Source organism: Amblyomma americanum, chromosome 4, assembly GCF_052857255.1.
Source record: "Amblyomma americanum isolate KBUSLIRL-KWMA chromosome 4, ASM5285725v1, whole genome shotgun sequence".
Classification (NCBI taxonomy): Eukaryota; Metazoa; Arthropoda; class Arachnida; order Ixodida; family Ixodidae; genus Amblyomma; species Amblyomma americanum.
In genome coordinates this window covers 112,137,080-112,209,168 of record NC_135500.1, presented here as the reverse complement: position 1 = coordinate 112,209,168, position 72,089 = coordinate 112,137,080, and the positions used below count along the sequence as shown (strand labels likewise).

At 46.4% G+C, this 72,089-nt stretch overlaps 2 protein-coding genes across 4 annotated transcripts; one reads left to right on the top strand and one right to left on the bottom strand.

The window, feature by feature from the left end:
* Positions 1 to 39,139: 39,139 nt before the first annotated feature.
* LOC144130308 (uncharacterized) lies at positions 39,140 to 65,726 on the bottom strand. Of its 3 annotated transcripts, none has more exons than XM_077664255.1 (6): positions 65,576 to 65,726; positions 58,867 to 58,996; positions 55,356 to 55,479; positions 47,959 to 48,097; positions 46,643 to 46,869; positions 39,140 to 39,457 (listed from the first exon to the last, which is right to left on the bottom strand). In XM_077664255.1, exons 3-5 carry the CDS (start codon positions 55,413 to 55,415, stop codon positions 46,694 to 46,696), a joined length of 375 nt encoding a protein of 124 aa, XP_077520381.1. In that variant the 5' UTR covers positions 55,416 to 55,479; positions 58,867 to 58,996; positions 65,576 to 65,726; the 3' UTR covers positions 39,140 to 39,457; positions 46,643 to 46,693. The 3 variants fall into 3 exon arrangements, with proteins under 3 accessions (XP_077520381.1, XP_077520379.1, XP_077520382.1); XM_077664253.1 differs by lacking the exon at positions 65,576 to 65,726 and adding an exon at positions 60,408 to 60,495; XM_077664256.1 differs by lacking the exon at positions 65,576 to 65,726 and adding an exon at positions 60,408 to 60,495 and having other exon boundaries at positions 47,959 to 48,029.
* Positions 60,616 to 62,965, top strand: LOC144129759 (organic cation/carnitine transporter 2-like). Its single transcript, XM_077663838.1, has 2 exons — positions 60,616 to 60,764; positions 61,271 to 62,965. The coding sequence occupies exons 1-2, from the start codon at positions 60,616 to 60,618 to the stop codon at positions 62,955 to 62,957; spliced, it is 1,836 nt and encodes a 611-aa protein (XP_077519964.1). The 3' UTR covers positions 62,958 to 62,965.
* Positions 65,727 to 72,089: the final 6,363 nt, after the last annotated feature.

Sequence of the window (72,089 nt, the reverse complement as noted above, 5' to 3'; positions counted from 1 at the left end):
TTTTAGATGTCCACGTCATGTTTTCGATTCACGCGTGTGCTGGATGTACCACCCCAGGTCCAAAAAAGTGCACTACTTTTCGATAGCGTTCATTCTAAGCAGGTAAAGCGGGCTGCAGCTTGTAGTAATCTTCAGGCAGCTCGCAATAAATCTTGCCCGCACCTTTTGAGTCATAGCTTCGATGACAAAATGGCTCACCTAATTAGTGCTGGTTATCTAAGTACATTTATTTCCAGCATTTGTGAAAGCCTGCTCTACAAAACAACAGACAAAAAAGCTAAGCACGAAGCGAGCAGCTATGCTACTGTGTATTTTCACAGGCTGTCGCACAATATTAAGAAGATGGTAAATAGCTATCACATCAACGTGGTTTTCTCTGGCCCTCACAAGCACGGGGTAGGCCTGAGCAATGCTTGGTGATCTAAAGCAAGATTCATTCTCTGAAAAGAATGTCACCAAGTACACATATTGCAGCAGAACACTTATCTATGAGGTCCCCCTTCCCTGCACAGTCTTTGCCATGGACAAGCAGGAGGATGCTATAATGATAGGGCCTAAGAACACAACTCGAACGTAAAAACTAAATCCGGCGGTTTCTTGGCATACCACTGTAACAGCTGTGGTTCTAAACCACTCTTAAACAAAACGAAATATCTTGCATACTCCAAAGACAAACTGGAGCGAGAAATCATCCAAGCTTTTCTTATTTCTCAAGCGGGAAAGAAGTGTGTCAGCATACCCTCGGTTTCACTCCTTGATAAAGATCTTCGATTTCGGGAGTGCTGCTTGTAGGATGTTTCTTTTTGCGGAAGGTGATTCCTACCGTCTTTTCTGCAATTTTCATGTACTAATTACCTTTTGCCTGGGATCACTTTTCTTCCATTTTGAGCGCTGCTTTTCTAAAAATTGTTGTACCTGCCTACACTGCTTCTTTGTTTCCGCCTTTTACTTTTCCTGTTTTGACGCAGCCTGGCTCAGGGATATACGATTCTGCGTTGACAAACACATGTTAATAGTTGTTTGTTCTAGATTATAAGCCGGTTGCATATTCATTTTTTTTTCTGTGTGGAAAAGTAGCATGTATTTTAGTAATAAATGACTACAAAGTGAAATATAGGTATATCGCTGGATCGTGTGATAGATGTGCATGGGCGATGGTAGTACGTATAAAATATGTCCCTCTGAAGCTAAATGAATCACTTGGTAGCCAGCGCTCGTCTTATAAGTTTTCTTCTCATCGTCCACTCATAACAGTTAAAGAAAAAATCAATTTTTTTTACAGATGAATTCGCTAGACATGAAGTATTGCTGAGGAGCATCCACAGATGGCGCCAGCTATACCAGCTACGAATACTGCGGAAAGCATAACACATTTACATTCCAACCTGCTTGCATTCACGCTCCAATTTTTTTTCACTCCAAACGCGTTTGAAAGGCCGAAATCTGACCTCGAACTAACCCCCCAAAAATATCGGTTCCACACCCTCGTCACAAATATCAGATTGTACTGCGCGCAGCCAGCGTAGTTCATCAATTTCAACGTCTTCGTGAGCCTACTCTCCGTACTTGTTAGTTTCCTCTGAATCACAAGTAAAATTTTCCCCACAAGTTTCGCGGTCTTCGCTGCTTGCAGCAGACAGATGGCGCTAGTAGGATATGTCCTGTAGTGTTCCTGTGTATGCTCCCGCAGGAAGCAGAGTTGCGCGACTGTTTTCCTCGCGCCGCTCTTGACGCCATTCGCCAAGCGGCCGTCACGTGATTCAGCTGACGACGTTTGTTCCATTTTGAAGTGGAGGAGCCGACTTTCCAGGCGCAACGCCGGTTCCTCGCCAGCCCCAGTACCCTCTCGGCTGCCATCGTGATCGGACGCGTCCGGTGCGGTGTGTTCCCGCATTTTCCGTGCGCTACAGTTGTATATATTTTGATAGTGTGCAGTGACGGCAGCCTCCAACTATGACGGGGTGCAGTGCGCCAAACTGCAAGAACCGTACCGAAAGCGGCAAAGCTTTTTACCCAGTGCCGTCCGGACGGTCAGTCGTACGTCAGCGACTGCGCCTGCTTTTGCATATGGGACGGGTGAAAGCAGCCCCGAAAGTAACTCGAATATGCGAGATAAGTTCCAATATGCGAGGTATCTTCATTTTTCGTGCAACGCTACAAGTTCCAAATGAAAATGTGAACAAAGGTTTTGTTCCTAACCTGGCTGTACGTGACAGCATTTCTCATGTGCAGCCGCTGCCAGCCTGTCTGCTTATTCTGCTGCTACCTCCAGCATTTTGCAGAAATGATTTGTCTTGTGAAATAAACAATGTTTGACAAGCAAACTGTATGTGAAATTTTGTTCTAGTCCCAGTATACTACACAGAAGTGGGAGGCCAGTCTCTCTGCATGAGAACAAGCGTTGCCTAGGCTATTTAACTATTTTATTTGTTCAGAATACCCTTAAGGTTCCACTGAGAAGGATGTTAATACTGAAGGAGAGGGGAACAAAAATAGCATGAAATACTTGAAAGCAAAATTGGATATTCAGATAATTATTTTTCCTTGAGTAAAATCATGGAGAAGTCCAAAACAAAGATATTTCAGAATGCAGTGAAGGCACATAAAATTCAAGTAGGTCAAGAGAAAACGCAATAGTGTTTAGGGAAAAACGAGCAAATAACAGCACCTGAAAGAGATATATCACTTTTTGAGATCCTTGGAAACTCGTATACCACAATTCAGCTGCAGTGACTTAAGGCAGGCTTCTCTAATTGGATATTAAAGAAGTACGGCACGTGATGTGTTTGGCTTGAAAAGATGACCATGGCATAGGAAAAATGCAATGGAGGGCTAAAAGTTAGAGCAACAAATGATAAGTATATTTTGTGAAATATAAGCGCGCGAGTTTGCGATATCTGTGCCTTTGGCTGGTTAGATTTACTTGCGTGCAAAAAAGCATTGCTTTAGACTGCCCGCATTCACATCGTATGCAGCGTGGTTTCACAAGCTTCGTGCAACATAATGTATTTCAATGTGGTTCTGCAGGGAGATGCATTACCGCACTTCTCTTCATCGCACAACTCACGAGGGTTTTTCATTTCCAAGCATTTCTGCGCCATTAATGTCCGTACTGCGAGCTATCGCTGTCATTCCGCGATCTTTCTGTCATGCTGTATGATATTTTCGGCAAATCAGATTATTTTTCGAAGTTTTTTTCAACGAAATATGATGGGATTAGCATCGATCCCTGGGCACTGAGACAGTAAAAGGAAAAAAGGATGTCCGCAATCCAGCGCCGTTTGTAAGCTTTAAAAAAAAAAGCGAGCTGTTCTACAACGCCAGCCCCGTCATGATGCCAGCGCCTGTGCGCTCGAGGAGCTGCTTTCCCGCACAGCTTGGAACAAAATGGCGGACCTTCGCGCAACTCTGCTCCCTGCGGGAGCATATACAGGAACACTAATGTCCTGGAAAGTTGGTCTGCTGATGGCTAACGATTACAAATAAAGGGAAACTGTGATATCGTATCTCCTTCATTTAGTGTGCTGAGTCTTTATTGCTACTGATGTTCTGGCTGTTTTTCGAAGCCTTAGTACTGCCCTAGAGTTTTCATGGCCGGCATTGTGTAACATACATTGCACAACGTAAACCAAGTGGCGGATAAGCGCGGATACTATTTACTTCAAAAACAAGAGAATATGTTGTCATGCCTAAAGAGCTTGCTTACCCAAATAAAGAATGAAGAAGGAAAATAGTTGCAGAGAAGCGTGGGCCATGACTGTGTTTCGTGCTTGACAGCCTCCTCTCTCCAATAACTAGCTGAACGTGGGTCTTTATGAGCCTTCCACAAAATCTGTTTTTTTCTTAATCTCATATCTTACGCCCGAAGCGCGACCTCCTATATGATACGAACAGAAGGATTCTCTACATCACATCATATGACAAGCGCATTAAGTTCATAGCTATGGTCCTCAGAGTTCACGGCCAAGAAAAGGCTTCTTCTAAGGTCGCGGCTTAATGAGTGTGCCCTTTGGAAATACAAAGGAGCAATGTGGCACAATAATGAAGCATTTTTTTTATGCTTCCGGATGTACGTCGGGGTTACTCTAGGTTAGAGGTAAGTTCTGCTTGCTTGCTGTAGCGCTATGAACAATATTGTGAATCTTCGTGCTTTCTGCGCATGCGTTTTCCAGATTTCTGGGCCTCAATAGCGTTAGGTATGCCATTCCCCCTCGCCCCCCCCCCCCCCCCCAAGTACGGTAGGTTATAGTAAAGCTCTTGCGAATGTTGCACGTATAGGATTCATTCATACATGCGACATGACAGCGCAACTTTTCCAAATTATCTTTGTCAACTCAAAACACCGAGGGCGGAGCAATGGGAGGGTCTGCTCACCAGCAGCCAGCTCACAGCCCAAAGGGCCCTTGTGCAGCACGCATGGGAAGCAGCAAGACTCAGCGGAGCCCTGGAATAGGGGCCCGACCTTGCGAAGAGGCCAGACGTCAACGATGAAGACGACGGCCCACCGCTAATCTCTTTGAGATTTCAATAAATGTTTCTCTCTCTCTCTCTCTGTCCCATCTCACTTCCTAAGAATTTCTGCGAATCAGAGAAAGAGCTTAGTGGTTGCCGGAGATTTATTAGCATATTTTAATTGTTGTTGCGAAGACTGCGATAATCGCAATTTTCATTATGTGCACCTTCATAATTCTCCAAAAGCTATTCCTTTAGTAACACCACGCAAACATCGGCTGTGCTCTTGGTCAGCGTCGTATGAGGGATAGACTTGTTAAATTAGAGGACAGTTAAGGCACACGCATAACCGCCTTCACCAAAGCTGTTCCTTAAGATGCACGTAGCCCCCGATCCTTTCTTTGCTAAATCACACACCTTGACAAAATCTTCGCCGGCAGAGCCGAGGAGGCAAATGAAACAGGCAGATAACAGGAGACTCAGCACTCCACGATCTCATGCCTCCACAGCTGAGCTGTCGAAGCGTTAACTTGTCCCAGCACAGTGGTTCAGTGGCATTGTAGTGCGGCTGCGGATCCCAAGTTCGCGGGCTCGATCCCTGACGCGACGCCAGCATTTTGATTGAGGTAAAACGCAAAAAGACCCGTCCGCTGTGCCATGTCTTGTAAATTTGGTATGACAAACTTCACAAGATGCCAAACTTGCCTTTCCTCGACGTATCTTTTGTAAAGTTATTGTCGAGGAGGCATTTTTCGGCCTGATCCGGCAGCACCTGCTGAAAACAGACATTTCCACGTCATGATCACATATAGTTTCAGAAGCGATAGCTAGGGCTTTCATCTGTTGCGCTTAGCACAAAGATTGTTGTCACCAGTTTACTAGGCTGGCCTGTAACGTGTACAGGAAATGGGGAGCCAATTTGTCGATACGTAATTAAGGTCTGGAGAGCTGCGTGCCAAACTTTCCTACAGCCATCCCTGGAATTGGATTATTTCAGAAAACTGGTAAGCGTTTTCACGTGCTCTCAAGGTGAGGACAAAATATTTTTCTTGGCTCTTTATCTTCAAGGTAACAAACATGGGCTCTAAGTCGTAATCTTTCCCGGTATATGTCGAGAAACAAAATAGAAAGAAGTGGAACGTTGATTAAGGAAACGGTGAATATCATGTTGGCATTGTTGACAGGATGCATATCTTCGAAAATCTGTTGCGCATGCGCCACAGCAGTGCACTAAGCGAAGGGTAGTGCAGAGAGTTGCGCGCAGTTCCAGAAAATCCCCCGGAGACGACGGCCGTCCTGGACTGAAGTTCACGCTCATACGGTAACTCTTAGTTCACCGATTTGCCCTGCCTTCGGGTGTATATGAGAGTACAGTTTGTATTGTAAGAAAGACGAAGGACAAGCGCTAACTTCCAACTGATGTTTGTTATAAATATCGAAAGATCGGAATATATAGACACATAAAAAAAAATTGGGGGAAGACAAAAACTAACAATGGCAGCAGCATAAAAAAAGTCATGTCACTCGATTTCCGCTCAGATACATCATCTCCGATTGATGGCGTGCTCACGCAGCCACTGCCCGTCCTATCAATCTCTAGCGCCTCCAATATCTCCCTTGTGATTTGCGATGCATGTCGGTCGACAATTACTGATTGTGGGAAATCCGTAGCACAATGGCCGCCACCCTCATAGCCAAAGTCACGGCAGTGAATTGCCAAAGTTTCCCGCATTTGTTTCACATCGTTGGCTCGTTCACGCATCGTCCACTCTGACAGAGGTAAAAACGGCCGCATGTCAGTGGTATCTTACCACTGACATGCGGCCTTTCATGTACCTATATATTAAGATCATTCGATGTTTCTAATAAACGTCAGATGGAAGTTAGCGCTTGTCCTTCGTCTGTCTTGCGTCCGTGTGTTTTTTTCGCGCTTTTCATCTTACAGTGCATTACCAACTAGCCCGCAGCCACAACTTACAGTTTGTAGTCGCGGGATATTCGAAAGAAACATGGATATACGGACGGATGTAAGGGATGTCGAATATTTTGCCAGGAATATGCCACGCACACTACCATGCTCCAGGACAGTTTTTGCGCCCTTTTCCTGCAGCATCTATGAGTGAGCTGGAAGGCCCTGTTCATGGATCCGTTACATTCCATACGCAGATCGCAGCCGACAATTCCACATATAGCTCAACGAATTTCACTACATTAATAGTAGTAACTAAGGTCAGTACAGTTGTCCTCGGCCAGCGTTTCATTTCATTTATTTCATATATTGTAGCGATAGCTATGTGGCGACATACTCTGCGCACATTTCCACGCAGCCCCCACCTTGTTATCGTCCGGCGCGGCGTAACACGGCCACGCGCTGGACTGCGTTAACGATAAAGCACAGCGCCACCGCTGCGTCACCCGAGACATGCGTCACCAACGGCGTCTACAAAAACACTCTGTCCGGCTGGGAAGAGCGGCTGTTTTCCTTCTGCTACCGAGACGAGCGCAGCGTGGGTATTATGCTCGTTCGCTGCTCTCGCTAATAAACAATTGTTAAACTTGAAGTTGGGATTCGTCCTTCGATACAACGGCATCCCACAGCAGCATTACGGTAGCATTCTGAGCCTTCGGTGTGGCTGCGCCGCCACGCTGTCACGTGATGCGGAGCAGCTGCCGGCGGCGTGGCGCCATGGCTATCACGTGGTTCGTCACGTGTTTGGTCACGTGACCAAGTTCCACTCGGCCTGCTCTAGCTATTGTGTGACTCAAGGTTTAACCTGAGCTAAACCACTGCCGCTAAACACAGGGGGTTTGTGTCAAATACTCCCACCGAGTTACGAATCAATAGCTTCCTTTTTACTGAGAACTGAACATATGCGGTAACTCATGGGATCCGAACCTAACCGTTGAATGATAACTGTACCAAAGAGTATACATGGTTTTGTCGTTTAAAAACAAAAATGTGTGCTCATGGTAATACTAGCCCCAAAGACCTTCTGGTATCAGTGGCGTGGCCTTTGAAATTATTTGCGCCAGTGCAAAGGACGCGCGTCGCGCAGGTTTGGATAAGGCAGCGTGGCATGCAAAATATTGCCTGCAGTGTTTGATAAGGCACTGGAGCCGGCGTCGCGCTAGCTTTTGGTGCCTCTCTTTTTCCCTGGGGTTATTAGTTATTCAAAAACATGCCCTCTTCTAACAGGAAGTGATGCGGGGTTAAATCGCAGTGGTGCAAAAGAAAAAAACGCTGGAAAAAACTGTGTATAAGTGTCACTTCTCCTTCTACTCAATATAGTCCGAATGTTACTGAACATATCAAATTATACAAATATGTGTTCGAATTTTATGCCTTTTTTTATCCCACCAGAGCGAAAGAGAATTAGTTGGGCACTTTTTTTAATGGCGACCATCTAACTCATTGCAAAATGTGTCTGTCTAGAACTGAAAAAAAAATTGGAGAGGACACTAAGACCCGCATTAAGGGTATGACGCAATGTCGTAATGGAATAATTCCCATATATGCAGACGATCGTAATCGACGTTTCCTTTGTTGACTGCAGAGAAGTCTCGTAACAATCCTGGAGTGGTGCAACAATTAAGCGATGCGTCACTGTCCTGCGGTGGCAGGTGCTGCCACCAGTGGGGCGACCCAGATTGCTCTTCCCGAGTAACGAATCATTAATTTAACTGCCACCTGCCACGGTGGCCAGTTCGCTCACAACCGGGTGGACAAGTTGTGATAACGCCTACAGGTCACGGGACCTAGGAGCACCCCCTGACTCCTAGGTTGCTTCTATGGAAATTTTACGCGGATTTTTCGCTCACGGTCAGCGACGACGCCGACGCCGGATTTTCTGCGACACGAGCTCCTTAAGGCTATCGCGTTAACATCGGCGACTGGGATTCGAACCCGGTGCGGCGGGAGCAGATCAGTTTAGCTGACCACTGCGCTAGACCACTAAACTTTCGCCGCAGCCGAGCGCGCCTCGTGATAAAAAGCAACATAGTCTCGCGCCGCGCATTGTACATCCTCTTCTACTTCGACTAATACTACTATCAAACTAATGTTCGTGTTGTGAGCCATATGGCGGAAGTGACAAAGAGATGTGCGCAGCTTGCGTTGGCGTGAAGAACAGTGCTGTAGAAACGCGGCACTGATGCGTAGACCGCTTGCGTACATTGGGTAAATTGGCACTGACGATGAAAAGGTTGAAGACGTGCATAGCTGGCATCTTTGGTCAGTGAACACCTCAATCACTCTTTTAGGTACGTGGCGAAGGTGTGAAGCTTCTAAAAATAGTTCTTTCGCACAATAGTTTCCGCTTAACAATGCTATGCTGCAATCCCTTTTTCTTGTTTTGAGTGTTATTCCTATGCGGGCGCATTTCGCGCCATTCAAAATCATCTCACACATCTGGCATCAATTAATAATTGCAATATGCAATAATTTCTTGTTTATTGGATCCAAGTTATATTAGTGTTATAGTGGACTATAGTCTTCTGGAGAAAATCGGCTCGGCCCGAAACATTCCATTTGCAGATCGTTAAGGTGTATGCAAAAAAAAGGGACCCATGAACAGAGCCTTTTTGGAACCCCGGGAACAGTTGGCGGTTTTTACGTCTTAAATTTCCTGTTTGGACGTGCTGTGGAAGGTGAGTCGAGAAATTGAAGCAGTTAGTTCTATTTTGGCGGGGTCCTAAGCTTCCAAATCAAATTAAAATAGGTAGCCGTGTTAGCAATTTTTGTAGTCGAGAAATAGCTATTTACTCATATTTTCCTGGTGTGGCAAGGAAATTGTTGCAAGAACTATTGCGGCTGAAGTTTTACAACAAACGTTCTCGCCACGCGTCGTGCTAAACAACGAAGTTAAAATTAATATCGCTGCCTCACGAGCTCCGCAACACGCCTAGACGTGCCCGGGGAGGGCGCGATCCGCCGCGAAGCCGACTGATGCAATGAATCTTAGCTTCTGAGTCACCATCCTGGCGCGCACGCCGGAGGAGCTGCGGAGAGGCTGTTGGAATCCTGGAGAATCATTGCGCCAGAAGACTCAGCCGAAGGCCGGCACTTTCTGGGGTATCACCTCACGTATTTGCACCCTTCAGTTGAGTGTCGCCGCCACACAGCCGCCTCTAGAAAAGCTCCAGAACTACCCAATAGATGCCGGTGGATAAAGTCCGGCTTCGTACAGCGTCTCGCTCCAAACTTCGTTACTGTTAGTTCTTCCGCGCATCGTTTTTGGCGTATTGCGTTTTGCGTTCCGTTTTGTAAACAGACACGACGACAGCTTAATATAATGTCCATGGCGGGCGTAAGGCGCACAAAAGTGGCACAACAGAATAAATAAATTGCTTGTGTATTCTGAAACGAGAAATACGTTCCCTCTAGATGCTGAGCGCAAGGAGTGTTAGGTAATTAAGTTTACAAAATTCTTTCTGCTGGGTAGTTTGTTACTCATCATGAAAATTTAAAGCATTTAGGTATAAAACGGAGACGATAAAGAAAGAAAGGGCACGACGGAAACCAAAATCTCTTTTTCTGTTTTCTCCTGCTCCTAGTCTTCAAATGCTGCTTTTACCTTCCAGCAATGCAGCCTACCGCAAGGATGACTCTAGAGAGCGACTCCTGGCCGTACCCATTTCCCGGCTACAACTCACGTTCCTTACGGACACCGCTTTCCCCACTCAGATCGGTACGTCCATAACACACGACACATGCCCCCACCTCACCCTCAGCAAATCCATTGCACACGCAACTTGGGAGAACATTAACGATACCCTGGGTAGCGACCACTGCATACTCCGTGTCATCATTCACACAAAAGCGTCCCGCAAACGCTGGGGCCAAGCCAGACTCATACGTTCACCAATTCTGCATGGCTCCAATCCTAAACGTCCTACAAATGGAGGGTTACAACGTTTGGGCCAGACACAGCACTACACTACAGCACGACCACACTCAGACCCTTCCTCCTACGGAAGACATGCCGGCGGAGGACAACCACCTCCTCCATCTGTAGGAGGCCCGCCGCGGTCTCATCCGTCGATGGAAGCGCACGCACTAGGTGAACCACCGTCTCAAGATACACAAAGCACAATTCACTACACAGGCCGAGAAATAGGCTGTCCGTTTGGTTGACCCCAACTCAACTGCACGCCGCAAACGAGCTGCAGGGCAGATGAGCTCTAAGAGCACCTGGCATCTTTTTCGTGCTCTCTTCGAGCTGTCCAAAACGCGAGGTGAAACACAGCGCAACCTAAAGCAGGCTCTGCACAGCTGCTCGGGCACGAATGCACAGCTAGCTGAGGACCTGTGTGAACGTTGCCTATGCCGCACACAGGACCCACAAGGTCCTGATTTCTAGTATGCAGGACAACCCAACACGGACATGGACGCTAATTTCGCGCTCTATGACTTGAAAGCAGCCATAGCTAAAATGAGCAGGGGTACGGTTGCTGGTCGCGATCGCATTACAGTTACGCTGCTTCCGAACCTGCCTGACCAGGCGTATCTTCAACTCCACGACTACATCAATCGGGTTTGGGACGGGCTCCCCCTCCCTAGGGAATGAAAACCTCCGTCGTGATTTTCACGCTTAGCTCGAAAAAACAGTACAATTTGACAACTTGAGAGGGCCATTGCGCTAAACTAGTGCGTTGGGAAATTCATGGAGACGATGGTCCGATACCGGTTGTCTTCCTATTTCGAATTGAAGGGTCTGCTTCCAGACACTAAGTACAGGTTCCACCCGCACATGTCCACTTAAGACGTACTCTTACAACTGCGCGAAGACATCATCACTCCTCTGAAAACCACACGAATAGACCGCGCTATTCTGGAATTAGACCTTAAGGGCGCTTTCGATGACGTCAAACACGGCAGCATACTGTCCAACCTCAGCCGCACAAATTAAGGTGCAAAGGCGTTCAGCTACGTCCAGGACTTCCTCTCCCAACGGCAGGCCTTTCTCCGGATCGATGATCGGGAGTACGGACCTTACCGCATGGGAGCCAGGGGCACTGCCCAGGACGCTGTGCTCTTGTCTTTGCTGTTCAACTTCGCAATGATGGAGCTACCTGCCCTCCTGCAGCGGGTGGGGAGGGTGCACCACGCACTGTATTCCGTCAACGTAACACTAAGGGCTTACCAAGGCAGCGTCGGTGAAATGGAGGAGACCCTTCAGCAAGCCGCGAATATAGTCGAGAATTACGCCAACCCATGCGGGCTCACTGTTGCGCCATCCAAGTCCGAGCTACTGCACATTCGTTCCTGCAAGAACGACTCTACCTCAATGGGCGTTAACCTCCGCGGGGCCCCTGTCCGCGAAGTTGACGATATGAGAGTCTTCGGCTTACACATTCATCGCGGGCTAAAAGCCGCTACCACCATCGCCAAAATCAAGCGCGTGGGACAAATGATAGCGGTATGCTACCCCGCGTATCTAACTGGCACGGTGGCTTCCGCGGGCGCGATGCGCCTCGTCTCGCTCAAGCTTATGTCACTAGTATCCTGTACTCGGTGCCGTACCTCCGCCTGAATGCAACCAAGATAAAGCAGCTCGACGTCATTATTCGCATATTCGTGAAAGGAGCTCTGGACCTCCGGATTACCACCTCCACAGCCCGCCTCATGGCCCTGGGGGGCTGCTTCAACAACTACTTGGTTTTGCGAGAGGCTCATCTGATGAATCAATACACGATACTGCAGTATACGTGGCCAGGACGCTGTATAATCAGTCACCTCAAAATAAGCATACACTATGTCCTGGAGGATCCACTCCGTATCCCGGAGCTGTAGCAGCAAAGGCTGTGGATCAAATTCATGACACACACACACACACACACACACACACACACACACACACACACACACACACACACACACACACACACACACACACACACACACACACACACACACACACACACACACACACACACACACACACACACACACACACACACACACACACACACACACACACACACACACACACACACACACACACACACACACACACACACACACACACACACACACACACACACACACACACACACACACACACACACACACACACACACACACACACACACACACACACACACACACACACACACACACACACACACACACACACACACACACACACACACACACACACACACACACACACACACACACACACACACACACACACACACACACACACACACACACACACACACACACACACACACACACACACACACACACACACACACACACACACACACACACACACACACACACACACACACACACACACACACACACACACACACACACACACACACACACACACACACACACACACACACACACACACACACACACACACACACACACACACACACACACACACACACACACACACACACACACACACACACACGCACGCACGCACGCACGCACGCGCGCGAAGGCCGAAGAACAGCTCGTGCTCGGGTGCTGGGTGCACAACATGGTTGAAAACCCGGCGTGTTCTACGGTGACGTCGCAGGTCCGACTCCATCGGGCCACTACACGGTAGCCGGAGCTCAGCAGAACTTGCAAACCAATGGGCTCTCCTTCCACGCCGAGAATGCCCACCGGGCTGAAGAAGTCGCTGTCGCCCTCGCGGTCGCAGGCCCCCCAATGCAAGGTTGTCATCTCAGACTCGCGTTTCGCTTGCGAGAGTTATGTCAAGGGCGAGGTATGTCCTCTAGCCTATGACATACTCTCCAACGCCGTTAAAGACGCTAAACCAACGCATAAACGCATCGCATGGGTAACGGCCCACCAGGGACTCCGTGGTAACGAGGCTGCAAATTCGGCTGCCCGAGCACTTTCCCGCCGGGCACCTAATTCCACGTTCTGACCAACCGATGAGCCTAGCCTACCCCATCTGCGGTTTCTAGAAATTTCATTTCATTTCATTTCATTTATTGATCCCTTAAAGGCCCGAAGGCATTACATAAGGGGGGGCATATTGGTTTCCAACGGCGATGATGGGAACATGCATAACAATAAGAAGAACAAACATACAAACAAACATAAAAGAGGTTGTAGTCATATCAGGGTTTTCCAGCAAGTGATACATCATTTAACAAAGATATGTCAAGCAATACTCGCTACAAAAGAGCGCAGAAGTGATCAAGATTTATGTGAGGTGAATTTTTATTTTCTCGCGGAATGTTTTGTGATCAGTGCATGCAGCGATGTCGTTAGGCAGTGAATTCCATAGTGCTATTGCGTTGGGGAAAAATGAGTTGTTGTAAGCTGACGTGTGGCCACTGATGCGTGCTATCGGGTTACCGTGACTAAGCCGGGAGGACGTTCGTAGTGGGGCGGTTAATAGAGCGTGCCGTGATCTTGTGTTATGATAAAATGTATGAAGTAAGCATAGGCGGGAAACGACGCGGCGTGATTCCAGTGTTGAGAGACGGAGGGACTGCTTGAGGGCGGTGACACTGGCTTCTCTTGAGTAACATGAAGTGATGAACCGAGCTGCACGATTTTGAATTGATTCCAATTCGATGGTGAGATACGATTGCCATGGGTGCCAGATGGATGATGCATACTCTAATTTTGGCCGCACAAATGTTTCATACGCGAGTTGTTTTATGTTAGGGGATGCAGATTTCAGATTCCTTCTCAGGTAGCCAAGTGTGCGTGAAGTGTCGGAGCAAATGGTTCTAATGTGGGTGACCCAAGAAAGTGTTGATGTGAGATGTACACCTAGATATTTGTAAGATTTTGCAACGGTTATAGGGACTGATGAAATGCTGTAAGTGTGATTCGTCAAGGTGTGTTTGTGAGTGAAGGACAACGATTTGCACTTAGTAAGATTTAAAGGCATCTGCCACTTTTCACACCATGATGCAAAAACGTCAAGGTCCAGTTGCAAAGTGAGGTTATCGGTTGGGTTACTTATTGCATTATAGATAGATGACACAATCGTCCGCAAAGAGTCGCAATTTGCATTGAATATTAGAGGGCAGGTCGTTGATGTATATTAAGAAGAGTAATGGTGATAACCCGGCCCCTTGAGGGACACCAGATGTTACATCTGTTAAGGGTGACTGGATGTTATTGGCGGATGTGAACTGCGAGCGTCCTTTTAGAAAATGTTCGAGCCAGCATATCAGATTAGCAGGAATTCCCAGGAACGAAAGTTTCGCAAGCAGATGGTTGTGAGGTACGCGATCAAATGCCTTCGAGAAGTCTAAGAAGATTGCATCTATTTGGAGGTTATCGTCTATGGCATTAGAAAAACAGGCATCACCAGTTCCCTTCACCGGCAAATGAGCTGTCGAAGGCAGACGAGCACATTCTGCGACCGCTACCGACGAACACCAACTGGTGCCCCTCCATGCCTGCTCGCAATAACCCGAAAAGGAATTATTTGCGCCCACACTGTGACGAGCTCTGTTCTCTATCCCACATGATGTGGGCCTGTCAGCACAGTCCCCACTTCCCTCCCCACCCCAGCCCCACTAAAGAGGCATGGGAGACATTCCTCCGCGAGAGGTGGAGTGCGACGGCACAAGCTGCCCTCGCACGTCGAGCTCACGAGGCGGCGGGATCTTGCGGCATCCCGTAATAGAGACGCCGACCAATATGTCAACCTTCACAAACTGCGCCGGCTCATCCTCTATATTTGCTTAATAAAGGTGTGCTCTCTCTCTCCAAAATGCTGCTGTAATTGGCACGATTATGGTAAAAATAAAATATGAATGTCTCGCTTCTCGGGCCACCTGAGGAGGCTTTTAACAAGTACATTTTTGTAATCCTATATTCGAGGTAGAACATCGAGAAGAGAATCAAGCATTTTAAGCGCGTTCGAAAGAAAAATAAGACCGAGGCCCGAGAGTTAGAGTTTCCAAGTACACCTTCAAATTGTAGGAAATCACAACGTGAAGAATAAGCTCGATACCTGACAAGAAAACTCAACACATAGACGACTCCAATTTAGTTGAGGCAAATTGAGGTCCTCTACCTTGAAGCTACAATCACGTGCCGACGACGGCAGCGCGACAGGCTTAGCACTTTCAAATACGTCCTTCTATTGGTCGTGCCTGCCCCCGCTTATAAACAGCTACATTATATTGTAATATAAGCAGGCCAACGCGGTCCCAGTGCAGGCAACTGCCGAAGAGGAGAAAGACGGTTGTGTTCAATGCGCGAGATCTGCATGCGGAACTGCCTTTTTGCACTAACTGGACGTCGCGCACGTCGCGCTGACGCCGCCTTGATCGCAGCCTTGGCGTTGCCTTCTGCCTTCTCCCAGAACTCCTGAGCCCCCTTACATTTGGTCGAGGTGTGACTGGATCCCTATCCTGGAACTTCGTAACAGAACCTCGCCGCCGCCCCCGCTATGCCTGACAAACCCAGCGAGACCACACCCACCCTTCCCGCTACCATCGTTTGTACCGGTACCACTCGGCAACGCGACCCCCCTCTCTTCTGCGGCCACGCCGATGAGGACGTCGACGACTGGCTCTCCACGTATGACCGCGTGAGCCGCTATAATAACTGGGACGACCCCGTTAAACTATCGTCTGTTGTCTTCTTCTACCTGGCGGATGTTGCCCATTACTGGTTCCAGAAACACGAAGCAATCCTTCCGACTTGGTCGGCGTTTAAGACTCCCTTTGCGGACGCATTCGGCCGGCCTGCCGTTCGCAAGCTTCGTGCCGAACAACGGCTCCGTGGTCGCGCCCAGCAAACCGGCGAGACATTCACTCGCTACATCAAGGACGTTGTGGACCTTTGCCACCGTCTCAACCCGACGATGTCCGAAACAGACAAAATTCAAATCATGAAGGACACCGAAGACGACGCGTTCCAGATGCTGCCGGCGGAAAACCGTCAGACCGCTGCATAGATGACCACCCTGTGCCTCAGCTACGAAGAACTGCGTCGGAAACGCGCTTCTATCCGCCAGTCACCTTCGCCTCGCCGCCGCTCACTTTCTCCCATGATCCGTCGACACCCGCCAGCTGCTGAGGAAAACTAAGCGCCGAAGGGCCGGAGACAAGCACTACACTTTCGTCGAACTTTAAATGTTTTCCGTTTTCCCCTGCCAATGTTCTCCCTGTACATGTTTACGGTATCGCCGTTCTTGCGCGTGTTGACACCGGAGCTGCCGTGTTGGTTCTAAGCGAAGAACTGTGTCGCCGGCTTCACAAGGTCACTATGCCCGTCTCAAACGTTTCCCTTCGCACCGCAACTTCGCACCGCATTGACCCCGTCGCCGCGTGTACTCCCCGAGTGGCTATTTAGGACGTTTTATACGTTGTTGAGTTTATTGTTCTGGCGCGCTGCTCTCATGGCGTCATTTATGCTGTGACTTTCTTTCGACCCACCAGGCAGTGATAGACTGTGCCCGTGCTTCCATCGCCTTGTCTTCGCTGTGTGACCCACCCTCGGGCGACGTCTCTCTGCGCTCCGCCAAACTAATCTTTCCTGCCGACACGGAAATTCCTCCGTTATCATCTGCACTCCTACCTGAGTCTTCTCTTTCTACACTTGATGGCACTTTTCTCTTCAATCCGTCGGAGCCTGGAGTCCAGAACCCTTTGATTCCGTTCGCAGTTCTGACGATTCTAAGTGGCTGTACAGAAATTTACGTCTCCAACCCGTTTTCTTGCCCGCGGGTTCATTACTCCGAGGTGAATGCCTCGGCCGCATTGAAGCATTCGACCCCACCTTTCTTATCAGGTTCCCGACGACACACATCAGCTTCACGTCGCATCCATCAGTCCTAGTTCTCCTATGCCTGCCCACGACTACCGTACACTGTTCTCGACCGCCATCAACGGCAACCCTTCACCTGTCCAACTTGATCACGTCGTAACCCTACTTCACCGTTTTCGTGCGTCGTATGGCTTCCGCAGACGACTTTGGGCCGCACATTCGCTATCGTTCACCATATTGACACCGGTACGCATTACGCCAGCGCCCATATCGCGTATCGCTCGCGGAGCACCAAGTCATCAACACCCACGTCGCCGACATGCCTGAGCCTGGTGTCGTACAAGCTTTTCACAGCCCGTGGGCCTCGCCTGTGGTCCTTGTTCAGAAGAAACACGGCTCCGTGCGGTTTTGCGTCGATTACCGACGGCTGAACAGGATTACTGGAAAAGACGTCTACCCGCTTCCCCGTATCGCTAACGCTTTGAACTGCCTACAGAGAGCCGAGTTCTTCTCATCCTTGACCTTGCGATCTGGCTATTGACAGGTCCCGATGGCCGAACCTGACCGCGTGAAAACATCCTTTGTCATCCCAGACGGCTTATATGAATTCAACGTGATGCCGTTTGGGTTATGCGACGCAACCGGCCACATTCGAGCGCATGATGGACACTATTTTGAGAGGGCTCAATTGGCATTCCCGCCTTTGTTGCCTTGATGACATTGTGTTTTCTTCGGACTTTCCTACCCAGCTACGTCGCCTAGAACTCGTCCTAATTTGTCTGACTGCTGTTGGTCTTCAACTAAATTTGAAGAAGTGCTGCGAAGAAGCTCCATATACAGGGCCATGTAATCTTCAATGCTGGTGTTCTTCCTGATCCCGCAAACCTTCGTGCCGTTGCTGATTTTCCCAAACCAACGAATTTTAAAGAACTGCGCAGCTTTATTGCTTCATGCTCATATTTTCGGCGCTTTATTCGAAATTTTGCTTCAATAATCGCCCCGTTAACAATGATCCTTGCTACGAAAGACAACCTCTCGACGTGGACACCAGCTCGCGATGATGCCTTTACCACTCTACGCCACCTTCACGTCCCTCCCCCAATTCTACGGCATTTTGACCCCACTGCACCGACTGAAATCCACACTGACGCCAGCGCAGTGGGTCTTGGCGCAGTGCTCGCCCAGCGAAACCGGCTTCTGGTGAACACGCGGTGGCCTACGCGAGTGGCACCCTGACAAAAGCTGAAGCTAACTATTCGGTGACAGTAAAGGAATGCTTGGTCATCATCTGGGCGATCGGCGAATATCGTCCATACGTCTATGGCAGCCCGTTTTATGTCGCGACAGACCATCACGCACTGCGGTGGCTATCTTCTCTGAAGGATCCGTCTGGACGTCTTGCTGGTTGGGCCCTCCACCTGCAGGAGTACATCATTCATGTCGTTTTCCGCTCCGGCAGCAAACATGCTGATGTTGACGCCCTTCCCGCGTTCCCCTATTCCGAATGGCCCGTCTCCTCCATCCCTAGCCGCTTACGATTCGTAGTCGCTTGACATTTCGGACATGCCGTCCGAACAGCGCAAAGACCCATGGATTGCCTTCATTATCGCTTTACTGTCTATTTCCAATCTTTCTGCTTCTCGAACTCTCCAACGCCAAGCTATTCGCTTCGCCGTTCGCAGTGATCTGCTGTACCGCCGTAACTACCTCTAGGACGGGCGCAAATGGCTTCTGGTTATTCCCCGCCACCAGCACTCGGACATCTGCGCTGGTTTCCACGCCGATCCCCAGTGTGGTCATGCGGTGTGCCGCTTTGTGCGACAATATTTGCGCTGCTGCTCAGTTTGCCAGCGCCGGAAGACACCTCCTCGCCTTCCCACCTCACCCATGCAGCCACTCGCATGCCCTGCCCGCCCATTCGACCGCGTTGGGATTGATCTTTACGGTCACCTTCCACCGACTCCAGACGGCCATCGTTATGTTATCGTCGCCATCGACCACCTCACCCGTTATGCGGAAACTGCGCCGTTAACATCTGTTTCCGCGACCCTGATGTTGCACCTTTCATCCTTCATCACCTCATCCTTCGACATGGTGCGCCGAATGAACTTCTTAGTGATCGCTGCCGAGTCTTTCTTTCGGAAGTCCTCGAGACAGTCCTCAAGAAATGTCAAATTATTGGTCGCACAACATCTGCTTCCCATACCCAAACTAACGGTTTAGTTGAGCGTTTCAATCGCAATGTCACAGATATGCTCACTAAGTATGTGAACCGCCACCATTCTAATTGGTAAAAAATCCTTCACTTCGTTACATACGCGTACAACACCGCTGTGCAAGCTATCACTCTCGCCCTTTTTCCTTCCTTACGGTTGGGACCCTACGTGCACGATGGACACCATCCTCCCTTACCACCCTAACGCTTCTGAGTCCTTGCTACTTTCTCAGGATGCTCAGTATGCCAAAGAGTGCCGTCAGCTTTCCCGTGCATTGACCACCGAAAGTCAGCAACGCCATCAACTCAGCTGAGACAGCTTCACTACAGCGCCCTCGTACGCTCCAGACTCGCTTGTCTGGCTGTGGGTCTCTTCCTCCACCCCCGGCCTCTGCACGAAACGTCTATCACGCTATAGCGGTCCCTACCGCGTCATTGAGCAAACTTCGCCAGTGAACTACCTCGTCGAACCGCTCGCTCCCTCATCGGATCTGCGTCGTCGTGGGCGTGAAATTGTCCACGCCAACTGCCTAAAGCCTTACAACGACCCCCAGGTTGTGCGCTCGCCTTGAGTCGCCAGGATGGCTCCTTCTTTGCACGAGGGTGATTGTAATATAGCAGGCCAGCGCGGTCCCAGTGTACGCAATTGCCAAAGAGGAGAAAGACGGTTCAGTTCGATGCGCAAGACCTGCTTGCTGATCTGCCTTTTTGAGCTAACTGGACGTCGCGCTGACACCGCCTTGATCGCTGCCTTGCCGCTGCCTTCTGTCTTCACCCAGAACTCTCGAGCCCCCTTACAAGAGTGGTTCACAACAGTGGTTCACCGGTTTCAGTCGCCAAGAAGGAAAACGCTGGCCCAGAACGAAAAGTCATCTGCGTCGCCGCTCGGTGCTCGCTCTTCAACAGCTGCGTCACAAGAGGGAGGTGCTTCACGCTGAGAGCCGCTGTCTCGCATGAGTAATTAGGCAAACTGGGACGAAATTTTAGAAGTGCGCATCTCAGGACACAGGCGCGTTACTAAAATTGTACAAAATAGAATAGGCTTCAAAATCAACAGCCCCCAAGTTCTCAATATAAACATGCACGGTAATTTCCGCCAATAAAAAGTTAGTAATAAAGTTTAGTTAATTTCTAAATTTACGGGGACAATTGTTACTCCAACTTGTGTCCGCCTGGCTGCACAACCAACGTACAATAGCGGCAATAGCGTACGGCCTTTCAAATTTTTAAAAATCAGTAAAGTCTAATTTTCAACACGCTGTATTTAAAGACAGGTGCACTATAAAATTTAGAATGTCAGTTCGCGACGAGAATGGTGCGATGACAGGGTATAAAATGATCTGCGAAAACGGCGCTGTTCTGAGCACTATAGGGTACATTATAATTCAGGCTTCGTTCGCGCATGCCTCATTTTCTTGCGATAAGGGGACATCGCGAGAAAAGACGCCGCTGGGGGTAAACGGAGTTAAGCACTTCACAAATCTTTTTCTCATCTTTTCTCTTTAAAACGCCATTATTTAGGTATCAGACGAGAAAATGTGTGGAGAGTTATTACCTTTTATTTCATTTCCTTCGGCCTCTTGTATTGTTAACTCGTAACAGAATCTTCACGCACCTACTCAATGAGCTAAAGGGTATCAGTGCAGTAGAGTGCGCATTAAACATAGCAATGCTGGAAATAGGACCAGGAAAGCCTTTTTAGCTTGAAGCGGCCTAGTAAAGGTTTTTTTTTGTTTAGCACACGAATGCATTGAACAATGTCGAAAAATCACGGTCAGTCTTTGTTACATTTCACACACCTAATTTGGCGTAGTAGGCCAGCTTACTGATAAAAACCTCTTCCGGTAAACATTCAGATAGGAACAAGAGCCGCAGGCTACTAAGATTCATGGATGACAATATTCACCTCGGCAGCCTATTTTTTTGGAAGTCATGCAAGCAAGCCTGCATATTTGACGTACTGATGCATATAGGTTTGTTTCGTATAGGCAGGATTTCATATATTAGTGGTATATTATGGTATATTTCAGAACTGTGACCGCCTTGCTTGACATGTTTTTTTGATTTACAGAATGTACATGTCAAGTGCCAAAATGTTTTGCGTGTTATTTCGCACGCAAATCTTTGCCGTGTTCTCTTTTTTTCTTCTTTGTACACGTGTCCCCCCACGCTGCAGGCCACGTATACAGGGCGTTCAGGCTCTTTCAAGTGGAAGCTGTTCCTACTTTTTGCCTGACCAACCCTCATCATTTTGTGATGAAAATAAAACGATTGATTGATTGATTGATTGATTGATTGATTGATTGATTGATTGACTGATTGATTGATTGGCAGAGTTCAATCTACGTTCAGCTCACTGGAAGAATAAAGAAATTACATTTTCGTGCCCACGTATGTACCGCTGACGTACAGATATTTGTCAACGTTATAAAAGACTAATACCCGTGAAGGCATAAAAAGTATGTAAATAAGCAAATAAATGAATAAATAAATAAATAAATAAATAAAGAACTCAACAGTCTGATCACGCCTTCACGGCTTCATCTGTACAAATTCCATCCAATCCTTTGCATCCCAACTGCCCTCCCACTGTTTATTGTCCTGCCCGGTTGCTCTCCAATCGGGTTCCTTTCCAATCCACTCCACACACTCGTCACCTGGCCGCACCTGGACCTTGTGCAGCAGGCGATGGACGTCTTAGGACCCCAAGTGTTGCTCCCGAATAAAATACCACTCTTCTACTGCCTACGTGATATCTTGTGTTCGTTGAAAAACCTTTTTCTTGCAGACGATTGAGCAGCCGTAAAATGTTATGTACTTCGTGGTAAGCCTCTTTCCGTCCGATTTAGCGATGATTTCGACTGGGACAACTTTTGTAAACTGGCACTGACAAACGCAGATATCATCGCGTTTCATGCCTTAATACTACACTGTCTACGTGTGGGCAAAAAACCTGCTAACATTGGCGTATATCTTGCTACACATTTTATGGAAAATTCAATTACTCGTATCACTCTTGTAAAATGTTTAAAACAATGTACTGAGCCGTATGACCCGGGTTTAAACACGGCTGCGGCAGCTGCGTGGGGGGCGAAATGCAAAAGGAGGCCATGTGCGCTACGATGCCAGTGCGTGGTTTAGGAACCCAGGTGGTCTGAATTAAATGTCAGCCCTCCATTTCGGCGCCCAAAATGGCCCGTATGACACATAGAGGCCTTAAATCTCGCAGCCAGCAATTATCGATATTTTCATCGCTTGCTATGCTTCCGTAAATCAACCACTGCATTTTTTTAAGGCACTCGTTGGCGCCTCCTAAAACATGAACCGGATTGATTGCTAGCGCTTGCTTCTTTGGCACAAATATCCAGAGACTTGGGAGCACCCGCTGCCACCGAAATTAATTTGTTTTGTAAATTATGCGCGATAAATTGTAGAGAACGTTCACTATGTGCGAATCAGTGTGAAAGCAAGGATTTGTGCTACGTAAAAGGCGACGAAGAGTGGGCGGTACCGCGGGACGGAGGGCTCCCGCTTCTGGGACCTACAATTGGCAACAGACGATTTTGCTAGGCTCGGAAGCTTCTGATCAGTGCTTTCGCTCTAATATGGTTTCCATGAACGGCCAAGGGTCGCAGACATGCAAGCAAGCTCAGTTCGACTGCCTTCGATCGTCAATCAAGTTGTGCATTGACAGCAATACGTCCATCTCCTCGTCCATGTCCACCTCCTTGTGTGTTACTGAGCGACACGGCTGGCTACAATTATTTCGATGACAAGGAGATGGACATGAACGAAGAGATGGACGTATTGCTGTCGGATCACAACTTTATTGACGATCGAAGACAATCGAACTGAGCTTGCTTGCATGTATGCGACCCTTGGCCGTTCATGGAAACCATATTAGAGCGAAAGCACTGATTAAAAGCTTCCGAGCCTAGCAAATTGTCTGTTGCCAATTGTAGGTCCCAGAAGCGGGAGCCCTCCGTCCCGCGGTACTGCCCGCTCTTCGTCGCCTTTTACGTAGCACAAATCCTTGCTTTCACACTCATTCGCACATAGCGAACGTTCTCTACAATTTATCGCGCATAAATTACAAAACAAATTAATTTCGGTGGCAGCGGGTGCTCCCAAGTATCTGGATGTACGTGCCAAAGAAGCAAGCGCTAGCAATCAATCAGTTTCATTCTTTAGGAGGCGCCAACGAGTGCCTTAAAGTAATGCAGTGGTTGATGTACGGTTGACCCAAGATCGCTACCAAACCAAGACCGTCAGCTCTGAAATTGCTGGCTATCGTACGCAAATGTCAGTCAGCTCCTGCAGTTCAACTACATCGCTGCATCTCTCAAGGTGCTGACTTCTTTAAGCACCTTAGTAGTACAAAGAAAAGCCCCCACTAGGAAAGAGCGTCGCATACCTGAGGAACAACAACCTGTGCCTGCTAACCGCTCATAATGAATGAAGGTTTCAAATTCTCCCGAAATCTATGTACATCACAGACAGCCTGCAGAAACTGAATGTGCTCTCATAACTGCAACAAGGTAGCCTTGACTAAAGCGAAACCTGCAGGAACAAGGTTGTGTAAATGGATAAACCTGGGTAATCTTCCTGGCTAAGTTGTGACTAGCAATAAGATGCCCCTCCCTCTTTTCATGCCCCTGCGTTTTTTCTATCTTTTGACATGCTTTTCGTTGTTTTTTTTCAGATTTAATAATTTTTGAGCGCTTTTACCTCCAGTCATTTTTAAGCCGTGGCGTTTGTTGCTTTTCTACACGACTTCTGCAACGTTCGTTCTCGTTTCTTTGTTTTCTTTTCATTGCAGTACTTTTTTCCTCGTCTGCCTTTAAGGATTCTCAGTGACCAGCTTCTTTTGAATCATTTTAGCTATAACAGAATTTTTCACCACTGCTTATTTATCACTTTTATCCCCCCGTTTCTTTTTACCGGCGTGCCTGCCTCGTTTAATATTTCGATATCCTTGTGTATGCGTATCTCTGCCTTTTTTGCCTCTCAACTTTCTATCATGGTATAAGACGTGCCTGTTCGTTGTCCACGGAAATAACCTTTTTAGTTCAGCGCAGTTGTATCTACTCCTTGTACTCGTCCGTCGTCCGCCAGCGCTGCTATTCTTATAATGCTAGGCTTCATACGGCGAAACTGCTTTTTTTCTACAGAGCCGCATAAGCCATTCCTTATGAAAGGCTATTTTGACCTCATTGGAGTGCGCAGCTGCAATCGCTAGTGAAGGCAAATGACCGATCCTTGTCAAGAGCCGCTAATTGTTAATTTAAGGACGAGAATGTGTGGAAAAGCACTCGGCATTATTTTTCCATCATTAGCGAAACTGCAGTATCATTAGAATAAAGTGAAGTTTCTTGGTACCGCTGCAAATTCCGGGCCAAAAGCTATTTATCCTTTTCTTACTGCATTACATATAAAAGAAATTCGCTCTTAAGAGGGAGGTTATAACGTCAGCATGTGACATTTCAACTTTTATCGAACATGGCGATGAGATGGACATTTTTTAATGCCAGAAAAAAAGTTTCACAACATACGCATACGAAATGCGCCGTCAGAACTAAACCATGTTTCGTGATAGGTCTTCAAGATATGTGACGATTGTGATTTGAACTCTTTTTAAGAAGCCTCCTGTCGTCATGAACATGACATTATAGGACATGTGCACTGAACTCTGTTTCCTTTACTTCCTTAGTGGGCACCCTTTTCATTTTGGTTGTAGCTCTTGCTCTCTTTGTGCCTGTTGGATGCTGAATCGCGGCTTTTTGGCTTCGCATTTCCATATAGTGCTCGACTGCGCACTCTTTAATTTGCCACTTTCCTTTCTCTTAATATCATATATCAAGTGCTGGAATGAATGTTAATAACGAAGGATGTCCTTTCATCTTTCCTTCTTTGTTTCGTTTTCTCGCTCAAGTATGATCTGCGAATAAAAAAAAACAGATGCCAGGAAACGCTACCATCTACACAACCACATTCGTTTTGGCAATGTTTACAGAAGAGCAATGGTACAGAGCATGCGATGCGCATGGAATTAGCAGTGCTTACCAACTGTATGTTCACGTCCGGACTTTTTCAATGCTGTCGAAATAAAAGCTTATTAAATCAGATACCTGCAGTATTTGAAGTTTTGCCTTTTTTCAAGCTTTGCTCTGTTGTGTTGTTTACGGGCCTTAAAGGTTATGAAGGACGCCGTAGTGGACGGCTCCGGAAAATTTCGACCACCTGGGGTTTTTTAACGTGCACAGACATCACACGGTACACGGGCTTCCGGCATTTGGCCTCCATCAATATTCTACCACCGCGGCCGGGATCTAACCCGCGTCTTTTGGATCAGCAGACGGAAACCATAACTACTGAGCCACCGCGACAGCTCTTTGCTCTCTTAGTACCTTCATGCTAATAGAACGCCTTTGTTCACTTACTCAGTGAGTGTACTCCGCTTATTTTATACTACAGGCCGCCTTCGTAATAGGCACCTCTACCGTCTTCAATACTATGTAGTGCATGCATTGAGCTCACTGGGGACAACTTCATAAAACTTAAGCATATCCAACGTTTCTATGGGAATTTTTTTGTCTGGTATCCACAGCCAGTCACAAGAAATATTTTTTTTCTTTCTGAACTAGATGGCTAGGCAGGCTGGCTATACATTGCACAGTTCTGTTTTCTTCACAGGGTGCGCAAATTGCTGAGCTTTCAGTTGACTTCTTTTCAGTGCATTAAGGAGTCTCGTCAGAGGATAGTACGTAAAGGGTGGGGTGAATAGAAACAAAAAAGCAAAAAAAAGCACAGAATCATTTTCAAGCATTTTATACATCCAGAAAGCAAATTAAAGTGCTGTGAACATTTCATCAGCAACAAAACAGTGTTAATTTCGAAAAATTTACATCAGAACCTGAACAACGAAATGGATGTCGTTGCGTACATCCAATCCGTGTACACGTTCACAATGAATGCACAGTATTGATGCATTTACGTCATATAAGCAAATTTTGTACGGCTATTTTTTTACGTGTTATCTCTGGCGTGAATTAACCACAATTATTCTGTTCAAAATACTGTAGCATGGTGGTAACAACGCCGTGGACCGCGGACGTTTGAGTTCATTTTTGGGCGGTCATACGCTCACACAGAACTGAACAACTCGGCGGCGATAGCAACAAACGTACTTGGCGTTCGTCGAAGAACAGAAACGCCGCTGCTCTCGGCCGCGCTCAGTTTAAAGCCGACAAAGAACCTTCGAGATAAAGCTCAATAAGCAACCACAACACTATCGAACAACGTAGAGGCAGCTGTGCGTGGTTGCGATCATTCGAGTTAAATCTCGTCGCATCTTGTATCGTAGACAAAGCAATAAAGCCGCGTGCCGGCAGCTCTTAGCATGAACAAATTGCAAGCCTTCGCGGCACTATGACTAACGCAAACTTACTTCTGTAGCACATTTCAAACAAGGAAAGCTACAGCCATTGTCAAAATTTCATAGCCCATGTAATATGCTCCAAACTCTGTTGTGTGGCTACTGTAGCGTCTGTGGAAGCCCTAAGCACAAAAGCGGCTAGGATGAAAGTTCCTCTCACCTTGTAGAAGTGCACAACTTTGGGGATAACAAGCAACATATTGTTCATCCGAATAAAACAACATCCTGGGTTCTCTACTTTAGAGAAGGGTTGTACATAGTATTTCTATGACCTAAAAAATGAAATATGACTTGTGGTTCACGGCAGCGACGCAGTTAACAAGCAAGCAGCTATCAAACACTGGCAAGTTAGGATCTTAAGCATTTAATGCTTCAGGTACAACCGGCGGCAAAATAAGTCGGGGCATGCGACAGGCGGCCACAATCAGATAAAACTGCATAGCCGCGCCGTCTGACGTTGCACTTCTGGAGTCGAGACATCGCAGTGCGCGTGGGCGTTCTTTCATGCTCGCAGTATCTCTTTTGTCGCCTGCAGTGAGCTACCTGATAGCATGCAGCGTTCGGCGGTAACGGCTGCTCTCTTTATTCGTTCCCTTACGCTCGCACTTTGACGTGCGTCTGCCGGACTGCGGGCATTACGCTCTGAATAAAGAAAGCGACCCCTACCGCCGAACGCTGCATGCAATCAGATAGTTCACTGCAGGCGAGAAAAAACACAGGGCTGCGAGCATGAAAGGACGCGCACGCGCACTGCGATGTCTCGACTCCAGAAGTGCAACGTTAGACGGCGCGACGATGTAGTTTTATGTGATTGTGGGCGCCTGTCGCATGTCCCGACTTGTTTTGCCGCTGGTTGTACGTATTTGCTAATAGTTAAGTACCTTCCATTTCATTTCGCCCCCTGCCAATGGTGGCTGTTGCCAGTCACGCAGGATGTGAGAAAAGTCGTCACACCTGTCACGGAAAAAGCGTGCTCATAATGCCAATTACCGAAACTTAGGGCATACAGTCTCCATTCGGTGTGCACTCCGCAGTGCTCAATTTTGGCTCACAACAAAACGTTTGTAAGAGTGTCGCCACCTGGCACATAGTCTGCAAGGTCCAAGTGTCCAATACGAACATATGAATGGCTGTGTACGCTTATTACAACAACACGGCCTGTCGGAGTAAGAACAGCACTGTTTCTACCCCGAAAGAAGACTCGTTATTGTATTCGGTACCATCGCTGTTGCTCTTGATGGGGTGCAGGCGTGCGTGAGCCGGTTTTACTGATGCTACTGAACCTGACAGGGGATCGGTTTCCAGAATCCCAGTGCCCACTTACAAAATTCTGATTCGATTCACGACCTTCAAGATAGCGGTAGCAATACTGCCGTGCGGTGGCCACAGCTAGAACCTCAGTACAAGAATCGTAAAACTTCGCGATAGGGTGGCCTTTTGTTCTCGAAGCTTTATAGGTAATGAAAAAAGAGTACTTTATTGGCCGTACTACAGACAGCCCGTAGAGCACAAATTTGTAACTTTTAAACACGCATAGCTCACCTATTGTACATGGGTAGATATACTAAAGCATGCATCTAACATGCCACATTACTGGACAGGCGGATACGCCGACGAATGGCGGAGAGCAACTTTGCGTTGGACGCGCCTGGAGAGCCTTATCGCCGCTGATACAGTTTCGACAGAAACATTGGGCGGCCGGTATGCAACGAACTGGTACAGCGTGGTCGCTGCACGGCTAAGCCGGACTGCATGCGGCGGTAGGCAGGCGGCTAGCGGCGCTGCCGCGACGAGACGGTACATGTTTGATCTCTCTTTTGCCTCCAAAACTTTTTAAGGCGAAAGCCTTTAATGGCTCATACTCGCGGTGCCCGTCCGTCCGTCCGTCTGTGCGTCCGTCCGTGACACTCTTCAACTCGATAAGAAAAAAGTCTTTGTGCACGATGGGATTCGAACCACTATCCTTCCGGTCCACAGCTGAGCGTGCTAACAACTACGCAACTTTTTATTCTTTATTGAACGACTACGCTACTTCCTGCCGACGCATATGTAGTTCTCCTTATCTAGGACGCTGGAGGGTGTTCGCAGAAAGGCGTCGAGTCAAACGGATGCCTCCAAAATGCCCACCAGTGTCTCCAACATTTAAGATTTACATACAGTTGTGCACTTAACTAACATCTTAATCAGACATCAGTGACACAAGCAGCAACACCGCGCTAAAGACTTCCGCCTCACCGCACTTTAGGTCAACAAAGTGCCCCCCCCCCCCTCTCCTGAATTGTTTGTTATCACTTTCAATTGCACTAATAAAGTTATTACTATGATTCTGAATAGAAATCACGGCGAAATAAAATGAAATATATAGAACGATTCAATATACAGCCTTCTTGATTAGATGAAGCGCACAAAAACACAGCACTCAGGGAAAGAAAGACAAGATACAGGCGCTACTTGCAACTTGCGAGACAGGCGCTTGCGACAGGACTTGCGAGACGGGCCAATTGCGAGACAGGCGCTACTTGCAGTTTAAAGTAGCGCCTGTCTCGTGTCTTTCTTTTCCTGAGTGCTGTGTTTTTGTGGGCTTCATCTAATCAAGCTATGAACCAACTTGCCCAAGAACGTGTTCTACTGAAATACAGCCTTCGCCTCAGGCGATTTCAGACTGCGTTTTTTACCTTGCACAACATCTGCTACAAGAAATATAACTTTATTAGTTTTTGCCCAAAAGTCGTCTTTTGTGCTTTATTTTTTTCAGCAAAGAACTACTTTTATTCTTTAATTTTTTCTATTGCATTGTGAAGCACGCTTCAGCTGAAATGCACAGACGGAGCCAGGGTAGTGTGTACGAAAAATATAATACCCTTCAAGGTATGCACAGGGGTATTATATTTTTACTTTTTATCTCTTAGGGGTTTTATATACTTTATTTCCATGTACTCCTACCCTGGCATTGTCTATTTCACTATACTCTAGAGCGGGATGCGAAATGAAACAGATAAAATAAATGAAACAATCCTAACAGGTATTTCGAGATAACAAAATACAAATCTTTGTGCAAGCAAATGATAAGACTAAATTTCTCGTACCAGTATTCGTAGATCGGAGAGTAGCCTGGCCGTACCTCAGTTCGGTAAAATAGCAAATGGTCGTTCACTGCGAAATTACGATGTACTTTCGCAATGTTAGGCTTCACTTATCCGCCTCCTGAAAAAATCTTTTACAAAAACAAACAATTAGCGTGGCGACCACTGTAAACGTACATTAACTCTATTATTTTGCAAGGAGCCTTAACCTCCCGGAAATGCAAACTGTGTGGCCACGAAAGAGCCACCCTATGTCGTAGAGTCTATGGATCTCTACAGGACAAACCCCCGGAAAAATTACAGCTCTCGAACCTCGCACACAGGGAAGCCGCGTTACTCATCTCCGTCCTGGAGAGACAACTCCGGGTAGTCAGACGAGCCTTAGAGGTAGCAGAGGGCCAAGGGATCATGGCCATCTGACGCTGGCCACCCTTCGTCCCTGCTATATTCATTCTCTATGGGTAAAAATTAGCGCAACAAACGACGTTGAAGACTATTAAAACAGTATTATTGATTATAAAAATATTAAACATGTCTTTAGGTTGCGCTAATTTTTACCTATGAGAATTAAGCACCGACTAGCCCAGCAAAAAGTTTCACTCGAATACTGCAATGCAAGTTACACGTTGCATTGGCGACTGAAAACTTCCCAATGTCACTTGGCACCAGAACAAAACAACAAGATCCGGCAGAAATAAAGGCAGAAAACGAGTTGCAGGGGTGCACACAAAGCGCTCTATCAACCTTAGCCAGCGCTAAGCTGGGATTCTGACCCGGTGTTTTAGTTATTGATGCTGGAACATTCCCTCGCCGCTCGCCACATCACCGAAAGCGTTCAGCTGCCGAGTATGTGTTGGGGATTGCATCTCAGCTTTTAGGATCGTAATTCAGTTGCCGGCAAGGGGTGGAATGGGGGCTCTCAGCAATCTCTGAATGTGAAGAATGACCAATTTATCATATATATATATATATATATATATATATATATATATATATATATATATATATATATATATATATATATATATATATATATATATATATATATATATCGTGTGTCTCAGCTAACTTGAGCCACGGGCTAGAAAAGAAATTATTAGACAGGCGAATGGAGCCAGTTGAATATTGGTGACAGCCATCTTGAGCACCCAGGAAATTTCTTGTTTCGCAATTAATTATTAGTTGAATAAAGCTAATCATCTAAAATAATAAATATTGACTTTCGACAATAAATTGCCTTTGAGGAGTTGTTGAGCACCTTCAGAAACCCCTACTCCATCATTTACTATTAGTAAATTCTCACGTGCATGTGTTTTTTTTTTCCAGGTGCAAAGAAACCCCTGAAATGCAAGAATAAACCACGTGACTAACGCACTTGCGCGCCACGATCGTGCTGCTCTCACGCGTGGTTTGAGCAAACGAAATCGCTGCAGCCTTGACTCGACGGCTCCGCAGCAGCGGCAGGCCGATATGTTGGCGGTGGCAACTTACATTGTCACGTGTGCCAATTGGCTGACACGGATGAGAAACCAGAGCCAACATATCGGCCTGCCACTGCTGCGGGGCCGTCGAGTCAAGGCTGCAGGTGAGCTAAAACCTTTCCTCCAAACGTTAAAACATTTCTTGATAGTACATTTAAAAGGCCTGAACTCCTTTCGACTATAATTCTCATAAATCTTACGCACCTCGATTAATGCGACACTGCTTACTGCCATAAGACGCCGCATAGGCGGCGCGGTAGTCGCGCCGTCCACGCAGTTTTAGCAGGCATTGACCAGACTGTTTTTCGTGTCCCCGGTGTGAGGGCCTGCTGGCGCCGTCTACCATGTAAAAGCGAAACTACTATATGGAACAATTAGTTGTGAAATTGTTCTGCACTTTTCCTCGGGCCCATAGCCTTGTATTCGACTATCTGGGAAAATAGCTTTCGATTGTTGGAAAAAAAAACAAGTCGATGAAAGTCTCTGCACTGTCCATTTAAACCCTGAGCTGACTAAAGGCTTTAGAGGAACATAATCGGTTGTGTAGCAGTGCTATGTTGTATTGCTCTAAACTTTTGCGTGCATTTTACTACACTATTCATTTGCAGCCCTGGTAGGTCTCTGATTAGCTTTCTCACAGCATTGGCGTTACTTGCGTGTTGCAGTAGAGGAGCACACGCTAGGTTTGCACGGGTGCAGAAAGTTCTGTTTTGAATTCAGGATAAGTGCAGACTGACTGAATTTAATGACATCCTTAGAATACGAACCTGCACATACGAAAGCTTTTAGTAAGCATTCCTGATCAGCGCTATGTTATCACAGAAGGTAGTGCACATATATGTTTAAAAGTGTGTTACCAATATTTATTGACATACTATTAATGTCAATATTACCTCCTATATGTGTTCACAGTCTGCGCTTCTTGACTGAGAGGCCGGAATCACAGTTTTTGTCGACCTTGGTGCCACTGAATTAGCACAGTCATTAGAGATCTTGAAAGACCAATTAGAATACGAGAACAAGATCACTGCACATAATTTTCAATAAGCAGGCTCTGCAGGCTAGTAAAAAAAAAGCCCGCTTTCAATGCAGTTAATTAACGCTCTTCGCATGCGATGAAGTCACGGGAGCCTAAACAGGAATGTTGGGCTTAACATCGGGATGTTTTGGCATTTTCGGTCATTCAGACATTAAAATCGCATGTGCGAGTCGCGCATTCAGGTTCTACCCTAACCAATAAATGAGGCATGATGCTAGTTATCAGGAAGCGGGCTTTTCGGTAGATGTTCAAGGCGAACTTCCAAAATCGTTTTATGGAAGAAAATCTACGGAAAATAAAAAGAACTCGCACAATAAGCTAAAGCTGTAGTACTGCCGCTCGGATCTAATCTCTCTGCGCTCACATTCTGAGGGGTCAGGCGGTTTACGTAGGAACGCGGGTGCTCGTTTCTGACGAGGAGGCGCTTTGCATCACAGTCAGTAAATGCGGGCAGTTTTTGCCAATAAAACCCCTTCATCTCGTGAACGGCTTCTACGGACAAAAAAACAAGTTTAGTTTTTTTGGGAGACCCGCTTACAAAGTAGATATAAAAGCGCCAGCAGTGAAAGCACAGGTATTTTTTATTTTGTGTTGTCTAATAATCTCAAAATGTAGAATGGTGATCGAGCCCCCCATCTTTACTGCTATCTTATTTCTCGAGATGCGGGAGGCGTTCCCCGGCGCTACGGAAACAATGTTAGTAGATGGTGCTGTACTACAACAAATGACACGGGAGCGTGTGAACGACCTGCTACATTGGAAACACATGCTCACCCATGTTCACGGCAAAGAAAATTTCTGTACTATTTAGTGGCGCGTCCAATCACATCTACAGCTTAAATAATTGACGCATATTCCAACCACATGCGACGGAACATTTCTTACTGCTGCCCGGTTTGGCGGGCCGATAGAAGGAGCCACAGTTATTCTGCCTGAGAGCAATGAATGAGTCGCACACTGAACGCACGCAGTTCAACCTGTCAATGCTCCACGGCGCAGGTTTGTGCGTCATTCAGCGGTCGACTCTTCTTATGAGTGATTGCCGATTGTCGCTAACGGTTTCCAGAAAGAAACAGAAGCTACGTTATAGGCATTCCATCTTCTAGAATGGCAGGAATGCGCGAGGTGTATTTTCGACGTCGAGAAAGACGACACTGCAACTCGCGCTACTTGGCGCGCCCTCCTCCTCTATCGGCCTCCTCGCTGCTTCGGTTCACCGTAGTACAATGCTAACAAGTCCTCGCGGTAAATGGACGACACTTAATAGCTCTTTGAAAACAATTTGCCTCCGTCTACTAGAACCGTTTTACTGAACTTCCTCTACCTGAAGTATTACTTCGAAGTTGAATCGTTTTTTCCTCCCCAGAACTTATTTCGTCCAGTAAGTTCCTTTATTACAGATCCCTGGCAGGGACTTGACAGTTTCATACCTTGTGTAACTATTAACATCTTATAAAAACTCTCTGCGAGAGCGGGATATTGAAACGCGCTCCGGATTAAACTCGGCCTTGCAAAGCAGTGGATTGCGGCCTCGTAGAAGGGGTACGCTCTATTGCTTGGAGGGCCTCCGTTTAGAGCTAGTTGCTGCTTCGTTTTAGTTCTCTTGATTTATTTTTGTGATACACCTCAAATGGCCTAAAAAATATATAACATTTAGCTTACGGAGCACACTATACGTGATAAAACTTGAATTAAAACGGATTAAGGCATAATTTCTTTGATGGTACTCTCACAACTGACAGTACTGGTGTGGACTGCTGCATTTCAAACAGGCCATCCAGGTGATTTCACCCTGAACACACAAAGTGCGATGCACAGGAGTACCAGAACCAGGAGGATAAATGCTTTTACATGCGGATGCTAAGGATTCGCTTGCAAGTGATAAGTTATATTTGTGAAAGACCCAGTCTGTAAATATTACGCGGTTTCTGGAGGTTAGCTGTGCATTCCAAGACAGTAACACTGTAACTATCAAAATTCATCTTAGTGCTTGGATGTTACTGCCAGATTTTAAAATGATTAAAGTGTTTTTCAGATTTGAAACTTGGGGTTCACGACATGCGCTTTCAAATTGCAGCTTTGGACGGAGCAATGTTCTTGAGGTGAGAGACTCAACAAAAGGGGAAGCTATTCTTGCGAAATAAATCGATTGCAAAACAGAACACGTTTAGCGCTGTCACTAACGGCTGCAATGTCGACGGAAATAGATGAATCATGCGATATCTTGGCGGCCCAGACTTCACACGATGACGTAGAAAAAACAGTGGTGCCGTTGAGAAAATGGAAGGGCCTGGATGAGGTTGCCTGCGATTGAAAAAAAAAATTAACTTTTGTGCGCAGTGAGAGAAAATATTCATATTTTCATAGATTCAAAGAAAAAAGATCTGTTCAGAGGGAACAGAAATTGGTGTTAAGACCGCTAGAGGCACGCACGTTTTGATTTGCTCGTTCATTCATCCGTCGCGTATTGCTCCAGAACGCATCATACGCACTCTAGGTGTCATGTATGCGCGGTGAATGCTTTTATGTAGCAGTATTTGTAACTAGCAAATTCGGTTTCGGTTTCTGAGCGCTGACCACTACGATGACGTTGGAACCATGGATGAGAAAGAACCCCGAAGACGTACGTTGGAATTTGGTGACGCCTGGACTACAGCGTTGTCTGCTTTAGTGCACAAGCGCCTTTCAAAGTTCTGCCAAATTTGGCCTGCGGCTTCTACCAATGCGGCTTCCAATTACCAATGCGGCTTCTACGTTGTCCTTGCATTTGTGACAATACACCAACACTGATGCTCGACGGATGGCAATGGGGGTGACCCGTTGCCGAGGGCGAAGTCATTTGGGGGTAAGCCGCCGGTCCCTTTGTGATATTACAACGGCAGGATACCTTACTGTCCTCACCCACTAATCACCGTCGCGCCTTCACTTAGGCAACACGGTGGTTTGGGCTAGTTGGTTGAAGTTCATAACGGAGACAAGTTTCGCAGCATGAATAAAACGCACACAGAAACAAGGAACAAACAAGACAAGACTGTGCTGCACCACAGTCCTGTCTTGTTTGTTCCTTGTCTTCTGTGTGCGTTTTATTCATGCTGCGAAACTTGTCTCCAATATGAACTTCACTTAGGCCCGCCTGCAGCCGCGCCGCGAGACCGCTCCATCCGTCCCGGCCGCCATGAGAACGCTGAGGCCACACGCCCGCACAGATGCGCATAGTCTCTTCTGCTGGAACGTGTTATTTGCTCAAGGTTTAATTGAATGGTTAGTATGGCAGGAACTGGTTTCGGTCGTTTGCCTGTGAAACGTTTGGTACGGAGTGCGGAGTGCAGTTGTTGTTCTTCAATCAGAAGCGGTGGCAGTTAATTTGTTAACTGAATACATCAAATCAAAAGATGGGTGCTTGAGAATGACGAACGGTAATGATAGTGCAGAAAATCGAAGAACGCGAGGCTGTCCCGATGGCTACAGCATACACCGAACGCCATATTTCGGAGAAATTTCATAGGCATGTGGAGGCTATTTCTCGCTTGTTTTCATGGCGGATCTGCAAGGTTGTTGTTGTTGTTGCCTCAAATACGATGGCACATACCCACGGTGGGGGATTGGCCAGGGTTTGGTGCAGATCCATACAGGAAAAAACTAATCCAGGTTTTTCACATGCAGCTCAATAATATAGAGGAATCTGAGAGAAAAAGAAAATCACAAATTTTAGAAGATCGAGGAAATCTGGATGGAAATCGAGGAAACAAAAAGGAGTGGGTGCAATAAATAAATTTTAAGGACATAAGAAGGAAAATTTTGAGAGCAAAGTAAAGGCGTCGAGAAGTTAACACAAAAATCTCCCGGTTTCCAATATTATACATGTGAAGAAGCTGACACACCTTTCTAATGGCATGCCCTTTGAAGGTTGCACCGAAGGAGAGGAGGACGGGCAGAGTAAACGGCAACCGTAATTGATCGAGTGGATTTTGCAAAAATTGAATTCTGTCGTGCAAACCGCCTGCAGTAGAGGATGAAATGATCTATTGTTTCAACGTCCACGCATTACGCAAAAAGATTCGACGACGTGAACCCGTAGCGGCATAAGTATAGATTAAGGCGAGGAATCCTGCAGCGCAACAGAGTCATGGAAACCTCACATTGTCTTGATGCGCAAAAACGTATGTTCCATGGGAATTTTAAATGTTGGAAATCCGCTGTACCAAGGATGGGCTCATGGCTCAGGTAATGGTGTATTTGGTAACGTTCATAACGGGCCGTGCTCAGTAGGTTGATGTTCTGACCGACATGGGCAACAGGCCCATCGATAGGTCATTTCGCTAAGAAATCGGCCATCGAATTTGAAGTAATGCCACAGTGCCCGGGTATCCACTGAAAGCGCACCTCTATGACATCAAGTGGCACAATGTACATTAGGGATCGGTATAAGAGACTAGTTGCCGAACTTTCTAGAGCTGCCAAGAATGAGACGCAGTCAGGGTGTTTTGAATGGATTGTATGGCTCCTCCTTCTTTTCGATTATCCAGATCTTTGCATTTCATAGTGCAGCGAAAGCCTGAATTCAATACTTCGCAGTCTTCTTCCTTTTCAGCCACGTATCTTATGGTGAACCTATATCGGTGTTTATGAATTAAGACTGCATACCTTACGGCGATTTGCCAATGCACTCTGCATGTTGGTGAAAGCCGTTTATGAATGGTGATATAGAGCGACAGCGCTTCTGACTCGGCGCAAGCAATCTACCAGTGCTTGACTCACCCTTACCAGTTGTCTCCTTCCGCGTCTTCGTTTCATGCGCGTGCTTGCCGAGTGTCGCTTTCTTTTAACGTAAGCAGAAACTTGCTGCTACATTCGGGATGCTAAATAGATTACGCCTAATTTGATGCGAACGAGAAAAAGACCAAATCAGTTTCCGCTCAGTGCAAAATGACAAGTGTCTCAATTAAGCCACACTCAGCACGCTCTCTTTTGTATTAAAGCCAGTGATTTTCGCAGTTCTCTGCTGGGTACGATTAGCCCATCCAATGGGCGCGTTCGATCGCGCATGGTTCTAGTTTGAGATCTTATTTCTCTTTACATTTCTCTAATTCATTCAATACTTCTAGCAACCATCTAACCTAAAAAGAGCACGTATTTTCGCGAAATTCTATTGCTGACCATAATACTTGCAATCTTCACTTGCACGATATTAGAGCGAAAGCTCTACCCTTCGAGGTAAAACTTCCAAGGTTGAACTTGGCAGGCGTTTGACCTTCAGCCGGAGGAACGGAGGTGTGTCCTTTGACGTCACGCCAAGTTACCCCCTGCGGAGAGCCGCCGCAGCTGCGCTCGCTGAGAGCCTCATCGCTGTGGTACCACGTGACTAGCGGTGATTTAATAGCTGCTTTGCAGACGCTGGTCGCTCAGTCTGGCCATGGATGAGGCGCGCGCCGGTCCGAGCGCGTAAACTCTTCTCAGCAGGCCCCAGGCTAACCAGTGCCAAATAGTCACAATGGTATCGGAGGAAGACAGGCTCACATCTTAGGCGTATGTGCTTAGCAACCGCCCCCACACACCCGACTGCCAGGTCCGACTGGAGAGAGATGGAATGGAGACATTCGCCAATGCGCGACCTGCTCTTCTCCGCATGCGCGAATATACGGAAATAATTTCGAGAACGGAGAAAATTAAAGACCGCTGTGCCCGTTGCTCATGTGGCGCAACGAATGAGTACAGAGTCTTCGAACGCGTAGAAAGGTGGTTCGATACCAGTTTCACACTTTTGTTTACCAAGCGTTCACACCACGAAAAATATTTATTCCTTACCTCCTTCCTGTATCCCTTCCCTTACGGTGAGGTTCAGGTGTCGGTCGATATGCGAGACAGGTAGTGCACCATTTCCTTTCTCCAAAAATCAATTACCAATTACACCCGTTATTTCATTTAGGTAGCATTATGAGGCGCTTTTGTGCCAAAATCGCCTTTTAAACAAATCTCTTGCAATAATTTTTCAACCGCCTTTTTTCTCTGACCCTAGACTTATTTTAACGCTAACAAAATCTCTATGATTGTGCCTTACCTTACGTTTAGGTTTCATTCTGACATATTTTGAATAAAAATTTCCCGTTTAAAAACCTTTCATACCAGCCAGAAGGCGAAACCGGAAATTTCTATCCTTGCGCATGCGCAAAACGCAAGATCGCGTGTCGGCAAATGTCAGGTGGAATGACAACCACAGAAAAATCGCAACAAGCGCTCTCACTTCGCGCTCCCAGGCAGTCACCACACCTGGGGGCCACGCCGCCTCACTATGCCTAATTCCAATCATGGCAATAAAGTTTCTTCACTCCCTCACTATGCTTTACATACCTTTCGATCGTATAACTAGGTTAAAGCAATGCTTAAACCAACCTAATATTTTTACTCTAGCTATTATACAGCTTCTTTAAGTGCGACGCTGTTTTTTCTTCGTACGATTCGGGGTCACCTACCCTTCCGGATGTCTTCACCTGATCTAAATCGGCATGTATGAGTGGGTGGCATTCTGCAAACCAGTAGGGCGCACCAAAACCAAGAAAGCTTCAATCTTTCGAGGCCTCGAAGAAGCCAAATATCTCATGAGAGCATCAGCTTCAGCTGAAACAGCCGATGAAATGCCAGTGCGTAACAGAACACACGGTGCGCAGCGTGCTGTTACAAGTTGCAGGGGCGCGAAAACACTAAAAAACAACGACGCACAGTGTAGGTACTCAACCCAGTAAGCCAGCCCCGGCGTAAACATCGTGCAGGAATCGACGTCGTGCGGAAGCAGGTTGACGTTACAACGACGCGATTAAATACTGCTCGCTTTGACACTTCGTTCCGTGACGTAAGCGAAGGCTGTGGTTTCCAGGCAAGTAGTGTCATTCAGCGCCAAATTTTGGTGATCAGGTCTAGCTGGTGTTATAAATGAATGGCCACGCCATACACGAGGTTGGAGATCCCGGGCACAGCAGTATGGGCGACAGAGGGTGATCCAGGCAAGGGCACACATCAGCAGAAGGCCAGCATGACAGCACCTGGGAAGCGAGTGCAGGGTTCAACATCTTACCCGCCGCGGTGGCTCATTGGTTAGGGTAAATGTTTAAAAAGACCTCTTTGTTGTGACCTTTGACCTTAAAGTACCTGAGAGTACATGTAAAAAGCTCAGCACCATATTTTTACCCTACTTCTTTTCCTCTCGCGTTTCACTTTCCCAGTAGATCTCGAATAAAAAAGGCAGCAGGCAAGGTGAATTGCTTTTAGCAATGCCTCCGTACCATAAAGAAAAACTGCGATAATTACCATTTCACTAGCATTACTAATACTTCACTTGTGAATTCTGATAGGCTCTCCGTAGCGAACTACTTCCCCTTCTCTGCTGGGCACGGGTGCAAGCGTTCATTCCCAAGCCTTGTACCACAGGCTACTGCATTTTTACACCTTGCTTTGTGCTTGTCTGCTCGTGCACTTGTTTGCTGGGTTGTGCTCGTTCGTAACAGAGCTGGCTTCAATACTGTAAGGCCGGCCGGCAGAAATGTATGGCACGTGTTTTGCAAAACCGTGAACGCAAACCGGGATATAAAGCGCCAGCTAATTGCCTGAAACCTTGGCTTTTAAAATGTCGCTTTGCGCGCTTCGCATACATTACGAAAAAAAAACGGGTGTTGAACCTTTAAGTGAACTCTGTTTCAAATCAGCCATCACTGAGATGGGGGCGTGTAATTTGGAGCATAACAAAAGGAACTTTCTGCGATATCAGCCGCAGTCTCAGATACTAATATATTTACTTGCATACTTCCTTCTCTACACTATGTCGCCGTTTTCTTATCCTGAACGCAAGGTGCAGCTGATGAAAGCGAATGGAAAGGCGAATTCTGAACGCATTTTTGCAGTTTGTGTCTGGGTCTCGTTATGGTTTTGGACAGTGGAACCACCGCATGTACAACAGGGATGGTACCGGCCAACAGCGCACAGAGAGCGCTATCCCCTTCTAGCTCTTGTTCCCAGACCCGTATACGGTCTCCAACTTCCGCTTTATTGCCAGTAGACTGTAACCGAGAGTATAGACACCTTGGAGAAACTGCCTGATTCTCAGCTTAAATTGTGGCATACCTAGGAAATATACGACTCAGTTTTCTTGCAGACTCCAGCCATTAATGAAGCTTTGCTAGCAAACCGTTGAGAACTTGTTGCAAATAAGCGCGCGAAAGCGCAAGTAATGGAGTTCACGCATCAAAGTGCTCCGCCATTTCGGCTAGTACAACCCTAGAACTTACTTCTTGGTTCAGGTGGTGACTTTTTTTAACCAATACTAGTGAGATCTGTTACACCATCGCGTATACAAAGGCTAAATATTTGACTTGAAGTTATACTACGGCATCCGCGTTTCTAATTTCATATGTAGCTCGAACTAATGCTTCGTTTACATTGTAACAATGAAACTTTTACGCGCCAAAGAAATGAGCAAACGCAGCCTTCACTAGCAAATCAAAAATGAGGCTGTAGCTACTATCTAAGAAGTTCCTGTTGTTACTGCTGTGACTAGCGCGCAGCCGCCATCGCTTGAGGGTGGATGGAGACCGGTCGTATCAGAAAAAAAAACAAGTACACATAACGTGCTGTAGTGACATTCATAAAAGAGAACGAAAACATGCGTGCGCGCAGCATAAAGTAAATTAATGTTCAAAGTGTGAATATAACAAACAGTAATGACTCCTGCAGGGGAAACTTGCGCGTTGCGTCGACGTTCATTGGAATTTTTGAGGACTTGTATGTGACGGCAGAGGCGCTGTGGGCGGTAGTAGTAAACGTCCTGTGTAGGAGCCCTTCGGCGTGAGCTGACTTGACTCTGACAGCGCTGAGTACTTGGAAGCTCAAGTCCAGACTTCGCGTGCCAAAATTTTGGAAATTAGAAAATTGTAAGACAATGGTATGAACATATTTAAAGTCCATTATTACGATATGCAGTGAAATCTTTATTTTAAAGTGTTTCCGTCGGTCGCACCTAACAGTTATTACTACCATAGGAAATCAATGGGGAATGCTTTTGACGATAGCACAAACTTGAATAGCAAAAGAATCAGACTGCCGTCGGGTGATCTGCGAATGTGGTGATTGCTATAGTGAAATGCTAAATTGTATGAAAATATTGCGTTCATAAACGGGTCCCCGCTCAAAAATGCTTTTGTCCAGAATTGCTGCGTTTGATATCAGCTAGCCACCCCGTAAGCAGCTGTTGGGGACGGTTGCCGCAACGCACTACACTAGCGAATAGGCGACATGTGGCAGCATACGACCAATGGACGTTCCTCTATGTTCTTTGAGCCTCTTTCTACACTCTTCGAGATCTGATGGTGTTCACCACGATTTTCGTCATGCTCTTGTATTACGTTTCCGTAGCTCATTTTCGCCGTATACTTTTTCCTGTTGTTACTGTCCAGGGGTCAATTGGCCAGAAGCATGTTTGGAGATCGGCCACCAATTGGCAGGAGCGGGAAAACTAATAAACAGGACACAGCTCTGAAAGTGAAAATAAAACTAGAGGTTTATTTGTGCAGTCCTGTCACGAAGTCTGCCTGTTCAAACCAGCGCAATTGAATTCTATAAAAAACAGATCTGTGGAGGCAAGAATCTTGTGGCGGAGTACGGAAGCACTGCTTCTGATCAGTGACGAATATTTTAGGTTCAAAATTCACTGCACCAGGAATTCCTAGTATATTGGAAATGTACTGAACCATCCGAATCGAATCGTTACATTGAATTATTAACGTAATTGTCCTAACACTAGCAGGTCTGACAAACGTCTTAGCCGGAAGCACAATAACCGCGCACACTTATTAAATAGAAAAGGACACAAGACAGGAAAGCAAACACGGGCCGTTCGTAAGATGCCAGAGTTAGCGGATGTAGCAAATACCCTGAGTGAAGTTAATCTCTATCACTGATAATGATGAAAGAATCGACTTAAGATTGCGCCGACCGGTTACTACCTCTAGAAAATCAGCAAGAAAAATGATAGTAAAATCCGGCAGTTGAAGTAAAAAGAACAACCAAACTGCGGACACGCTATTCCTACAACTGCCCTTTAGCTCCACTGCGAGGCTCCTGTTGTTGAAGTTCCCTACTCGAGAATACCTTCTGTAACTGCAAACCGCGTGTTTTCATGAAAATGTTTGAGCTGCCCGCCCGCTCTTAACCTTTCACATAAAGCCAGTGTTGCAAATTCTCGCGAGATAAAATTAATGCCCTGTACTCATTTTCATAGAGTCGATTATGCATATTTTCATGTCAATATAATCCCAGTAACAACACACTGATGACAAAGTATGACGCCGTTGTGGAGGCGTAATGTAATTGACTTTACATTACGCCTCCAGAAGGGTGCGAAAGTTCTGTGCCTCCTCGTGGCCGAATATTTAAGAAGCGTCCTGAAAATATGTATAAATGTGGTGCATAAAGAGCTGTGCACAATCACCTGCGGTCCTGATTTTCAGTGTCTTATTATTAGCCGATTATCTGCTTTTTGTTGAATAACTTTAATCGCAATTTCTCGCAAATCTGCGCCAACGGGATTTCTGCTACCCTGTATCTAAGAAAGTATAATTAAGCACAATACGCTGGGGAATTTTGAAGTTTATCTTTACTCATAATGCGTCGCACACGCTGTTAAGAGTACGTTGAGCTGAAGGACGCATTTTCGTCGGAAAATGTGGTGACAGCTGGTCAAGTGCTACACGCAGCACGAAGACGAATGACAGCTGAAGGCGAGCAGGTTCAATGCGCTGACCAAAAGAGCCCACTGAGCTGGAAATAAGTTGTTTTAAGGGAGCCTCACACAGCCCCTGACTTCGCCTTGTCTTGCCTATATCACATTAGAAACTTCGATGGAGAGGCCTACGTAAACGTGGACACAAGTGACCCCATTTTCCCGAACGTCGAATCCTCTCGGACAGCGAACTCAGGATTCACGCTCCCTCCATTCATTCATTTTGCCTTTCAAATATCAGCTCTGTCGCTATTTAATAGAATGAGCTGCTGCACCAGTATCGCCGGCAATTACGTGCCCAGTTTTCATGTGCGTTTTTGAAAGGGTTGGGTCGTTCAATGTTAGTAGCATCAGGAATCATCAAGAAAGTACAAGGGAAAATTGATGCCACTATCGAAGGTTGTTCTTCGTCTTAAAGAGAAAATGCAGCCCTCAAAATATCCCAATGCAAAATAGCACGGTGAACACCATTGCCCTATTATGTCCAGATATAGCTCTGTTCCTGTATGTGCAATCTGCTCCTCTCTAAAGCTCAACAACTGTTAGTACGATTTCAATTATGAGCAGAAGCATCCAAGGTGGTATTTCATAGAGCTCCAACCAACAGCGCAAAGTGGAGCGGATATCATATACCGGCGGTTTCAATGAACACTCAAAATTTTGAAAAATAGGGTTTTTGGGGTAAAAAAATGGCTCTTGTGGCCTAGTATTGCCAGTGTTGACGGACAGCAGGAAAGTGGTGAATCAACTTATGTATTAAGCTGGTTAACTAATTTTTAATAAATTACTTTTTAACTAAAATACTTGCTTTTAGTTGCAATTACAGACTTGTGGTCGGTTGTTACTAATAGCCATATCAATTTCTGGAATTTCGAAAATGCAATTATGCAAGGCGCTGTGGCTCGAGAAAATTTGCCTTTTTCGACTAGTTATGTGCGCTGGAGGGGTTGCTTTGCCTGCCTGCTCTTGAAAGCGCATATATGTTCGCACGATGCAGCCAAATTTTCTCGAGCCACAGCGGCGAGGGTAATCGCGTTTTCAAAATTCTAAAAACTGACAGCTTTTTCTAACGACCGTCAACACATCGCCATCTGCAACTAGGCGCCAAAATCTACTAGTTAAAGAGTTAATTATTGAAAATTATTTGAACAGCTTGCTACTTAAGGCGATTCACCGCTTTTCTAGTGCCCGTCATTACTAGTAAATAGTATACTGCAAAAGACATATTTTTACTTCAAAAAGCCTATTTGTGAAAACTTTTCAAAGTATTCTCTTAAACACCCAGTAGTATCAGCAGGCTTAGAAGAACACTGAAGGCGAATAGAAGTTAGCCCGCATTAATAGGCTAGCGCGTTATAATCACAGAGAGACTACTCTCGCGTGAAACAGACCTTTTTAAGCGACAAAAAAACATCAAAACGTAAGCTACTAGTGTCATCATTACCAGTCGATTTGAGAATTAAAATGTGTGCGTCGACAACGACTTTGTGCGGATCCCAGAGGCGACGTTGCACCTTCGTTTACTTTAAAACTGTGGTAACCTGGCCTTTTCGGTAAGGACGTTACGACTGTAAATGGACTGGGGGGGGGGGGGGGGGGAGGGATTTTGAACTTACATTTTCTGGAAAGCCCACGTGGACTACATAACAAGTGACGCTTATCGTAAACTTATTTACTGGCGTCGAAATTTTTCTATGGCGCCCACTAACTTGAAGTTCATGCTTTACAAAACACTACTCAGACCAAAGCTAGAATGTGCATCATCAGTATGGGACCCTCAGCTTACCTCCCTAATACTGGAGTACGAATCCATCCAGAACCAGGCTGCGCGTTTCATTTTTTTATATATATAATCTAACTGCCAGTGTAACTGCAATGAAGTCTAATATAAGCCTTCCTGATATTTTCCTTCGTCGAAGAATTGCGCCTTTATGTCTCTCTCACAAAATCAACCATTAAAACTGTCATCTCAGAGACTCGCCACTTTTGCCGCCTTCATATATTTATTCCCGTGGTGACCATCAGTTCAAGGTTAAAGTGCCAAGCGATCACACCAACTTTCATTTCGCCTCTTTCAACCCCAAGACAGCTAACGAATGGAACCATCTTCCCGCTTCCAGCGCATCCATTACAAACTCCCAGTTATTTAAGAATGTTGTTTGTGATTATATGCTCTAATTTTGCTGTGCCCATATAGTTCCACTCCTCTCTGTAATGCTTCGGCCCTGACAGTAAGTAAATAAATAAATAAATAAATAAATAAATAAATAAATAAATAAATAAATAAATAAATAAATAAATGAGCCTTTAGGCGCTGGATAAAAATACACATAGCCACAAATGGTCAAAGAAATATTACTGATAACAATATCTATATAAAGTTTGCAGGCTGATTTTGCGAGAAAATTCAGGAAAAAAGGAAAAGGAAGTGTTACTTTTTTCGGGCACACGTTGCATGTTATAACTTACGCAAAATGGCACCGTTTCTTTCGCACACAAATGAAAAATAAAATAATGCACAAAGATTTTTTACAGGCTGACGCATGTGACAACTACCTTTTTAATACAAATGCCTGCAACAGTTCACGTCATAGCTTATTTGCGTGGCCGAGGCTAACCACTCTACCATCCAGATTTTGCAACCATGGGGGCTTTCGAAGATGCAGGTCGAAGTCGTAAGCCGGCGTCTCATGCAAAAGTGGAGAGTGGTTTTTTGTTGATAGCCAGCCGTCGCATCGTGCAGTAGTCTCCGTGTTTGTTGACGCTTTCGGCAAGTTCATGATTCTTGACGTCAATTTTGAATATTCGAAGCTTGTAAGGTACTGCCATAGAAATAATGAAAGTAATGGCCTAGTCTCTCGAAGCGAAGCAGAATCTTTTGAAGTTTGTCCACCCCTCGCCTCGAGTGTATAGTTAAGACTGCCGTGAAAACCAATAAGGAATGTTTGTACAAAATTGTAAAAAGCAAAAAAAAAATGCAAGCATACCAAGGGGAGGTCTGAAGATATATTAATTTTAAACTAAAATTTTAAGATATATGAAAAAATTGCGTTCACAAAATATTTCCTGTTGAAAAACGAGTCTCCCTTGACCTTCTTGGTATGGGTATGGTGTGGGTACACTGAATGTCACAATGTAGTAATTACTTTTTATTAGTTTATAACATGATTGTTAAAGCGTGAATTAAAAACGAGTGTATGACGATCGCAGCTACTTTTGCGCTTTTTTTAAAGCAGCCAACTGTCGAGAATGTTTATTCATTCCATGCCTTTCGTTTTCCACGATCAGCTTGCCGTTCGGAACCGAAAGCGCCGCGATGCTGTATCAAGGATTACCTGGTTCTCACTGATACCTATATTGCATAACTCCTTCAGCATAAAGGTGGCCACGCTGTGTGCTTATTTTGTGGCAGAATATTCTCTCGTGAATACCATTCAAGTCAGCCGGAAGCAGATACCTAGAGAACTTGTCCTGCCCTCCAGTGGTGTCGTGACACAGCTGGTCTCGCTCATGCGGGTCTTGGAGTGGACCCTCTCATTCTGGCACGGGGAGGAGCCGCTCTCGATAATGAGCCCATCGTAGTCACCCCTCGCGAGAATGATCCACATGGTGGGATCCGACACGTGGCACCAGCAGTGGACACTCGTTTGGAGGGCGGGGTTGCGCCACAGCTTTTGCCGTCACCTGTTTTCATAGAAGAATGAACATATATTAGATTTTTTTATAATGTTGTCAATAACGTGCCTACAATTAAGCACGACGTTCACGCGCAAAGTTTACATGCACGGTCGTATATTCTGGAAAAACTGAAATTTTTTTTTTAGGGGGAAAAGAAATGACGCAGTATCTGTCTCGCATATCGGCGGTCACCTGAACCGCGCCGTAAGGGAAGGGATAAAGGAGAGAGTGAAAGAAGAAATGAAGAAAGAGGTGTCGTTCTGGAGGGCTCCAGAATAATTTCGACCACCTGGGGATCTTTAACGTGCACTGACACTGCACAGCACTTGGGCGCCTTAGCGTTTCGCATGCATCGAAATGCAGTTGCCTCTGTCGGGCTCGAGCCCGGAAACTCCGGATCAGTAGCCGAGCGCCCTAGCTACTGAGCCACCGCGGCGGGTTATCTTCCGGCAGTTGAATCGCGAATACACAGATATGCATTGAAGTGCAGGAACCCCTCGTGGTACATAGCAGTGAATAAGCACGTAAAAATTTCGCTCTTACTACTTCGTCCCAGGGACGCGCGATAACCACGGGAGGCACTCGGTCGTCATTTTCCTCTCCTGACCGTAGCTTTCATCACAACTTCTTGCTCAAGGCCGCCTGTCTTTTTCTACGACAGTCTACGAACCACTCATGCCGTGCCCCACTTATCCATAATTAAAAGCGTTTTTTCTCTAAAATTTCCATTGTCGACAGTTTCATCGACAGTGGCGAGCCTCTTAAATAAACCGCACAGAACGGCACGTATATCTGCCACAGCTGTAGTCCAAAAGGTGTGCACGATAAGAGCGACAACAGAGATCAGCGTTGTGTTCAGTATTCTTTGCTACCGTCCACTTCTTGCGCTGCTGCAATGGGTTTCCAGCACCCACTCGTCCAAGAAACATCGCGTAACTGACATTTCATGAGTTCGAATAAGCTATTGATAAGAGTATATGTATCACGTCAGGAACAAAATTACTAATTACTACAGCAGTGACGACTCCGCAGTGACGCTGCTTGTGAACGCCGTCCTCGAGAAGCGGCGTTACCAGGCTCAGCTGTCGCACTGACCTGCGAATCGAAGACCTGGACGACGTCCGTTTGGCCGATCGGGCAAGCGCTCCAGCGAAGCCCTGCGGTTCCTGGACATCGAATAAAGGTTTTCACTCACTCGACATAGCCCGCTCGTCCTGGTTTCAGGCCGGATTTCCTGCGCAAGGGTGATGAAGAAACAAAGGAACGCATTTGTGGTCGGAACTAGCCCTCTTCCTCTTCCTTGTTTGTTGCGGTCTGAAATCGCCTTTTCCTTTTGTCATGCTCTGCACGTGTTACTGTACTTGACCACTTCTTTCTTTCATTGCTCCTTTACGCGGCATACTGCCCTGAGGCGTGGAGTCAATGGAAAAGTAGCTGGTTATCGAAAGTGTTGCAAGTTTGCACCTTTTCTGGTGCCAGTTTCATATCTGAAACTCAAAATAAAACGCATCCAACACAAGAAATTTTTTCCCTATTTCTAGGTGCGATCACCGCGTCGGGCAACGCACGGCTTAAAGACTGCGGCGAACGCTCTCTTTAAAAGGTATGGAATAATTACGCACCAAATTCTTGCGAGTGACTAGACAAAAGGGGTGACGCGTTAGAAATACAACCGACGTTGATTTTTACCGTAGCATCAGGACACTGCTTTTTCGCCCACCGCAGTTTGAACCAGCGCGACCACACGCTGTGCATCATTAGGCAGCAGGTGTGCCGACAGCCAAGCGCACAATATAAGATACATAAGTAGGGACAGAACACCCGATACGCAATGGCCGGCAGCTGCCAGATAAGGTACAACTCATGCATATCCAAACAATACCTGTGACCGCAGCGCCTACTAACGGCTGGGCGGTGAATCTTCGTCAGCAAGATAACAGAGATGATTTAAACGAAAGAATGGCAAAGAGGTCGGGCGGAAAGATTGTCATCTGGCCTTCTACTCAGTACTGGGGAAAAGGAGGAGACGAAAGAGTGTCGCGATCGATGACGATGTGGTGAGAGGAGAGATGGGAGTATCTGCACGCACATTTGATGGCATCACAACCGCGAGTCGAGACCCGCGTCACTCAAAATCGTGAAAACGCCCTCATTACCTGGGCTGCTTGCAAATTCTGCGGCCAAGCGCCTAGCAGTAAGTCCTCCAGAGTAGCCTGCTGCCCAAACACTGCAAGGAAGCAGCCAACGTTAGTATTCGGCTCGCATATATTGGAAAAACCACCAGCACATGTTCCACAGTCTCGGCCGTACCACAAGTAGAACAATCCGGGGTGTCTGCTCGTCTAGTTAAATTGAAGTTCCTTCGTGTCAAAGCGATGTAAAAACGAAGTCTGTGCGATAAGCATGCATGGAGCCGCGCAATACAAAAATGCGTACATAAACGAAGGCATCCCGATGTAAACCGGATGATACCGTGCGAGCGGTTAGCCGTTCGGCCGCCGTTCAGCGCAACCACACCATATACGTGTGGTAAGAGCTTTTTTTTTCAGCACGCACGCCAGACCGGGCAGGCAGTGATAACGCAACGGAAGGTGACGAACAGAAAGGATACAAATCGATTGAAGAAGCGACAACACGACACACCACGCGCCAGGCGACAGTTGCTGCTTGGCCATCAAGGCGGTAATGGGCTTCTTAGTGAAAACCACCTCGTGGCGCCTTGAGGAACTAGGGGGCATTGTCTGTCAACGCCGCAGATATCTGTATTCCTACCTATATATTTTAGACCTACGGTCAACAGTTTAAACTTTTTTTCCGCGGTTTTCCTTTCGCGTATTACGACGTTACTGCGTGATTTTGTGGAATAGAGTTGTGCTTGCTCAATAATAATAATAATTGAATTTTTGGGGGGGAAAGGAAATGGCGCAGTATCTGTCTCATATATCGTTGGACACCTGAACCGCGCCGTAAGGGAAGGGATAAAGGAGGGAGTGAAAGAAGAAAGGAAGAAGAGGTGCCGTAGTGGAGGGCTCCGGAATAATTTCGACCACCTGGGGATCCTTAACGTGCACAGTTTACATTATTCCGTAGTACGAGGAATAAAACGATTTATTGGAAAGCTAATATGCCTCGTGAACACGTGCCAATATGGTCCTGCAGTATAAAAAAGCCATGCTTGAAACAGCAACATAAAACAGTAGCGATTTCATGCCACTATCTCCAGAAAACGGTTCGGCAAACAGAAAAGTTCCTGATGTGAATCAAATTACACCTTCATCATAAACGCTCACTATATATACATCTCTGAACTTTATGGCGCCGAGTAGCATTCTAGTAAAGAATATTTCTGTGGGAAAGTTCGAACGATTCCCTTTCAGAACCTTCTTTCCAATAAAACAACAATATAACTATTGTCTTTTGTGGCGAGGTCATACCCTCGTTTTGCGGTGCTTTAATCACCTGACGCTGAATCGCACCCAAGACATTACTGCGTCTTCGCATGTTAGGTACGAGTCCGCTAAGACTAATTACTAAGATGTGATCGTATACTGCTCGGCTAGGTGGTTCATAATGCACCGAAGGTGGAACAAGCGAAAATTGATGCAGTACAGGAAATAAGAGGCACACACACACACACAACACCACTGCACTTACTGATTTATTCCGATGAAGAAATCTGCATTTATATGTTATTGAATGATGCATAAGCGATGCTCCAGTTTTTATCAGCGAAATGAAGTGTCAGTTTTTATGACCCTAAATGTCTTTAAGTCACTTTCTTCGGAGTGTGCGCTTGCGCAGGAAAAACATAAATGTTGCTTGCTTCATAACAATGTAAGTCCAGCGGTGTTATGTGTATATTTTCTATTTCCTCTACTGTGTCTCCTTTCGATGGTTCCACCTTCTGCGCTAATACATGGTCTATTAAGATTAGGAAGTCATTTTCCTGCGCACTTTTTCACTTCTTCGAGCAATGACGCAAACGCAGCTGCATTTAAGCAGGGACATGCGCAACCGCGAGATTGCAGCCTAGATACTGTCGACCTACCTGAAGCTTCGACCTCGGTGGCGATGATATGAAAGCTACCATACCCGAAGCTCGTTAACGTAATTAGTAGCACCCTCTGGTGGACACTTTTGGGACTACACAGCAATATCACAATTTTCCGTAATTCTTGCAGATTTAAGCCTACTAAACTTAATAGGAATATCCGGTCATAACTTGTGCCCTGTTTTTGCAGACCAGCAGTCAAAGAAGCCGCCTGTGAAAACAGGCAGTGGCACCCTGGAAAATATCGCCTGCCCGCCTGCTATTCAAAAGAGCAGTTTGTTTCACCACTGAAGCTAGGGTGACAGCACAAATCTGCATCTTTTGGAAAAGTTTGTGTGCCGGTTTTGATGAGCTGGCACTATGAAACACTTTCCAAGAGTAGCAATTACGGAGCACTGTTTGACGCCGTATTTTGAAGAACTGTACAATGCGATGCACTGCTTGGGACCAGAAAACCCTCACAATAGGACAGTACAGCATTACTGTAGTGACGCCGCTCACGCATTCATACCAACCAGCCATTTTCAGTAGGCACCTCAGACTTCTGCCCCAAATAACGGAGCTTTTTTTCTCTTTTGAAAGCATTACACAAACTACAAATTGAGCTCAATACTTCTCCACCGTGTGATATTTTTATGCTTCAAGTGGATTTAACCTCCCAAAACGAATCAGGCTATGAGGAACGCCGTAGTTAAGGGCTCCCTAAATTTCTACCACCTGCGGTTCTTTAACTTGCACTGATATTGCACAGTGCACGGGCCTCTAGAATTTCGCCTCCATCAAAATTCAACCGCTGCAGCCGCGGTCGAACCCACGTCTTTCGGGTCAGCAACCGAGCGCCATAAACACTGAGCCAGCGCGGCGGCCCAATCTGTTATCTTTAAATGGCCGCTAATTCATTGGCAATGTTAGGAGACAGGGTCCTTGTGGTTTTCACAAGATAAAAAGTGCATCCGCTTTATGCACGCTCTACATATCAAAGCAGCGCTTCCTCAGGTCAGCGTATGATGTCCCTCTTCTGTTCCGTCCTGTGTAAAAGCTCTCTTGAACTGCCTATTATGGGTTTACTTACTATAAAATGACAAGCATCTGCAGGCCTTCGTTATGCTACAAATTCACTTACATCAATTGGAAAAGTTGGCGCTCTCTTGACGGCGGTACCCTTATAGCAAATAAGTTTCGGCCGAACACCACTCAGAAAATCACTAATGGTTTGGGCGTACTTCGACAGAAAAAGTCGGGGCAGGCCAACTTCATTCACTAATAAACGGCATGATACGAGCAAAAGAAGGGCGAAATAGAGCTTTCCAGCGAGCATGACAGCCGAAATGACAAGGATGTTGGGCCGTGACAACACCTAATGACTAGTCAGTACCTGGGTTATAGCCGGCTGTGTGGTCGCCAGCAGGCCGGCGACGTTAGTTTCTTAAGCACGAAACACTTCGCTAGCAACGCTCCTAGTTTTCAGAAGTGAGCATTAGCCTAAACTGCGCAATTTTGAGGGGCTGTGCAGAATTGCCGTACCATTGACTGCAACATGCTTTCCGACGTTTCCGAAACCAGCTTTCAAACCAAAGTTCCTTACGTCCGCAGTCATACCTCGGGCTTCTCCGAAGCTCAGTATATGCTTGTATTGTGCGCTAATCATGCGCAAATCTTGAGCAAAATATTGCCAGCTCATAAAAGCGAAAACGTCACTGGCCTGCTTCAGTGAAACAACGTTATCAACCTTTCCTTTCTGTATGAAGTTCCGTTTACTACAACGAAATCACCCACATTTAAAACCTCCACACTTCCAAGAAGAAACAAACCTTTTCAGAGTTCCCAGAGAAACCCTCGCCTACTTGAAGCTCACCTGATGTCCATAATGTGCGCCCAGAGTGCGCCAGTAAAGCAAAGGCGAATTGATGAGGTCGATGCGAAGAAAAGTAAGGAAAGAAGAAGCAAGCATACCGAAATTACCAATCTTGAAGCACTAATATGGTATTGAACTTCATTAAAACTATCATGAAAGTATACTTCTGTCATTAAAAATGGAGGCTGCAAAAACCTTAATATGGAGTGTGTACAGTTTTCAAACCAAATTAGAGGCGTTTTAATGAGACTGAAATCGGCAGCTGCTTCGAGATAAAGAGTTTACATAAGATAAACTGCACACCTTTGTATCTTAATTTATCTGCCCTGCTTGTCCGATCCTCACTGGACAAGCAGGCAGTCCGGGCACTGTCCGTGTTTCGCGATGTGGTTTCACCGAGGCAAAGAGTACGTGAGCGCCACCAACACTTTCCCACTAACTGTATTCATTAGGAAGCGGCGCTGTCATCAACATCAGCGTCCAGTCTGTGCATTCGCTGCGAGGCACAGCAGCCAAGCGGTGTTTTAATGGTGTATCTTTCTGGTAAGTGTCTGCCCTAAATTTTGCAGGGGCAGGAATTAAACGTCCTGAGCCAATCAACGCCACCTGAACAACGCTACACAGGGGGACCTGCGCTGCTCTCCCCGTTTGCCAGCTGCACGGGCAGAGCCAGCTCCACCGCGAGGAACGCTGCGGCGCTCAATCTTCGGTTAGTGGCTCTCTTGAGGTGTTCCAGCGAAAGGGACTACTACAGGTTAGTTTGGAGTCAACGGTATTGTTTTCAGCCACAACTCGCCCGCTGATCTAAACTGCCCGTTTTGTTCTAGCGCAGACCACTTGCGAGGGTTTCCACTTGCGAGGGCTTCCACTTGTCGATACGACGGACTGCGCCGTAAGCATTGTGTGATAGCTTTCCAACCTCTGTGCCTTAAGTTTAGACAGGATTGAGGATGTCTCTGGGGATAAATTTGACGCTAGCAGCTAGTCGGCAAACGGGAGGTCACGCCGCGCTTGAAGAAATGACATGTGAGACAAGAGCTGGGTGCGATATTTTGTTTGCTCTTTGGAGTCGGCCATATGTTCCTCTTTTCACTGATACGTCGACGACATGTCCAACGGCAACCAGCCAGTCCTTCAGCTATAAAATTGTAGATGTAATTGCCATCGGTTAGTATTTCTTGAAGCAAGTACGAGCTGGTTATTTGTAACCATTGATGAACTGTTGCATGATTCCTATTACCGGCAACAATACAGAATGCACATCGCCTCTGTACTAAGAGAGGCATATGATTCTTTTCTGCAAACGTAAACCTCATTCTCAGGCGCCTGCGGCAATCGTTTTCTTCATTAGAGTCGTGGGGCCGAATTTGGTGACGTTGTGTGTTTCTTTCTTTTCATCTTCTCTGATTGCTGCCTCCCGTTGATCTAGGGCGTGGCGGACGACACCATTGACGCAGCGTAAATAGATGGGAAAGCATAACTAAATTCATACAATACGGGCGTTATCGTTTGCCACCGTTTTCATGGAGTTTGCACCGTGCAGTGCTTTTAGACGAACGACAGCTCATTAGATAAAGAATTTTTTTGGACAGTTTGAACCACAGTAAAAACCTCACCTATAAATAGCGTGTTGGATGGCGCCGCTAACACCCCTGTTCTTAATTAAAAAAAACACTAACGCAGAGTAATGGGTTAGTTCGTTGGTCTGCATTGGTAGAAGTCAGCCAAAAGACAGTGAAACACAAAGAACGATGAAGACGCACACCGTGACGCTAACAAATGGCACGTTAAAATTAATATAAACCGGCCGGTGCACAGCATGGTATTTTTGAGAAAAAAAGCAAAGCAGAAAGAAAACAAGAAACAGCAAAACCAAAATGAAAACGAAAGCACCAAAGTTTATTGTGTTCTTCATGAGTGGCTATAAACTCTCTCTCGTTGTGTTCTAACAGCATATTTCCTCTTTGTGAAACACCAGCGAAGGCTCGCTGCGTTATGCTTGCCTCATTTCGCAAATATAAGGTTTCTGCATTTTGCTAAAATAGAAATCCGTGCCGAAACATAATGTGGCTGTCAGCAAAAACAGCATGTATTCGCACTTACGTTACAGGCTCGCAATGTGCGGCCGCGGAAAGTGTTGTAATTAGTTACCATGTCCAGCGACAAACTACGAACTCAGCATTAAAATATTTTTCGCCATACATTTTCGCATCTTGTTCTGCATTACCTGATTTTTCTGTGCAATGACTTTTTCTGTTAAACGTGCACCAATACCTCATCTCAAGTTGATGTTAGCGCTTGTGGCGGAGTAACTTAAGTTCCCTGTCGGTATGTGCGCAAGTGATAGCACGAACTACCAACAACCCTGGATTGTTATGTTGTAAGTTTTAAGGGTTGAATGTACTGTAAAATACAAAATATAAGACGTGAAAGATAAACAAGGTTGTAGGGTACACCGGATCACAACTCTCTCCGTGAAGAATGGAAACTTCAAGCACACAGATGGTTTCCATTTGACTCGTGCTCGTGTCCTTCACACGATAACAGATCAGCTTTTTGACAAAGTTATTGATACATTCGCCTTACCTCCTCTGAGAATTGCTGACTTTTGCGCAGGCCCCATCCGAGGTTCCGGAAGCACGGCATGGCTGCAATGGCAGGTGGTTCGAAGACCTTCTGACGGCAGGTTAGTGTAGTTATCTTGCCGCCACTGCGAGTAGAATAAATCAGGTCACAAAAGGAGAAACTGTTGTAACGAAAGGACTTATTTCCTATGATTCATCGTGCCGCATACAAGTTAGCCCACAGATATATTTTCGTTGTACTTTGAATTCGCTGCAGCGTTTTTCACATTTATGCTGTGCTATTTCCGTCGAAGTATAAACGTCCCAGTGGTGATAGAATCGGCTAACAAATGGAGCGCGTGGAGTAAAGTATTTTACTGCAACGCCTGGGCAGCTTTTTTTAAGGTGCTAAGAGCTCTGAGTAAATATTTTAAAAATTACTATACAGTTGCCGAAAAGTCACCAAATTCCTGCAACTTGGCGCGTCTCAATGCTCAAAAATATCTTGGAATGAACCAATGGTCAAATGCTGAAATTTTTTAGCCAGTTGCGTTTTAAATTATCTCTCCATTTCGCTTATGTGCGGGTACTGTAGGCTTTTGGCATTATCAGTGAGAGTCGGGAATATATTCCTAAGCTTTTCAAGCGTTATTTTTTAACCAGCTTTTTCTTTCGTAGCTGTCGTTTCGATGGCGTTGCTTATGCTGAAGGCTGCATGACTACCCACGCAACATGAGGCACTGAGTAACAATTTAAATTTATCACAATGAGATTGGATCCGACACTCACTCGTTAGATGCAGAAGTGCCTTGTATCACAACGGCACGTAAGTTATAAACCTGGTGTCCGCTTGAAGTGCGTTTTGTTAAAAGCACTGCCGTCTACTGCTACTTTAGAGGACCACTGTGAAACTCCAAAATGCTAAGTCCTAACGTTAGACTTCCGTTCTAGGAGTACATTCTGCTGTTCATGGCATCCAAAGAGTTCCGGATCAACTGCAGGCCGCATCAATTCGACAAGGTGCGTTATAAGAATATTTATTACATGCCATTAATGCCTCATTCTAAGCATGATTGGATGGTCGTTCCGACCTAGCCGCTATAGTTTGCACGTGCAATAGGGAGGAGTTTTACTCAAGTAAACCGAATAAGCCTGGCGCTGTTCTGTTCAGTTCACGCCCAATCTACAATAATATTCACATGTTCAAAATTCCTATTTTTATGTTGTCCAAGACCGGCCTTGTTTACATCCCAGAAGGGCAAATGATTGCATAATTTTGAAAATGTGATCAATTTGACAGCTTCAATAATGTTTCTGCCCGCATGAGTAGATCTATTTTGTCTGCAGCAAGGATGTGATCAATACAGACTCCCACAGATTAATGGAATCTGCCAGTAAAACCTAAGGTGAACTGTACAGTAGCATGATTAAGAAAAGTACGCTGCCTTTGTTATCTTTATGAGCTCTTAAACGCTCTAACGGACATGGACTGTGGCCGACACACTACACTGAGTACAATAAATTATGCGTGGCACTCCCCAAAACTAAAAATGAATACACTTGCGCCATTTCCTGCCGTTTTCTTCGAATAGGCAGATGTCCATTTGCAATCAATTGATGAATACATAAATCGCACAATCCTTTGGCGCAAATTAAATTGACGGCTGTTGCTTACTATGCTGAACTTGTCCGAAATATTGTGGTTGGTTCATAGGTCGTGCTCACATTTTATTGCTGCCTGGTAGTACATGCACATTGGAAAACCAAAATGTTTAAAGAATATCAGCAAGCTGCAGTAAATCACTCATGATCGGTGAATACAGGAACCGCGCGGCACAGGAACCAACTCACTATAACCGCTTCGTCCACGTTGTCGTCTACACCTCTCGTTTATACCTAGCGCACTCTTAAAAACTTCCACATTAAATGCTGTACCGCCGTCAGCACGCTTAAAACGAACGCTCGATTGCGCGTCCTGCACTGATACTACAGCCTATGAGCGCTGGGCGCTGATTCCGAGACCATGTTGCACAGTGTGTTTGGGGCGGGTGCACAAAGCTTATGCCCGGCTTCTCTCCTAATATTGTCTCAGACACAGCAACGTACGCCCAGCGGCGCTAACGTCAGTGGAAGACACGCGCTCGTGAGTTCGTGTTAAACGTGATGACGGCGGTACAGTGTCTTATTCCATATAAGCAGGCACGAGGGAAACGCGAAAGCAGTTCATCAGTAACGACGAACTGGAGGAAGCAAAAGCTGAAGCCTCCGCTGAGCCTGGCCAGCCTTGCTTTGAAAAAAATGCGAGTGTGCTAATCACAGTAATGTGTGGTTCGAACCATGGACCAGGACGAATTTTTCTTAAAGTACGAAGAATCTGAGGAAGCTGTATAGATTTCGTTTGTAGCTGCATGGCTGCGCTTAGGTGGATGCGAGAAATTACTCCCTTAATATGAATTTAATTACTGCGCTACAGGAGGAGTACCAGACTGCAGTCTTGACTCAAAATTCTCGCTCCTATTTAGTTTAATCATTCATGCTTAATGCTACTCTTGCATTAATGTCCAGCTAACGCTATTCTGCAGGCTGGATAGAACCTGACTGCCTTCTAAAATTACGCCCGACGTTTTACTTTGGTAAGCCAGCCTGAACGATGCGGCATAGACCGCGTACGTAGGCGTGTAATACACACCACTGACTTTCAACATGAAAGAAAACCGTACAAACCATGCAGGAATATGCTCATCATCGAGAGTGCGGAGAGAGAGCTATGTTCATCGCCCAAAAGGCAAAATGAAACGAAGACATAGATAATTCGAAGCTAAGGGGCGATAGTCGCCAGAATGAAACACGATAAGCATCAATGAAAGGTGAACTACTAATAGTTTAAAGATATAAAAATTAATCTGCATCTCTCTTAACTTTCAGTTTAGATTTTATTCTTATTTAGCGTCTAATGTTGGCGCCTGTCGAATGTACCTTAGCGTTCATCACTATTGCGCATCTGTGTCCCAATGTTAAAGTTAGCTTGCCAAAATGGAACCCACTATTTCACCCTAGAAACATGTTATTCCGTATTTATCGATGTGTCGCCGCTCATATAGCTGCATTCGATAGTGTCCAAGGCATTTAGCCGATCTCTAGAAGATGATGGTGGCTGTGTCAGTGCAACATATTTGGATCTCTTCCACTCATTACCACCTTCAAACGCCCAATAAAATGTTTTTCTTGTTTCAAAACAAAGAAAATGCCGTCGTGCTCACATTCGCGACCGCCGCTGCACAGAAACCTGATTGATGCGAGGATCTTGCTCCTGCATCAGAAATTTTGGCTCACCGCACCCGCGCAAACTCTCTTGGTCTACCGGGCACAATTAATTAAGCTGCCTCTCCCTCACAGAGAATAGGTAGACAATGTTCTTGAATTCGCGGAAGTTGTAGGAATCTTGAAAGAATATTGCGAGAAAAATAATTTAGGCACTTAATGCCATGATTCTGTGGTCGCAAATGCAAGCTTAGCCAATGAAAGCTACTCACCAAGAGCTGCCAAGGCCGCATTCCTTCAGATAGCTACTTCGACCAGAGAGCAGCGCTGACCAAGTTAGCAGTCAGTTTCTGGCCAACGGTGAAACAACTGACCTGCGTCGGTCAACGGCACGCTGCAAACCTGCATAGGTATGAAAGAAGCGATGAGTCCTAATTTTTTCTTCCTCTTTATCTTCTGTCGGGAACTTTGAGGGCTTGATCAGCACAAGGAACACCTATTCGGTAATAGTAACGTTACAACGATGTACGAAACTGCACATTACCTTTAAAGCTATCCTGTTGACTTGCACGACCTTTCCTTACGATGCCACCAACCCAACGATGAATCCCACCGCAAGGATCATTAGCATAGAGATACAATTGTAGTGTCTTTTTAGCTCACTCGAAGCAAAGTTATGGCAACAGATCGTACCTAATTACGAACGCACTTTGGCGAAGCCACTAGCCCTACGAACTCTTGCTGCGATGAGGTGTTCTTTTTCCTCGCCTACGAAACTACCTCAGTGGCCAAAATCAGATGAAACGATGAAATCCCTTTTTTCGACAGCGTGTACTTTTTATTTCAATTTAGGCCAGCGTGACCGCTGTTTAATTTTGCCTTCCTTATTCTTGCCAAGAAACGGCCATTACTAATTTTGCTTTTTTGTCTAAAGAGAGCTGGCGCACGCGGTGAAAACTGCTATCACAAGGACGCGCTGAGGTGCTGCAGCAGAGGCTGCAACTTGTTGCGCCGCTGAAACGCGAACTTATCCGGAAAACTCATGCAACTGCAAATTCAATTTTGTCAACATTTTTAGAAATTGTGAGGTTACTTCAAGCCTGTGGACCTTTCACTGGCGGAGAGGACACAGAATTTCAACCTTCACATACCAGTGGCCAGAAACAGAATTTTCTTTATTGGCGATTCGCTTATTATTGCGGATCACCTTCCCAGGAGACATTACGCCGAGGTGCCGAAGATTGGTCTTAGCGGCGCTTATCAACCACAGTTGCTACCTTGAGATCCACGCAGACATATCCTCTTCCTAATGAAATGATGCAGGTACAAACGAACGCCGCCGTTATAAGTGTTGCTCTCCAATGTTATTCTGCTGGCTGCAAATCTTTGCCGCGATGTCGCAGATTAATTTTTACGCCGAATTTCTCCCGTTTTCATGAATGTGTTTAGGTGCTACACTTTAATTGACGGAAGCAGGCACTTCTTCCAAACAATGCCTGTGCCACTGGAAACCTTGTCCGACTAGCTCACTAGAATCAAAATATAAGCCATTCCACGTCACACTACACGAATTAGAAAGCCGAAAAGCCTCACAGACTTATGATCGGAACATGAAGCCGTTTATATTGCCGTTTCGCGCACTAAGGTTGTGCAACGTTGCAGGTTGTGATTATAGGGCGTTATGCTTCGCCATTTTGAGGATGATGTGCAGGCAGCGAGCTGGTGATGATAGTTGCATATTTTGATGCGACTTGCAGTTTTTTGCCACCGTTTGGAGACCATTACACGAGAAATTTAAAAGCATAACGCCCACCGCTACGAGGAATTTTCCCAAGGCAACTTGGATCTGGAAACTTTTTTCTCTCCGTCGTCGGCACGCTGTGAGAGCTTTGCCAGAGGGCGTATGCTTCAGCTGACGGTTTGCAGGTTGGCATTGAAGAAGAAACATCTCGTGGCCCGTGCGGCAGTCCCGCGATTCGCTGGCATTCTTCGAGAACGCAGACGGCTCTGGTCCTGGGGCGATGCTTCCTGACAACGACGCCTGGAGCAACCAGGAGGACGACGGCGCAGCGCCTACCCAGTCGCAGACTCGTGCGTCGCCCAAGACGACGCCGCCCACTCCCCCAAGCTCCGGCACGCCAGGCTTGACTTCAATGGCGGACTCTCCGAGGTTCGTTTCGCCCGCCTCCCACGGCGGTTATCTTCTCTTGCTTCATCGTAGTGCTGGACAGGGCCTTTCGCATTTCATAAGGGGTGACAGCCGCCCCTTTCGACTGTTTCCTAACGCTCTTTTTCCCTAATATCATGGCCAACACAAATGTAGGCCCCAGCCGCTACACTGAGGGACGTGGATACTATTTGCAAAAAAATCTCGGTCATTTAGAGTGCAGACTGGAGGCTATAAACAAGAAATGTTGAACTCTCAACCCAACGATGAAAGAATTTTCCTCCTTTTTACCCACCAGGAATGTCGCCTATGTAAGAGAGTGGATTTTAGCAGCATGCAAAACAAGGAGAATGAACTCACGGCTAGTTTCCCTTGTGTTCCGTCCACATATTCAAAGCCAAAGGACCTGGCACATCCATCCAGCCCACGAGTGCGACGAACACTTGAGAGTTGGTTGGTGGAGCCATAGTCCTCGTTATGGCCGACTGACGCAATCTCTTTTCTTCCAGATCGGTCCACACGACGCATCGCAGAGACAGCGTTGTGTCACTTGAGACTTGGGAGCCTGATCCAAGCCGCAACTCGCAACAGATTGCTCATCGGACAGCTTTTCCCGGGGTGAGCAATCCAAGCAGCGAAAACTACACCAGCAATCCGATTGCCTTGGCCAAGGAAGACCCCGGTGACATGAGCACGCTCCTCGGCAACGGCCCGTTCCAACTGCTCATCCTTTTCTTCGCTCAAGTTGCCTCTGCGCTGCTCACGATCCACCACTTATCCATGCGCCTTTTCCTGGCTCCCGTGGACCACTGGTGTCGGCCTCCTCTGGGGTACGCGCTCTCTCTGGACACCTGGAAAAACACGAGCATCCCGATTATGCCCGACGGTAGCTACAGCAGGTGTACCATGTACCATCCGACGGCACACACTGCCAACGGCAGCAAGGTCGAGGTACCTTGCACTGACTGGATATACGACCTTACCCCTGGAAGGAAGACGGTGGTTAGTGAATGGAACCTCGTCTGTGATCGGGCCTGGTACGTCTGCATCGCTTTCCTTTACAACCGGCTGGGCGCCATCTTGGTCGTTCCGTTCTCAGGCCAAATCTCAGATCGAATCGGCCGGCAACCCGTTATCTGCACCTGTATCATCGTCGCCGTCGCCTCTGCGGGAGCATCAGTCGTCGCGAAGACGTTCCTCACGTTTGTCGTGTCCTGCATGCTACTGGCAGCATCGCTGAGCATCGTGAAGCTGCTCTTAATTGTGGTCCTCTTCGAGAACTCAGGCGAGGGCTACCGGGATTTCTACGTCTGCCTCGCAAACTTAGGTGCCATATATGGAGGGATCGTCGTTGCAGCCACGGACTATTACGCCACGGAGCGGATCATGTTGAACGTTATCGTGTTCTTGCTAACCATGCTCCTGACGTCCGCTTACTGTTTCGTCGATGAGTCTGTCAGCTGGCTCCTAGTTTATCGGGACTATGATCGCGCTGAGAACGTCATCCAGCAGGCATCAGCACGCAATCGGCAGCCACATGCGGGGCATTACATCTTCGGCAGCAACTCGACTGGCTACCGGCCTACCAGCCAACTGGACATAAACTTCGCCACGTTCGTGGCAACTCACGAGCTACGGTGCCGCACGGCCATTCTGTCCTGGGTCCTGCTGAGCCTGCTCGTGGTCCAGTATGGCATGTGCACCACCAGCCAGGAGGTGAAGACACTTCGTGCCAAGACTGCGCTGGTGCTCATGAGGTCCTGCTCCTGCCCTCTGGCCTGGAAGCTGCTGCGCGACTTCCCGCGCAAGAGCGCCCTTTCCATGGCGCTTCCGGTCACCTGCTGCTTAGCCTGCCTGCAGACCGTGGTCAAGGGCATGGAGGTTCAGACCGTCACCTGGATCCTGGAGGAGATCGTGATCACTTCAATCGTGGGGGAAGCCATCGTCGTCTACGTCTTCACGCTCGAGCTTTTCCCGACGGTGATTCGTGGCATGGGCGCTTCCATCGTCTACTTCTTCGGCCAGCTTGCCGTGATGGTAGCGCCCTATCTCGTATTGCTGTCATCCCGCCTTCACCCACAAGTGGCGAGCGTTGTCTTCAACGCGCTGCTGCTCAGCGCCCTCGGCATTCTTCAATTCCTGCCTGAAACGAAGGAGAGGAAGCTGCCGAAAACTATGGACGACCTCCTGCCTTGAAAACACAACACGCGCCTGTGATTTCAGCTGTTGCAGGTGCAAGGGGGCGCCGCGTTGCCCTGTGTGGACACGCGCCCCTCTGTGTATCGCCTTCTTAACAGCTGACATATTCCGTACTACACGTCCTCGCAAATTGTGTCCGCATAAAAGTGTGATTCTTCTGTCAAGCCTAACTGATGAATAAATTTATTTTTTGCGTGCTTACATGTTTCTATTGAATCCTTTGGTGGGTTCTTGATGTCACTTTTTTTCTTCTACTTCTACTACCGTGTGGAAGTAACATTATAGTTTGCTAGTGCACTCATGCGTTGCCACAATAAGGGCGGAGCGAATGCAGGTTTCAGCAGCACTTCCAAACGATTGTATGTCATCGAACGGAAACGCCACAGTACAATGTACACGTTGACGAACGGTGTGGTACGACAACACGAGCTTCAACAAATATGGCATATCTAATCTTCCTATGATGCTCTGTTATTTTAATTGCGACCGCGTATTCCCCAAACGCAATGTGGTACTTTCACCTATTGGCATATCTGAAGATATCGCACTCAAAATGAGAACAACAATTCAAATAATCTACATGACGCCACAAGCCCCAGGAAACACTGCATCTGATATGGAACATCGGCCCTGCTCTTGTCGAAAATGATCCGCTAAGGCTGAAGTATTGAGGAAATATGCTAAGAGGCCTACCTTTTAGGCAAGCGAAAAAGCTCAAATGTTTAATTGAATTAGCGCAGCAAACATTACAACTAAATCTCACAGGGGTTTCTGCCATTTAATTTCTATAGTTTGCTGCTTGCGATTTCCCGTCTTCAGAGTTGAAATCAAAAACACCCAGTATATTTCAGCAGTTCAATATGGATAGTGTAAGTAAAGTTTCGGTGCCTGCCTCTTTGTGCGTTTCTATGTGGCTTTGTGTTTCCAGGCATTTTTTATTTGGTACTAACTACACCGCGAAGTCACAAACGGCGGGAATGGTCAATCAAGGCACAAAAAAAAAACGGACGTCATTATATACCAGCCGAAACTGAGGCAGAAATGGACTTATGCGAGAGGGACATGTATGGAGGCGAGCACACAACTGATGATCTGTTAGCGAAAGAGTGAATTTACCAAAAGAACGGAATCGTAGCAGTGGGCAATGAACATTCATGTGGTGAAATGAGGACCGGAAATGTCATCTGATTATGGCTGGAGCAGTAGAGACTAGTTTGGAGATAAATAGGATATGCATTTCTTCTGCAGTTGGTGTAAACTGTATTATGGCGAATAGGGCGGTTATCAAGCGGTCCTGACCCTTTTTAAGGCCAGGTGAACGCCGGCCAAAACGGCACCATATTCTTGATAGTCACGCCATGACAGTTTCATGTCGGAATTCGGAAAAACCTGTGCTTGCATCACTCATTAATGCCCTGGACGTGATAACGAAAGCGCAAAGTTGAGATGGGGAATCTAAGTCTCTTGACGCCTGTGCAAACCTTGAGAGCTTTTAGAGTGACGACAGTGTGGGATGTCAACTCCTTCCATGCGAGCTACACCAGCTACGTCGGAGGCGCGGGAGAGGCGAAACTGACAAAGCTTTTAGCAGCTTTGATGTTAACCTTGTGGTATGTGAAATGGGGGTTTATCGTCCCGAAAATGCCCAGGCTGCGAGACTCTTACTTTGGTCCCTGTATGTGTATGCGCTAGTCAATATATTTCTCAGAGGAACGCCGTACTGGAAGGCCCCAGTAAACTGTTAAAGGTATCACAGCAATGAAAGGAAATTGGTCACTCGAGCCAACTGTCGCTTCTACTCTGCCAGATTGAAAACAGAGGAATATCACTGTTCTGTTAAAGGCGACAGCTTGGTACATGTATTTGAGCAGATGTTGAAGTGCATTCATAAGCGCGTTTGCGTTCGAATTCAGTTCGACTGCCATCTTCGATAATTCTTCGGATGAGGCGATCTCAAGGAGTCAGTTTGTTCACAGCAACTCAGCTGAAATTTCCTCAAAGAGCATGGTGAGCAGCGTGACGTTATTGAAAATAGGTCGCAGCTGGTATAACAGCCTGCGCTGCTCAGGCGTCACTTCGACAGTCCACTGCGCCGGAAAAAAAAAATGCCGGCGAAACCCCTGAAGGCGCAATGAAAGGAATCTTTTCGACACCTAAATCTGAACTATCACAGATACGCACCTTGCAGCGCTCCTCCAAAAGCTGCGTTCCAAAGGGCATTGTCACGCAGAAGGACGCTGTTTGTGGCTTTGACAGAGCGCGGAGGTTCGGGTGTCAATACCTGTCGAGAGTATGGCGTAGATCGGATAAAGGACAGCGCATAGGGTGCCCTGATAACACCGGCGCGGGCTATTTTCTTTTTAAATCTTTTTCCTCCCATCCTATTCTTTGCCCCTGACATTTCACATTAGCTGCGTGCACTAATCGAAGCTCCTTACACTCACTAGGCTGTAATGCACAGTGCCCATATTGTGAAGGCAACCTAGAGCGCCGGTTGAACAGAGCTTTATTCAACAGAGATTCATTCAACTCAAAAGACGGTCGTCAAACCTCTGAAATTGTGACGAAATTAAGAAAACAGGCAAATATGCACATTTAGAAAACGAACCACATACTTGTCGACCTCCTGAAGCGTCCAGGATCCCTTCACGCGCAGTTGCGGTAGGCTTGACGCATTCCTGAACGTTCTGACAGACGCCTGTCCTCGTGGTTTGATTGGCCGCACACCCTGGAGACGGCGTATTCAAGGTGCAGCGTTCTTCTCAGCAGCTGCCGATAAACATGACAGATTCATACAAGGTTAACGATACCTTTTCTCTGACGACTATAATTAGTTTTAGTATCAATCATTCCGGGCAGTTTTCAAACTGCCCAAAACACGCGCAAACAAAAATAATCTGGTCATTAGGCTCCACCGTAAGGGTACGATGCGATAGCGTTAATAAAATAATTACCATTTTTGATAATTACAGCCATTGACTTGCGTGCACGCAAGAGTCCATTGAAACACTAACTTCGCGGAATGGCACTTTACAGTCGCGACTTGACGAGCTTGTGAACAGGTCTGGACGGGACAACTTACTTTTCCATGGCTTGCCAGACTGCAAAAACTTCGAAACAAACGGAAACCATACTGAACACCCTTCTAACCAAAGTTGTTGAGGCACTTCCTAAAAACCCAATTCAGCGAGTCCATTGTCTAGGCGCCCTTTCCGCTGAAAGAAACAGACCCATAATAGCCAAATTCAGCAGCTACAAAATTAAAGAACTAATCCTATCGCATCGTAGCGACTTCCAAGAACATAACGTTACAGTAAGTGAAGATTTCTCGCCCTCTAGTCGACTCGCCGGCTGGAAACTTATCCAGCTTGGTAAGAGTCAGCCAGGATCACCCAACTTTCGTCTCCGGTACAACAAGTTAGTTTTAAGCAAAAAATCCTTCATGCAAAATTCAACTACAGACTGTGTCGAAGAAACCGCGCAACAAGGCGATCGCGTTAAGCATGCCTTTCATTCAACGCCACATGCTACACCCTAGGAGGGCGTGAGGGGCAGTGGTCTTATCATTTGGCGCACCCATTCTGTACACTAACCTCAGAAGTGTCCCAAATAAGCAAACGACTCTTTCGTTGGCAATCGACACCTGCTCTGCGCAAATTATCGCACTAACTGAAACTTGGCTGTCATCACAGGCTCGTGATAACGAAGTCTTAACCAACGCTAACCAGTTTGTAATATATATTGATTTAACCGCACTTGCAGACGCGGAGAGGGCGTTCGTTTAGCTGTATCGAAAAACCAACCGTCATCTTGCGTCTATACTAACAGCGTTATAGAAACTGTTTCGCTTCGACTACTCTTGACCTTAAGAAAATTATAATCGGAGTATGTTATCGTCATCCCTCTGCTGAGCGCTCGTTCATAAGTGACCTTCATGATGAAATTAACATCATAAGTACTAGATTTCCCTCAGCTACATTGTTTTAACTCGAAGACTTTAAATCTTCCTAACATAAGATGGGATTCCTAGCCTCCTTCCGTATCTCTGTTTTCTTCCGTTTCCAGTGAATTTCTAGATTAATGCTCCATTTTCACTTACTCATTTAGCCACCCAAGCTACCACATCATCCGCTAATACCACCAACATCTCGGATTTGATACTAACCAATCGTCCCGACATTGATTCCGCCATTACTTATTTGACCAGCATAAGCGATCACTCTTTGCTGAATTTCAACATTAAGCGCGCCAAAAAGAAAAAGACCATTCACGACTATAACAGAGCAAACTTTGGCGCAATTATTAACGAATTATCATCATTTATGAAAATCTTCTTCAGGAATTTGATGACCGATCTGTACAAGCCAACTGGGATATGTTTGCTGCAAGAATTCACGAACTAATTGTTAAGTACATTCCTACCAGCACCAAAATTTCTAGCCCGCAGGCTCCATGGTACACAGCCATATCAAACACCCATCAAACAGGAAGAAGCGCCGATATCGCACCGCTAAACTGTCTACCAGTAGGTCTCATTGGGTCGCGTATAAAGCAGCAGCTAACGCTTGCATAACGGCACTAAAACAAGCAAAACAGAAAGTTTCTTTCTGTCATCATACCATCCATGCTATCGTCGAGCATTAAAAAATTCTGGCACATTATCAGCCCACCAACTGACGAATCAATCACTTTGATAGACGAGTCAGGGGATCTATACCGAGCAATTCATGTGCGTCGGTCTTTAACAGAGCCATTGTAAATAATTTTTCCCATACTGCAAGCGTTAACCTTCCTGCCGCCCACCGGTATAATTATGCAGTAATGCCTCCTGTACACTTTGACTCATCAGGAATTGCTAAACTAATTGAAGTCCTAAAAATTCAGTCATCACCTGGCCAAGACTGAATTAATGCCAAATTTTAAAAGAAAAACCTTTACCTGTACTTCTATCACACTAACCAAGATTTTTCGGCAATCTCTTGATACCTCAACATTGCCCACACAATGGAAAATCGGGAAGGTGGTTTCTTTTTTCAAATCAGGAATTATCGTCCCATCTCGCTGACCAATACTTGCCGAAAATTATTAGAACACGTAATTTTCACAAACCTTGTTAATTTTTTTGAGACATGCTTTCTTCACACCCGCACAGCACGGTTTTCGGAAATCATATTCATGCGAAACCCAACTTGTCTGCTTTACTAACAAGCTCCATCTTATATTAGACAGCGCCTCTGAAGCGGACCTCATTTTCCTCGACTTTTCTAATGCCTTCGACAAGGTATGTCACCCTTTATTACTTTTTAGACTAAATCAACTGAACATTGATCAGAACGTTTTGAAATGGATCGAATAATTTCTTCATAACCGAACGCAATTTGTTTCCGCTAACAACTACGATTCACCTTTCAGTGACGTTTACTCGGGAGTGCCTCAAGGGTCAGTCATTGGACCGCTTCTGTTTCTCATTTACATCAATCATCTTCCTTCCAAAGTAGCATCTAACATTCATCTCTTTGCTGATGACTGCGTTGTTTTTTCGCGAAATAATATTACCCGAAGACGCTAACCTTCTTCAGACCAATCTTGTATATATTATTACTACTTGGTGCAATGATTGGCTCATGGAAGTAAACACTGAAAAATGTAAAGTTATGCGAATATCCCGACATGTAACAAACCTTCCAGGTACTACTTAAATAACATCCCCTCAAAATCTTTCACTACATATAAATACTTGGGCGTCCACATTTCTGCAGACCTCTCCTGGTCTCACCACATCGAGTACATTAATAACAACGCTAACCACATGTTGGGCTACGTACGCCAAAACTTTACGAAAACCCTGTCTTCTCTTAAATTATTGCTTTACAAAACGCTGATTCGTTCAAAACTGGAATATGCAGCTCCTGTATGGGATCCCCACTACGAAAAGCTAATAGCTTTGCTGGGGATGGTCCAAAATAATTCGGCGCGTTTTATTTTATCTAACTTTAATCGTGGCGCAAGTGTAACCAGCATGAAAACTTACTTCTCTTTACAGCCTTTAGCATGCCGCAGAAAAATAAATCGTCTCAGTCTTTTTCATAAATTATACCATCATTCCACTCTAAGGAACGCACTCATTGCTCCTGCCCACTATGTTTCAAGCCGCACTGATCATCGCCACAAGGTTGGAACTTGAACATTTCACCCCTTATCAGCATTTCATTCCTTCTCGTGCTTCACGTGAATGCATCAGCTTCCTGCTGAAGTTATCGACATCAATGATAACCAGCATTTTTGCAACGCAATAGTTAAAATTGTATAAATAGCAGAAATTTCTTGTAATACTCACTTCCTTGTCTATGTATTTTTGTATCCACTCCCCTCTTTAATGCCTCTGGCCTTTAGGGTTCAACAAATGAAGTGAAATGAAATATGCGGAATAAATTATTCTCAACTATACATTCACAGATCCCTGGCTGTCCTCATACAACTCCTGGCGAAGTGGTGCAGCGGTTTAGCGATGCGCCACTGCCCTGCGTGGTAGGGGCTGCCACCGGTAGGGCTCGTGGGACCCAGTTGCTCTTCCCGAGTAACCTCTAAAGACCAATCAATTTACCTGCCGTATGCCACGGTGAGTAGTTCACCATCCGGTGACCAGGTTGCGTGACGGCACAAGGTCATGTGACCTAGGTGACCCACCTGCCATCCATGTAGCCAACCCTGGTTGCCTCTAAGGGGATTTGCTCGTAGACTTTCTGCAGACAGTCAACAACGCAAGACGACGACGGATTTTTCTGCGACACGGACACTTTAGCACTGTCGCGTTAAAACATGAAATAGTTAACACGTTGCAAACTCTACACACACAGATAAATGACTGAAGAAGTAACGATCACCGGTTTGCGCTTTGTATCTGTTAGCTCAATTATTCAGATGCCGCAGTCACAGGAAACAGCGGTACCTTTCTAGGTGCATTATCTGGAGAATATCTACATCCACCAGCTGGCAAGACGACCAGGGCTCCCGTCCCTTTCTCCTCAAACACCGCTCATCGTAGGTCGGCACATGGTGCGCTGTGGACGTGAGCACACATTGCAGGAACGTATTTAAGAGTAGTTCAATGACGTAACACGTGAGGCAGGGATTTAATTACTTTTCCACAGTCCACTTCTTGAAATTACTTTCACGAAGAGGGCGGGAGCAAATGCTGGCGGAGGTAAACAGTGCAGCGCAAAGCTGAGTCCCTGACACGCACTGGGCGTTCGCGCAGCAAAATCGTTCCTGCTTATTTTATTGCTCCAAGCCAGAGTCAGCGCTCCTATCTAACTCGGTGGTCTAGCGTTCGGAGGTGGTACATACCAGCAACGCTGGTTAAAGAAAGCAGGGAGAAGCACTCGAATAGTCGTTAATGCAATGCTGCGATTCCGTGATTCATGCCTTAATTTCCTCTGGCGATACGCCTATGTGCGATCCTATGCTATATCAGCCACAATTGCTCTGCGCTCTCTTTCTGAGCTGGAGCACCCATGCTCGAACCCGACCGCCGAGGTGATGTAATGGAGCGAATAATAATAATAATAATTGGAAAAGGAAATGGCGCAATATCTGTCTCACATATCGGCGGACACCTGAACGGCGCCGTAAAGGAAGGGATAAAGGAAACACTAATAGAAGAGAGGAAGAAAGCCGCAATAATTTTGACCACCTGGAGATAATTAACGTGCACTGACATTGCACAGCACACGAGCGTCTTTGCGTTTCGATGTCGAAATTATTCCGGCGTTTTCCAGTGTTGCACCTTCTTTCTTCTTTCACTCGCACCTTGCTCCCTTTCCTTAAGCCCGGTTGAAGTGAGATAGTTACTGCGCCAGTTCTACAAAATCCACTAATTTATGCTAGTGTTATATATGGCCACATGCGACACACTAACATTTGAAAAGAAACTAGCAGGAAGCTTACCGCATATAATTAGAATTCCTCGAAACCTTTGTAGCAAGTAACTACTGAACGTTCGGGCCTTTGACGTCGGCGGCAGGTAAAATTTCTGAACGCGGTTTGGTTTGGTTTGGTTTTTTGGCGGGAAAGGAAATGGCGCAGTATCTGTCTCATATATCGACGGACACCTGAACCGCGTCGTAAAGGAAGGAATAAAGGAGGGAGGGAAACAAGAAAGGAAGAAAGAGGTGCTGTAGTGGAGGGCTCCGGAATAATTTCGACCACCCAGGGATCTTTAACGTGCACTGACATCGCACAGCACACGGGCGCCTTAGCGTACCACCCGCCCCCCGCCACATGCAGAGCGCTGAGCATGAGCCGCTTGGGTTGCCTCAACCCATATGAATCGATGCACCCTCGACCCGCCGCGGTGGCTCTGTGTTTAAGCGCTCGGCTACTGATCCGGAGTACTCCGGTTCGAACCCGACGGCTGCGGCCGCGTTTCGATGGAAGCGGTACGCTAAAGCGCCCGCGTGCTGCGCAATGTCAGTGCACGTTAAAGATCCCCAGGTGGTCGAAATTATTCCGGAGGCCTCATGTTCGGCACCTCTTTCTTCATTTCTCTCACTTCCTCCTTTATCCCTTCCCTTACGGGGCGGTTCAGATGTCCGCTGATATGCGAGACAGATACCGCGTCATTTCCTTTCCCCAAAAAACAGTTTTCGAGGCACCCCCGGCAGCCGTGTATTGATGGAGGCGGAACGCATAGACGCCCGTGTGCAATGCGATGTCAGTGTCCGTTAAAGACCCCCAGGGGGTCGAAAGTATTCCGGAACCCTCCATTTCGGAACCTCTTTCTTCCTTTCTTCTTTCACTGCCTCCTTTACCATTTCCCTTACGGCCCGGTACAGGTGTCCGCCGATATGTGAGACATACTGTGCAATTTCTTTTCCCCAAAAAAACAATTTTCATTTTCATTTTTACCCTAGATCAGCTCGCTCGCAAGCGCAGTGCACAGCCACTTAGCGCTAATAACCGTTCTCCACAAAGCTCACGCGAATGACGCAGCTAATATCAGCGCAGCTTCCTTTTCAGAAATGCTGTTCAGCGCTGTTCAGCAGCGATGGTGTCGAGTATTAATACCCTTGTGCTTGCTCCGAAGCGCGTTAGAGAATTAGCTCGTACCAGCCGCTGCGTCCAGAGCGC

Coding starts and splice junctions, on each gene's coding strand:
- LOC144129759 (XM_077663838.1), top strand. CDS start 60,616: ATGCTTCCTGACAACGACGCCTGGAGCAACCAGGAGGACGACGGCGCA. Junction 60,765..61,270: donor TCAATGGCGGACTCTCCGAG/GTTCGTTTCGCC, acceptor CTTTTCTTCCAG/ATCGGTCCACACGACGCATC.
- LOC144130308 (XM_077664255.1), bottom strand. CDS start 55,415: ATGCCGTGCTTCCGGAACCTCGGATGGGGCCTGCGCAAAAGTCAGCAA. Junction 48,098..55,355: donor GTCAGCAATTCTCAGAGGAG/GTAAGGCGAATG, acceptor ACCCTTGCGCAG/GAAATCCGGCCTGAAACCAG. Junction 46,870..47,958: donor TCCAGGTCTTCGATTCGCAG/GTCAGTGCGACA, acceptor CTATGAAAACAG/GTGACGGCAAAAGCTGTGGC.